At 39.5% G+C, this 60,948-nt stretch overlaps 5 protein-coding genes and 1 long non-coding RNA gene across 7 annotated transcripts; all 6 read right to left on the reverse strand.

Moving 5' to 3' along the window:
• Positions 1 to 6,623: 6,623 nt before the first annotated feature.
• LOC112557966 (salivary glue protein Sgs-3-like) lies at positions 6,624 to 8,420 on the reverse strand. Its single transcript, XM_025228140.1, has 3 exons — positions 8,396 to 8,420; positions 7,381 to 7,996; positions 6,624 to 7,209 (listed from the first exon to the last, which is right to left on the reverse strand). The coding sequence occupies exons 1-3, from the start codon at positions 8,418 to 8,420 to the stop codon at positions 6,624 to 6,626; spliced, it is 1,227 nt and encodes a 408-aa protein (XP_025083925.1).
• Positions 8,421 to 21,721: 13,301 nt separating this feature from the next.
• LOC112557971 (salivary glue protein Sgs-3-like) lies at positions 21,722 to 24,844 on the reverse strand. Its single transcript, XM_025228144.1, has 4 exons — positions 24,793 to 24,844; positions 23,274 to 24,323; positions 22,530 to 22,577; positions 21,722 to 22,099 (listed from the first exon to the last, which is right to left on the reverse strand). Exons 1-4 carry the CDS (start codon positions 24,842 to 24,844, stop codon positions 22,047 to 22,049), a joined length of 1,203 nt encoding a protein of 400 aa, XP_025083929.1. The 3' UTR covers positions 21,722 to 22,046.
• Positions 24,845 to 30,956: 6,112 nt separating this feature from the next.
• Positions 30,957 to 33,295, reverse strand: LOC112558087. Of its 2 annotated transcripts, none has more exons than XR_003098066.1 (4): positions 33,230 to 33,295; positions 31,608 to 31,683; positions 31,269 to 31,319; positions 30,957 to 31,055 (listed from the first exon to the last, which is right to left on the reverse strand). It is a non-coding gene; the product is annotated as an uncharacterized LOC112558087 (long non-coding RNA). The 2 variants fall into 2 exon arrangements; XR_003098067.1 differs by having other exon boundaries at positions 31,608 to 31,686; positions 33,230 to 33,293.
• Positions 33,296 to 36,813: 3,518 nt separating this feature from the next.
• On the reverse strand, positions 36,814 to 37,179 carry LOC112557977 (uncharacterized histidine-rich protein DDB_G0274557-like). The gene has a single exon (XM_025228151.1). The coding sequence runs from the start codon at positions 37,177 to 37,179 to the stop codon at positions 36,814 to 36,816; it is 366 nt and encodes a 121-aa protein (XP_025083936.1).
• A 42-nt stretch (positions 37,180 to 37,221) lies between these two features.
• On the reverse strand, positions 37,222 to 38,758 carry LOC112557986 (histidine-rich glycoprotein-like). Its single transcript, XM_025228163.1, has 3 exons — positions 38,699 to 38,758; positions 37,919 to 37,997; positions 37,222 to 37,451 (listed from the first exon to the last, which is right to left on the reverse strand). The coding sequence occupies exons 2-3, from the start codon at positions 37,992 to 37,994 to the stop codon at positions 37,222 to 37,224; spliced, it is 306 nt and encodes a 101-aa protein (XP_025083948.1). The 5' UTR covers positions 37,995 to 37,997; positions 38,699 to 38,758.
• An 8,512-nt stretch (positions 38,759 to 47,270) lies between these two features.
• Positions 47,271 to 53,750, reverse strand: LOC112554847 (wnt inhibitory factor 1-like). The gene is made up of 14 exons (XM_025222904.1): positions 53,569 to 53,750; positions 52,993 to 53,268; positions 52,743 to 52,820; positions 52,143 to 52,248; positions 51,698 to 51,793; positions 50,337 to 50,432; positions 50,033 to 50,125; positions 49,786 to 49,880; positions 49,220 to 49,315; positions 48,963 to 49,059; positions 48,698 to 48,794; positions 48,333 to 48,450; positions 47,948 to 48,064; positions 47,271 to 47,602 (listed from the first exon to the last, which is right to left on the reverse strand). Exons 2-12 carry the CDS (start codon positions 53,074 to 53,076, stop codon positions 48,402 to 48,404), a joined length of 987 nt encoding a protein of 328 aa, XP_025078689.1. The 5' UTR covers positions 53,077 to 53,268; positions 53,569 to 53,750; the 3' UTR covers positions 47,271 to 47,602; positions 47,948 to 48,064; positions 48,333 to 48,401.
• Positions 53,751 to 60,948: the final 7,198 nt, after the last annotated feature.

A 60,948-nucleotide genomic window follows, 5' to 3' on the forward strand; every position in this document is an offset into this window, starting at 1 on the left:
TGGGATGAGTGCCGTAGTTATGATATTGTTGGGGTTTTTTTTATGTGAGAAACTGTGACGAACGAGGCGGGAGCAGGATGGGCCTAACTCGCCCGAGGGGAAAGGGGTTACTTCAGCTGGCTCGCTCCACCCGACTGTCGCCCTCACACCCAGTCACCCGCCTGTTCACACGTCCGCACGCGTACCGACTAACAATCACACTCACCTGCGTGTGCAAACACAACCGACAAGACAGTTGTACAACAAACAAATTATAATTACAAGAAAGATTAAGGCTGAATCATACGAGACGCAGTAAACCCGTTGAAGCTGTTAACTCTTTCGGGTACCTGGGAACTATTTTGATTGCCAGATCAAATGGAATTTAAATATCCAACACACTGTTAAACGTGGCCAACAAACAATGTACCTTCTGCGTAAGCTCAATAGTTTTTTAGTTAGGGCAAGGCTTCTCATGCCGGGTGTCTCTCTCTTGCTGGGTGACTCAGCTGGTTCACCCCTTTTTCTTGTACTTTTGTCTTTTCTTCCTTACCTGGCCCTCTCATCTACATTCTTTTTCTAATCAAACAACTCCCTGTCATACTACAGTTTTATACTTACTATCTTCTGTCTACACTGGTCTTTCTCCTGTCTTCTTGTTTCCCATCATACCTGTATTTTGAGTTCATTTTTTTTTCTATGTCCTCCTTTATGCCCCCTGCGTTTGCCGTGCAGGGCGACCCATGTCGGGGGAGGATGGGATCCTGGAGGTTGAGGTTCCTGATGGGTTGCGGCTCATCATACAATCACATCTCTTTGGCCCGGGCTTCTTATGGACGGGAGGTTGGAGTGGCCCACACCAGTTAAGTTTCTATATTTTGTCTGGTCAAAACCATGCAGCTAATAAAACTGCGAAACCAACCTCAGCAAACCGCTTAAAGGAAGTATGATAATGGGGGTTTCGTTGAACTCCATGTGAACTTGCTGTTCCAATTCCTCAAAAGAAATCTTCTCCCATTCATGACTAATACACCGCTTGACAAGCTGTCTTTCTAAATCAGGGTGATAAAAGCTGTTTTCGGTCAAGTATAATAAAGAGCTCCTATGGCGAGCAGAGGTTTTACAAACATCCCGGGGGTTATTGTAACACTTGAAAAGACAGGATTCTAAACTCATGTAAATGTAGATCACTTTAATCCCGTTTTTCTTTGTGTTTTGTGGGCATGTCGCTGCTCGACACAGATCATTACACACAGGCTTCTGACTCGTGAGATTCACAGATAAGAAGTCAAACCTCCCGACAGACAACTTCCATTTTATTATGTCACAACAAGAATTTAGCAATAGAATGGTTTGATAAAGAATGTAAGAGCAAGTGTGCTAGAGTAAGGCACTAAGATTCTTTAAGAAATCGAGGTGAACTGAAGACCATGTAGCCTATTGGGATAGAAAGAGGTCCTGTAAGACCCTGCCTAAGACTAAGGACTACAAAGCTAAAATCTGAGAAAAAGATTGATAAAAGCCAGAGAGAAGCACAAATAGTTTGCAAATATTTTGCAAAATGATTTTGCAAAAATTAAGAAAGTGACAAAGAAAAGAGCAAACATACAGATTTCCAATGTGTAGGATTCAACCTTTTCGCACAGTATTCCAGTTAATTTTACAGGATGCTGATTGGGAATTAAAAGATTAAGTATCAGTAGCATAATGTTCACAGTATTGCATGAAAGCTTTCCATTGCTTGTACGATGATGTACGATTTCTTAGTGTCGAGAGTCCACACCCAACTCGTAGTGAATGGAGGAAACGAAAGCGGCCCAGGTCAGACTTTAAAGCTGACCCCTTGGGTAGATGGCACCACATATACCTGCCACATCTCTCACACCTTTCTCGAAGCCAGTAGAAACTATACACGCCTTAGACAGTGCAAACACGCCGTCAGTTGTTTGAAATCATATAAAAAAAATAGTTCCGTATTGTAATGAAAACACTGATCATTATGGTATTGTAGTACGATATAAATAACCAATAATAATTTTAATCTAAGAATAGGGATCGAGACACTTGTACAAAACTCATTAGATTGATTAGAGGTATTATTTTGTTTGGGAGCGGGTAGCGCGAGGAGTAGCACTGGGCGAGAGGCGCTGTACGCAGCACGTGGGCTGACGAGCAACTGTACTGAGCCAATCGGGGGCTGGGATACAACGTAGCTCTCTGATTGGTCGCTTTTTTAGCAACCAGCCAATCGTGTGTTGTTTACAATTGTGAGTAGGCATGTAACGTCTCCAGCAAGAGACGATGGTTGTCATTTCAGAGTAAGTACATGCACTGTTTACTGTACTTCATCAGCTCTGACGTCGATGTGGTGTTGTTAGCGGTGGTTGCCTGCGTCATCGATGTGAATGAATTGCTAGCAGTGTTGATAATATTGTAAACAAAGCTCAATATTATTTATAAAATTCTCAGAAACGTATCTCAGGTATCGTCGATTACTAGTCATCAGAAGAACATAATTCGTCAAACATAAAATATTTAGAGAACTTGAGAGATTTGTTTATGATGGAAGAATTTTCATCTAATAAATATCTTTATTACTATTTTACTAGTATCACACAGAGAGTGTCAGTTTTTTATGGACACCACGCCAACAATGGTACCAGAGATAGAAAGGTGGTAGCATTTATGAAAAGAAACAAGCAGGGGAAGATTGGAAGAAATAAAAAGAAGATAAAAAAAGCACAAAAAAAAGAGGACAAGTGAGGACATAGTTTCACCTGAATCAGCTTCCTGCAGCACCAGTGTAAAAGAGGCTGATGCTGCTAATGAGGATGAAGATGACGGTAAACCTGACAAGGACAATGATAATGATGATTACGACGATGACGGTGGCTGGACTGATGTTTTCCAACAACAGGACAGGAATATTACCAATACCAACCATTGTTTTGGAAAGACCAATATGGAGTGTCAAGTAGGGTGTGAAGTTTCCTTGATATAGTTCCCTGATAAATACTTGGAATGTACTGAAAGCACTATGCAATATCAGTAATTTGAAAGTATGCACCATGAGTATGTTGTCTGTTTTACCTACCAACATTAAAGAATTTTTGTTGTGTTTGTGTTGTTTAGCGGTTGTGCACGATTGTGTTAAGCGAAGAAATCCGAGGTCAAAGGGCAGTGTCAACGTCCGTCACACGTAGGATCACGTCTTGAGGTCACGTTCACTGATGCTGGCTACTTCCAGCCTCGATTTTGATTTTGCAAACAATACACTCACACCAATGATCATACAATGATTTAAAAAAAATAAAACAAAGGCAAGTACGTGTCTGCAATTTATTTTAATACGACCAACGTGTATTTCGTGGTTGAGAACAAGAAAACACAATTTTCAAGAAAAATGTTCAGTTGCTGACCCTGTGAGAATTTCCATCTTTTGAGAATGTAGACAGCTGGATGCTGGAGCTGTGTCCAGAACATGTACAAGACTCAAATAGATTTCCTTTGATGTCAGCTTCTTCTTCTCAGCCTCCTTTTCTTGTGAGCTTACGTTGGTGTATGATATAAGTAGTTGTTACAGTAGTAGACTTTAAAAGTCCGTTGTTATTTTAAAAGTGATAAAGAAGAAAGGGTCCGAAGTCCGGTGAGTTCCACAATATGGTGGTCACTTTGATTAGTGATAGTAGTCATCGCGGTCGTAGTGGTATCTCGGCATTCTGCATGTTCCTGAAAAAATAGTTGACTAACATGTACATGCAATACTATAAAACATTTACAGGCTTATTCAGTCACGGGGCACACTTCTCACTAGAAAAAAGTAATAGAAATGAGTTATGGAAAAGGGAATGGGGCTTAAAGTGAATTTTTGGCATGAAGTGTTTACGAATTTCTATATATTTAGAGCATACAAGGAGAAAATGCTCAGTTTCAGCTGTATCAGCACCAATGGGGGAGCTCAAACATCCTGGGTGAGTAAAGCACTCGCTGATGACAATTAAGTAGTTAAACCCATTCTAAATTTTATGAATCTCTCATGTCTTTGTGTTTGACCTACAAGATAGATGCTTAAAATAATGTGAATTTTGAATGTATTATATGGGACATGAGTGAACTATTTTTAATGGCATCATGCTGGTGGTGACAGTCTACCAGTCTCTGTTTCGCCATTTGTATAAAAAGTTTCTGGTCTACAGTACCTTGACATTACTCACCATGTAAACCATATTTATAAGAAAAAATATGATAATAAAGTGTAGCCATGTTTCTTGTATTGTTCATGTTGTAATGATAAAATTAATTAGGCTATTTTCTGGAGTCTGGTTTGTGACATTCTTAGCTGATGGAGCTGACATCCTACACACCGCACTGATACCTTAACAGACAAAGGGAATCTACCACATTCCCCATGTCACCAAGTAAAGTGTTCTTGTTACTCCACAGAATATTTTTTACCGCAAAAGTGTGAACTTTCTCAAAGGTATCATTACTAGTACAAAGAGCCGTATAAAAGTATTCAATGAATCTGGGCATCAAAATGTTTTAAAACAACACTCTGGGTGAACTATCACCATGGTAACATAACCTTTGAAGAAAACGTATAGCTCCTCTCTTTGCCTTTTCATCTATTCTTCTAATGCTTGTGTAAAAAAAAGTACCTTGTGGAGAAAACCACAAATATGTAAAGACAAATATGTTTAGCTGAGGATGTTTGCCTTTGTATCAGATAGAGATGTATAAGTGTGTGTGTGTGAGAGAGAGAGAGAAACAGACGTATGCCTTTGTAGCTTGGGAAGGAGTAGATGAACACACTTATGAGGAGATTATACACCTCACACAGTGTTTCATACATGTTGGTAGTGTGTTTACCGCCATACTAGGGTATTAGTGTGATGAAGGTTTCATTGCCATCAGGTATGTGACACTACCTGTACAGTCATGTCATCAGGCTACCTTACAGATGTGAGCTTCACATGTAAAGACAGAGCGACAGCGACAACAACTCGTACCTCTGAAGCAAAATCCGTAGCGACAAGGACACGTATTCCTCCCACAAGCTGCAATAGAGATACATCATCATCATCAATCATCATCATCAATCAATCAATCAATCCATCATCAATCAATCAATCATCTATCATCTATCATCTATCATCATCATCATCATCATCAATCTTCTTCTTCTTCTTCTTCTTCTTCTTCATCATTTGTGCACAGAATATTGTTTGTAAGAGGTATGATTTATTCATATATTATGTTCCCAGTTGTCTATTGACTGTACCGTTGACAACGTTAAGGTATGAGTGAACATCGCTGTCGTTCTTCTGTCCATGATGATGTCTGTGGACATGTCTCGTGTCAAGGGAAAGAGTACATTTACCGAAAATTGTTGGAAATGGCATTTTCTCGAAGCTTTACAAAAGTTAAGAAAACCAACTTTTGTAGCCAAAGCGTCCTTCATCTTGGTATCTAATCAAATTAAGCTTAAAGCTAGCGCTGTCATTAGTCTGTAGCAAATAAATAAGTGTGGCGAAAATATTTACTTGTTTAATTTTTAGTAAAGGTTTCGTATATTACCTAATATCAAACTACGAATGTCTCTAGACGTTACAGCCGATGTAAGAGCTTCGGGCCCTTGGTCACAGGATATAGACGAGTGTGCGAGCAGGATATGGTGATGGTGGGGTGGGACAGTGATATCGAAGGAAAGACAGAAGAAAGATAAGAACTACCGCCATGCACTGTGCCAGACAGTCACTTACGTTCTCCCAGTGATGGACGCCGAGAGCACCTGCCGTGTAGACAGCACTGACGCCTCCAGTCCCTACAGCGGCAGTAGTAGCGCTCGGTAGTGGTTACAGTGGTAGTCGTTGTGGTTGTAGGTGTTGTAGTAGTTGATGGTGTGGTTGAAGGTGTTGTAGTTGTTGATGTTGTGGTTGTATTTGGCGTAGTTGTTGATGGGGTGGTTGTAGGTGGCGTCGTTGTTGATGGTGTGGTTGTAGGTGCCGTAGTTGAAGGTGGCGTGGTTGTTGATGTTGTGGTTGTATTTGGCGTAGTTCCTGGTGGTGTGGTTGTAGGTGGCGTAGTTGATGGCGGTGTAGTTATTGGTGGAGTTGTTGTAGTGTACTCGTCTCTTATTTCAGCTACTGTACTTGTAGGTGGCGTAGTTGTTGGTGGTGTGGTTGTTGGTGGAGTTGTTGTAGTGTACTCTTCTATTATTTCAGTTGTTGCACTTGTAGGTGGCGTAGTTGTTGGTGGTGTGGTCGTTGGTGGAGTTGTTGTAGTGTACTCTTCTATTATTTCAGTTGTTGCACTTGTAGGTGGCGTAGTTGTTGGTGGTGTGGTCGTTGGTGGTGTGGTTGTTGGTGGAGTTGTTGTAGTGTACTCTTCTATTATATCAGTTGTTACACTTGTAGGTGGCGTAGTTGTTGGTGGTGTGGTTGTTGGTGGAGTTGTTGAAGTGTACTCTTCTATTATATCAGTTGTTACACTTGTAGGTGGCGTAGTTGTTGGTGGTGTGGTTGTTGGTGGTGTTGTAGTGTACTCTTCTATTATATCAGTTGTTACACTTGTAGGTGGCGTAGTTGGTGGTGTGGTTGTTGGTGGTGTGGTTGTTGGTGGAGTTGTTGTAGTGTACTCTTCTATTATTTCAGTTGTGCACTTGTAGGTGGCGTAGTTTTGGTGGTGTGGTTGTTTGGTGGAGTTGTTGTAGTGTACTCTTCTATTATATCAGTTGTTACACTTGTAGGTGGCGTAGTTGTTGGTGGTGTGGTTGTTGGTGGAGTTGTTGAAGTGTACTCTTCTATTATATCAGTTGTTACACTTGTAGGTGGCGTAGTTGTTGGTGGTGTGGTTGTTGGTGGTGTTGTAGTGTACTCTTCTATTATATCAGTTGTTACACTTGTAGGTGGCGTAGTTGGTGGTGTGGTTGTTGGTGGTGTGGTTGTTGGTGGAGTTGTTGTAGTGTACTCTTCTATTATTTCAGTTGTTGCACTTGTAGGTGGCGTAGTTGTTGGTGGTGTGGTTGTTGGTGGAGTTGTTGTAGTGTACTCTTCTATTATATCAGTTGTTACACTTGTAGGTGGCGTAGTTGTTGGTGGTGTGGTTGTTGGTGGAGTTGTTGTAGTGTACTCTTCTATTATATCAGTTGTTACACTTGTAGGTGGCGTAGTTGTTGGTGGTGTGGTCGTTGGTGGTGTGGTTGTTGGTGAGTTGTTGAAGTGTACTCTTCTATTATATCATTGTTACACTTGTAGGTGGCGTAGTTGTTGGTGGTGTGGTCGTTGGTGGTGTGGTTGTTGGTGGAGTTGTTGTAGTGTACTCTTCTATTATATCAGTTGTTACACTTGTAGGTGGCGTAGTTGTTGGTGGTGTGTTTGTTGTGGAGTTGTTGAAGTGTACTCTTCTATTATATCAGTTGTTACACTTGTAGGTGGCGTAGTTGTTGGTGGTGTGGTCGTTGGTGGTGTGGTTGTTGGTGGAGTTGTTGTAGTGTATTCTTCTATTATATCAGTTGTTACACTTGTAGGTGGCGTAGTTGTTGGTGGTGTGGTCGTTGGTGGTGTGGTTGTTGGTGGAGTTGTTGAAGTGTACTCTTCTATTATATCAGTTGTTACACTTGTAGGTGGCGTAGTTGTTGGTGGTGTGGTTGTTGGTGGTGTTGAAGTGTACTCTTCTATTATATCAGTTGTTACACTTGTAGGTGGCGTAGTTGTTGGTGGTGTGGTTGTTGGTGGAGTTGTTGTAGTGTACTCTTCTATTATTTCAGTTGTTGTAGTTGTAGGTGCCGTAGATGGTGGTTCTGTAGTTGTAGGTGGCGTAGTTAGTGGTGTGGTTGTAGGTGATGTATATGTTTGCGTTGTACATACTAGTGGTGTGGTTGTCTGTTGTGTTGTTGTTTCTGACCAACATACATATTGTGTGGTTGGTGGTGGTGTGATTGTTTGGTATGTGCATGTTAGTGATGTGGTTGTTGGTGGTGTGGTTGTTGAGTCAACAGAAGCACTTGTGGTTTCCGCTGCACAGTTCAAATCATCGTTTAACTATAAAATTCTACAAGCATACTATCATCGCAATAAATAACATTTATCCTACCACATTGTATCAGCTTGTATTGTCTTTTGCAGACCAAAAGCAAACCATGTTAACCCCTTCACTGCGAGCTTTTCTGGCTGCCAGTCCCAACTCACAGTGAGTACAAACTCGCCTCACTGTGCTACCGTTATACTCACGGTCCTGCCTGAGCACAACTCACCTACTGACGCACTACCTGACGGGAGAAAAAGTACAAACGCTCTTTTTTCTTCACCTCCTCTGTTTGGGGTCTCTGCCCACTCCAGTGTCTATTTTCAATTCCAGACTAAAACTCACATCTCAGTAAAAGTGCTTTTGCAACAAATCGTATTAATCCACTCACTCCTCACTTCTTCATCTTCCTCCATATGTAATGTTCATGGCTGTACTGTGTTTACTGATGTTTATTTCCTGTGTTGACTGTCGGTTAGTTTACAGTTTTACAACGATTATGCTCGCATCTATGTGTGGAAGTGCGCTTTAGAAATTCTATTATTAGTAGTAGTATTTTCGAAATTGTATTTACTAACCCTTTGTATGAAAAATAAAATATTTTTACTGCAATCTTAAATAAATTGTAAATATAAAAACGGGAAAAAACTATAAAAAAAAACAAAACATAAAAATATATACCTTCGGCAGAGTTCGGCATACAGACTGCTGTTATCAACAGAAGTACTGCGACCCTGGAATTCATGATCTTCAGCATTTTCTGAAAAAGATTATTTCAAGAGTAATCCATCTATAATACTAAAATATTATGTAATATCAACCGGCATTACATACTACTGAATAAGGAATGTTTCTTTGTGGTGATTTGAAATGAAAATCTGAGATACTCTGATGTTTAGATTTAGCAAAAATTGAGCATTTGTACTAATTTATTGCTTCTATTACTATCCTCCATAAAGGACTAGTACAGTTATATTGATAGACAATAATAATTAACCATTACTAATAAAACACACCCATCAGAACCTGTGTTCCTAACACAGAGAGAAGCGGTCCGGTGGCGCAACGGTTAGCGCTGTTAGCGCCTGTCACCAATACAGTGAAGGTCGGCTGCCCTGAGTTCATTTCTCGTCTCGGGCACGCTGTTCTTTCTCTGCACGTGGCATCTGTTTACAGGGCTGGCTGCCTGCCGTAATATAGCCTTAGTTGCTGACACGGCGTAAAACACCAAATCCTCCCCCCCTCCTAACACAGAGCTACATAACATGCGGTCGTTGTTTTTCTTCCAGAGGCTACAACCTTCATTTACATATCACGTGATACACAGGATGGAGCAGCTCAACAAATATAAGTCTGATATCACAGATATAAGGTTGAAAGAGCGGTACGCAGACTGAAGGAAGATAAGTCACATGACAGGATGGGGAAGGAACAACATATTCTCTCATTGTTCATTGACAATCGACACAGTAAACAGTAAACAGTACCAAAACTACAGAAACAAAAGCTTTATCAGCTATCCATCCAAAGTGATGTTGAAAGTAATACAGAACAACATCAGCACCACTGCTGAGAAACTGTTAGCTACAAAAATAGTCTGGTTTCATAATAACTAGGAGAACAGTTGAGCAGATCTTTAGCTGTTGCATCCTGATAGACACATCTTTCACATCAGCGCAACTACGACTACAACTTCATAAACTTCAAAAAGTCTGTCACAAGCAGATATGGAATTCAACATTGAAGTAAGTCTCGTCCAAGTCATCGAAGCGCTGTATAATATCTCAACGAGCACAATTCCTATGGATAACTAAACAGGAGTCTGAACAGATCAAGGTTGCACTCTGTCACCTGTACTATTCAATATTTTCTTGGAAAACTGCGTGAGACCCCGTGAGACTATCACACCTCAATTTATAGAATCGAAAGGCCTATTGAAAGACTACTTATATGGAGGAGAGACCAACTCCGATATTTGCAAAGCAGATGAAACACAAACGGACCACGACTCGAAGAGGTCAACTGAAGACACTTGATATTACAAAGAATTTTCATAAACAGCTTTAGGTACTTGAGAACCAACCTAACCAATGATGGCAGATACCCATATCAGGATCGTATAAGCAGCAGCCACTAATGCAAGACTTGAGAAAATAATATCAAGTTTACATCAAAGCACACTCTGTACAAGTCACGTGTAGTACCGATGTTGTATTACAGATGTGAAACATGGACTCTGAGGGGCGATAGGGAGAGGAGAACCTAGGCATTCAAGACTAATCGCATGAGGAGGCTGCTAGGGATCTCGAACACAGAACAAGAAAACTAAAGAGTTTGTACGAGTCCCACTGTCCGTGTCTATCCATGTGCTCCCCCCAACGACCGGTACCCGTCACACGACTGAAACGACAGTCTGCTGTGACAATGCCATTACTAAATTTTCCAAGCAGAAACTACAGAACTGAATTATAAAGAAGTTTAAGATCATCACGAAGGTTTTCATACCTTGACAATGTCGTGGAGGCTGAGGAGACCTGACTGACTACACTGCAGAGTCTGTTTCCTGCAAGACTCCGTAAAGACAGTCGATGTAACAGGTGTGAGACACTAGGTCTTATATACAGGTGGTCCACGTGCAAAAATAACGGATCAACTGTTAGGCAAAAAAAAAAAAAAACTGCAGCAAAAATAATGACTAATACCCTGAAGGATTTTTGTCATCCTATGATCAAGAGAGGGTGTCGTAATTCCCTTCCGGCCCCCAATTGTTTTTATCTTTGATCTTCTTCATCTTCTTGACTTCATCTGTCAACTAGATTACCTTTGTGATGACGCCAGGTAAAAGAAAGTGTTACATTTGACCGTTATTCTAGAACTAAAAATAAGACAAAAGTACAGAATGATTTGTTTTAAATCATGACTTCATGGTTCACTGAATCTATGCTGTGCACAGGTGAAGTATACATACCGACTGAAAGAACAACTATTTTAAATGGTGGAATATTTATTTTTCATTTAAAAACCAGGAAAAGAGATTTTTAGCTAGTTACTATCCCTTCCTCAGTGTAGGATCAATACGTTTTTCGTAATTTTAACAGCTAATTTAGTGTCGTACGTGTGGTCTGCCACAAAAACCATTAATCAAAAAATTCTTTCTCTTGAGGGCGATCTTTTAAATGTGATTGCCTCAAGTCAATCTAAATTCGTCTCTCATCATTTTGCAGCCCAGTCACTAGCCCCATCTCTAGCCTAAGAAACTCGAAAAGATGAAAGAAAGACAATAGCAATGAAGAAAGTCAGAAAAAGAGTTCAGATTACTGAAGAGAGAGATTTTTCATCTTACAAACCACCCACTATCGTACCCCAGCTACATCAAAGAAAAAAAAAGTCAAAGATTACAGTAATTTCTAAAAGCTAACAAGTTATTTGTATGCTATTGTATACTTAAAATTGAATAGTCTGCTTAAAATACTAATAAAAAATATGACAGAATAATGTCTTAAATGACTGTATGTTTCATAACAAACCACTACTACAGGGGACTGTACAGTTCATGAAAAAAGCGTTACACATGGCTGTGTATAGTTCATAAAAAAAAACTATTGTTTGACGACGACGACGACGACTACGATAATGATGATATAGAATTTTTAAAAAAGAGTATAAAGTTTGGTTGTTGTTTTTTTTTTTTTTTTTTGGAACTGGGGCCTGTTGCTATAAAGTTAACAGAGAGTAAATGTGACAAAATAAAGTCTTATCAGCAGTTCACCAGCCCAAGGTGAAGTTGAAAATAGAATTTCAGAACTACTCCGCCTACAGCAAGTGACTTTATCCATTTCAAGTCTGCTTTTGGGCCCGTGGATCAAAAGAAATAAAAACTTTGTTATTTAAAATACTTGTTTATGAGGGTTTCTTAGTGTCCTGCCGATCTCATTGTCTTTTTTTTTGCGAAAAGAAGTCTGTATCCAGTAGAGGAAAATGTTTACAAGTTAACATCATCAAATGACATCTTTTAATTAACTCTCCGCAATCATTTCAAATTGTATGTTGTAATAAACTCCACACAAACATAAAATATCATAATGTGTTCTATTATAGAAGTCTTTGGAAATGAGATTTGGTAATAAATTGTACACCATCATTTGCATTAGTCTATTGCAGGGATGCCAACCTACGGCCCGCGGGCCATATCCGGCCTGCGACACGGTGCCGTCCGGCCCGCGAAGCTTCTGCCCACAGTACAGGAAATCGGCATGTTAGTAATAAAGAAAACCTAAGAAAAAAAAAAACGAAAAAAAAGGGAAGAAGAAGTATTTATTCCTATGTAGGGGCGTCTCTCAATCTTTCTATGGATTTCATTCTTGATTTTCGTCTTGGGAGGAAACCGGTGTTTGAGAACGAGGGACGCCGCATTCTACAGGGGATTAGTGATCTTTTGATTGATTAATATTTGAATCAGTCGTTAAAGAGATTGAAAATACAGACTCCGGGCTTTCTAGCATGGTATAAAACAATGGTGTTCTGACAAGGAAACAATACCGAAACAGCGTTTGAATTTCGTCATTTTCCTGTGGAAATCAGGACGGATCGCCTTGGGGTACCTCGATTAAAATGTATTTTAAGACAATTTCTAACTTGTATTTTAACACGACAACTTCAAATATCTCACTAATTACTACATAATTAATGGTAAGTACAACTTGCTTCTAATAAAAATGGTATCTGTTCTATGTTTTTTTTCTTTTTTGTATGTTTGCGGTGAAGTGGCCCGCGACACGGCTGTCCGAAATGGATACGGCCCGCAGGCCGAAAAAGGTTGGGCATCACTGGTCTATTGTAATTATCTTGTCTCGGCCATTGATATTAGTCTCTTTTGATTAACTATGCACAGCCATGTGTAAACGCCTTTTTCATGAACTGTACAGTCACCTGTAGTAGTGTTTTGTTATGAAACATACAGTTATTTAAGACAGTAATGGGTGGTTTTCACGTGACGTCATCAGTTTTTGCGAGCTGCTTCAGCGGCCATTTTTCCTCCCTTCTTAAAGCAGTGGTTACTGAAGCTTGCTGGCAACTGATCGGTTATCATGGTCGTCTGCGGTATAAAAGGATGCGGAAACAAGCCCTGCAGTAAACGAAATGTTCCTCTAGATGTATCTTTTCATAAGATACCCAAAATTATTTTGAACCAAGGCGACGAAACAAGAAAACTTACAGAAGAACGACGTCGTCTGTGGAAGGCAGCCGTTTACCGAAAGGATATTACAACAGAAGAGAAGTGGAACAAAATACTTATCTGTTCGAAACACTTTGTTGGCGGTAAGAAACCAGACGCTTTCCAAATTGCTAAAGTATTTAACGTTGTTCTGCATGTTGTACACATTGTGATAAATATTTTCTTCATTGTAGGTTGGTGACAGTTCACGTGATTTGAGTGAACATCAAAACAAGACTCATTATGCATGACCACGACTAATAAACTATAGCTATAGAGAGAGAGAGGATAAAAAATGTTATTTCTACTCCATTATTTTTCTTTTTAGACGTGTATTTGGTTTATTTTGTTTCAGTGCTGATTATTATTATTTTTTGGTAGTTAATATCACAAAGATGTAATTCATGGGTTTTATTCTTGTGTCTAGGAAAGCCAGCATATGTGAATTTCCGGAACAGCCCTTCCTGGCTTCCCACTCTACACTTGGGACATGAGCGATCAAGTACTTGCTCAGAAGCTGAGACTTCAAAAAACAGGTATTTGAGGCTTGTGTCTCGCAAAAGAAGTAATGCATCTGTCTCTACTCTACATACTGCAAGCAAGAAGCGAAAATCAATCAGCAGTGAGACAAGCCAGGAAGAAAATTATGTGAAAGTGATTTTGGTTGCTCAAGTGCTTGCGAAGAAAGTTTACATGGTGACATAGAAGATTCCTGTTCAAATGATAAGAACACTCAAACAGATTTTGGTTGCTCAAGTGCTTGCAAAGAAAGTTTACATGGTGGCATAGAAGATTCATGTTCAAATGATCAGAACACTCAAACAGATTTGACTGGACTAAATATAGATGCTATCATGCAGGACTCTGAGACCAGACTTCTTGATTCAGTTAAAAACAGACAACATTGTTCTATTTATGAAAGACAGGTGTATGTTGAAGATGAAGCTAAAGTTCCATTCTACACAGGACTTCCTTCATTGGCAGTAATGGACCTTATTTTCAGAACGGTAGAGCCATACATGTCTAATCAAACACAGTCACTGTCCAAAGAGCAAGAGTTTTTGCTGTGTTTAATTAAGATCAGACTGAACTACCAATTCCAGGATATAGGGTATCAGCTGAAAGTATCCGTGTCAACTGTGCAAAGGAGTTTCATAGAACTCTTGATGTACTTGTAGCACGGTTGTCTTTTGTTGCACTGGCCTTCAAGAGAAGCTCTGAAACTGTCTATGCCTATGTGCTTTAGAGAAAACTTTAAAGATAAAGTTGCTGTTATTGTTGACTGTTTTGAACTTGAAGCACAGAAACCTCGAGCCAAACCAATCAGATCCAAGTTTATTCCAACTATAAAAATATATCATTCTGCCAAATATCTGATTGGGATCACGCCACAAGGTTCAATCAGCTACATTTTCAGATGCATTTGGTGGCAGGGCTTCAGACAAACACATCATTGAAAATACTTCTTTGTTGTCCAACTTGTTACCAGGAGATGTATTATGGCCGACAGAGGTTTCAACATTGAAGATGAAGTTCTTTTTTATCAAGCTAAATTAATAATTCCAGATTTTACCCATGGGAAAAAGCAACTTCACCCACTACAAGTTGAAAATTCGAGAAAATAGCCTCTGTACGAATTCATGTTGAGAGAGTTATAGGCTTTGTTCGCAGAAGTTTGGAATTTTGCAGTCTAAAGTGCCTATTGACCTGATGGCAACAAAGCCTGGTGATGATAATCCAGTCATAGACAAATAGTTCGGCTTTGTTGCTGCATTGTAAATTTACATAAATCCATAGTGCCTATCGAGTAGCTATAGTGCAATTTTTTAGTTTGAAATCAGCATTTATTTTCAGAATGCATGCTTGCAATCTGTATATGTTTACATTACCAGAGAAGTTATTCTCAGATATAAAATGCACAATTACCTTACTGTACTTCTTGTTCTTTCGCACTTTATTTATAATAGCATGATGATATCTAACTGATCAGATAAGTTACTTGGTAAGTTGATGTGAAACAGTGTGAAGAATATAGAATTTGTTCCTTGCCGGAGATGTCATGCTTTGTATGTTGTTGATCAAAATATTTGCTGTTGACAGAATATTGTTAATATGTTTTGCTTATTAGCAGGATACTCAAACATGTATAATTGAATCAAATGTTATTGTCATTTGATTGCAAATGCCATTTGTTTGCTCAGAAGCTAATTCAGAGCAATATTGATGCCAGAGCTTCTTTGTGGATTTCAGATTACCTAACCAATAGTTCTTAGTAATCCATATCAGTGATGTTATTTAGATTGGGATTTTGATATGTTCCTTCTCTTAGCCTGTAATGATTTTTTATGTAAAGTTATGTTCTGTCAGCAGACACAAAAGTTTTCTGGAAAGGATTAATAAATATGTATTTGAATGTGCAAAAGTTTATAAAACAATAAAGACAATTATTTACAACACCTTGATATTGTCTCTACGTCCAACATATATAATTTTATGTGTCACTATGTACTGTTAGTATTTAATATATACATATACATTTATTGCAACATTGTCTCTTTCAATTATCATGTTGTATGAAGTCTGTAGAAATATAAACTTCATCATTTCCTGCAGTGGTGACAGAGCCATGTTTTTTTGGGTACACGCTTCAGTTAATACATTCAAGGTGAAACCACTGCTTGTATGGACAGTTTTCACTAATGCAGTGAATCATGGGTCGTCCGTCATCAGCTCCCCCACACACAGAACTTCTTTTGTGCAGATGATGTTGGCAAGTTAAATGTTGCCAAAGACTTTCTCTTAGTTGAGAAATAGTGTGCCAGGATCTCGGGCATGACACATTCCTTGTGAAACATTGCAACCTGCAGAGATTTTTCCTCCCAGAATTCCTGATCAGGAAAATTCTTATTTTGAGGAGCAGTAGGTGCGGTGACCAGACAACAAAGTCACAATAACTTTGTTTGGCGATGTGCATCTGGCACTGTACTTGGAAATAGTACGCATGTTTTCTCCTGGAGTCCTACTGGCTGCCGATCATTGTCCAGTTTCAAAAAGTCTAGGTCTTGGTGTGTAGCGTCTTTTGATTTCAGTCTGGCAGGACACTTAATTTCTACACATCCAGCACCACAGCACTCACATGATATCATGGCATCTGGTGAGGCCCCAAAAACAGGATACTCAGGGTTCATGTGGAGCCCTGACTCAATCATAATAAAAGAAACGATGTTCCCCTTTCATTTTGCTGAGGTATTCCTGCTTGGCCTTTTCTTCATGCTCAATCCCCCATTTTAGAGCCAAGACAGTGAGTTTTAATAGTGTGCAAGGAGTTCGGTGCACTTGGTAAATGTGTTTGACGAAAGGAAGAGCCATTGTTATAGTGACTGTGTTTTCATAGGGTTTTTTATTATTATTTTTTTTTTATCAATAAACATAGGCAGACTCGTATAGGCAAAATCGTTTTGTTTATTTGAGTGAAAGAGCACGCAATTGTCCGACTCCGCTGGTGTGCTCGAGAGACGCTAGCGGTGTCGTGACACAAGCCGATATAGAGCCGCTGAAGAAACGCGAAGCGTTAGGGAAGGAAGATGGCGGACAGCGCCTCGTTGCTAACGTGTGTATCACGTGAGTGAAAACGACCCATTGCATACACTTAACTCTTTTTAGTTTTTAGAAATTACTGTAAACTTTGTTTAATTTTTATTTTTGGTTTTCTTTTATGTAACCGGGCACTGTAGCGGGTGGATTGTAAGATGAAAAGAATCTCCTTTCAGTAATTTGAACGACATTCTTGTCATAACCTATACAAAATCATTTAAAATAGTATTTTAAGTAAACTATTCAAACTCATATGCATTCCATATTATTGTCTCGTACAAAATTATACTCAAACTGCATAAGATTAAGGTGCTCCAACATGTGTTTAAACTCATAACAACAGGTGTGCGACACCTTTTTTTATTTTTGTAAACTCTTTTTATGACTTTCTTAATTACTTTCGCCTTTCTTTCATCTTTTCGAGTTTCTTAGGCTAGAGATGAGGCTAGTGACTGGGTTGCAAGATGATAAGAGACCAATTCAGATTGACTTGAGGCAATCACATTTAAAAGATCTCCCTCAAGAAAAAGAATTTTTTCATTAATGATTTTTGTGGCAGACACTAAATTATTAATTAATAAAATTATTAATTGTTAAAATTAATAAAAACGTATTGATCCTGCACTGATGAAGGGATTAGTAACTAGCTAAAAATCTCTTTTCCTAGTTTGTAAATGAAAAAATAAATATTCCAGCATTTAAAATAGCTGTTCTTGCAGTCGGTATGTATACTTCACCTGTGCACAGCATGGATGCAGTGAACCATGAAGTCATGATTTAAAACAAATCATTCTGTACTTTTGTATTATTTTTAGTTCTAGAACAACGGTCAAATGTGACACTTTCTTTTACCTGGCGTCATCACAAAGGTAATCTAGTTGACAGATGGAGTCAGAAAGATCAGGAAGATCAAAGCTAAAAAAATTGGGGGCCAGGGAGTAACGACACCCTCACTTGATCATAGGATGACAAAAAGCCTTCAGGGTATTAGTCATTATTTTTGTTGCAGTTTTTTTTTTTTTTGGTCTAATATTTGATCCGTTTTTTTGCTCGTGGACCACCTGTATAAAAGACCCAGTGTCTCACACCTGTTACATCGACTGTCTTTACGGAGTCTTGCAGGAAACAGACTCTGCAGTGTAGTCAGTCAGGTCTCCTCAGCCTCCACGACATTGTCAAGGTATGAAAACCTTCGTGATCATCTTAAACTTCTTTAGAATTCAGTTCTGTAGTTTCTGCTATAAAAACTCAGTAATGGCATTGTCACGGCAGACTGGTGACACGGTTTTGATTTTTTATTTACTAGTAAAAGATTAAAAAACAAAATCGTTGAATTCAAAATCTCAAAATATTTTCTAAACATTTTCCATTTTGTTGAAAACTGTTTGCTCTCTAAGAAAGAGATGGAAAAAGAAACAAACACTTGTAACTTCTAGTTTTCAGCTGAGTATGAGATTGTAATTCTTTTGGAAAATTATTATTGCATTCAGACGAAAATATATTTGCAAATGTCAATTTTATATTATTTAATAACATAATTTTCGTTACTGCATATCGAGACAGATATATTTTTTACATGACATGATTAAATTCTTCTTTAAATTATATTTTAGTCATAAATTTACTTTATTTATTTCCGAAATAATGAAAGACTGTCAGGGTTTAGTCCAATGTCTGTGTCTACGGAAGTTCAACCTTTCTCCTGCAACCGTTCGTTCAATCATTCAGTCGTGTGACGGGTACCGGTCTTTGGGCTGAGGACATGGATAGACACGGACAGTGGGACTCGGACAAACTCTTTAGTTTTCATGTTGTGTGTTCGAGATCCGTAGCAGCCTGCTTATGCGCTTGGTCTTGTACATGAAGGTTGTATCCTCTCTGGAAGAAAAACAGCGACCATGTGTTATGTAGCTCTGGGTTAGGAACACAGGTTGTAATGGGTATGTTTTATAAGAAATGGTTAATTATTATTGTCTGTCAATAAAACTGAACTAGTTCTTTATTGAGGATAGTCATAGAAGTAACAAATTAGTACAAATACTCTAAAGCTAAGCATCAGAGTATCTCACACCTTCATTTCAAATCACCACAAAGAAACATTCCTTATTTTGTAGTATTTAGTGCTGGTTGATATTATATAATATTCTAGTATTATAGCTGGATTAATATCAATGGCCTAAAAAAGTTAATTACAATAGACTAATCCAAATTCTGGTGTATAATTTATTACCAAATCTCATTTCAAAAGACTTTTAGAATTGAATACAATATGATATTTTATGTGTTTGTGTGGAGTGTATTACAACATAGTATTTAAAAGTATTGCGGAGAGTTTATTAAAATATACCATTTGTGTAATTGTATAGAGATCATTACTAGGTACTAACTTCCTCTATTTAAGTAAATATCCAACTGTCCAGATTTGTCCGTTGGTAGGATTCAAGTCTACAAATAGATGTATCCTCACCTGGTCACAGAAAGATGTCAAGTCTTTAATGCTTGCGCTTATTTATTTGATGCTTAGTATGAACTATTATCACCTGACGTTGTTAACATGTAAACATTTTCCTCTATTGGATAGAAACTTCTTCTCGCAATAAAAGCTCTTCAAAGATGACAGGTTCCAAAAACTTTCTGCAAGGTGACTCGAAACAAGGACGTTTCTACAAACTTTCTTGTGAATGTTAAGCAGAAGACCACAAGAAACTATTAAAACACACAATAAGTGGGAATCTTTTAAGCGCAGTATTTCAGCCAAAGGCGGACACATTGCGCAGAATAATGTCATAAAATCATAAGAAAGATATAGAAGGAAGAACAACTCGAGGACTCGCTCCGTTCCTACAGTAAAGGGCGATAACTGTAGATGTAACGGTAACGACTCCAGAGAATAATGTTAGTGACATCAGGAGATTACTGGGACGATATTCAGAAATCTTGAGAATATGAAGAAGTGTTATCTTATGAAACTGAAAAAGGTGATCATCACTTCAGTTTACTCACTGTAGCTCAAGTTCGCTGTCGAAGCGAGTGAAGTGAGTGGAATGGACTCCAGCGAACAGATCTAAACAGTTCGCACTTCAAAATAAAGTTATATACGTTATTTACATTATATATACCGTCCTGTTGATATCAAGAGATGAAGAAAATGCTGCAGAAGCATATGTAAACATTAAGGTTCCAACACTTTTATCCAAATCGAAGCACGACAGCAAAACAAACAAAATCAAGGAGAGTCGATCCCTCAACCTGTTAGGCCAAGGGACAGAACTCTCAGCCTCCAAAAGTATCGAAAACTTGGCTACAATATGTCTCTAAGGACCCACTTCATTTCCAACTGGATTTTTTTCCTGACAACTGTGGTATGTTTAGTGATAAACACGGCGAACGTTTTCATCAAGATACTGCACCAATAGAAAAAGATACCAGGGGAACTGTCTACTACCATGTTGGCTGACTACTGCTGGACATTCCCCAGACAGCTGTACAACAAAGATAACAAAGACATAGTCTATGATTTGTTTTTTAACAGGTATTAACCACAGTCAATTACTATTAGCAAGCATTTCGTGATGTACACAGTAATTATTACAGATTACAAAAACTAGAACCAATCTTGCATCTTCAGGAAACGCGAAGAGATACCAAAGAATAGACACAGTCTCTAGTATGACTTTCAAACAAGGAAAGAGAAAACAGTCAAAACTACAGAATCATAAGTGGTTTATGACAAAGAAATGCTGGAAGTAATACAGAACACATTAACACCACCGCTGACGAACTGCTAACAGAGGAACACGTTGGCTTCAGACCAGGTAGGATCACAGTTGAGTGAATCTGTCCCTGCCGCAACCTGATAGAGAAACATCTTTATCATCAGAGCAACCCCTACTACAACTTCATAAAAAAGGGATTTTGACAGAGTCTGTCACAGGAGCTATGGAATGTTATTAAAATTCAAAATCGAAGTAGGCCTAGTCCAAGTCATTGAAGCGTTGTATGATACCTCAGCGAGCGCACTACTTCTGGATAACCAAAGAGGAGCTGACTTTCACACTACAGTATGAGTATGTCCACCCGCTCCACGAAAGCGATGCCGTGGTAAATGTGAGTGGCGAACAGTCTTGACTATCCATGTAGTCATATACTCAAGGTCGCAAGAGAGAAGCTACATTTTACACACAGATTGTTTTTCCTCACTTAGAAAAAAATCTTCAAAGATATTTTTCATTATTTCTTCTTAATTATACCCACTGCTATAAAGAATCATTGCACAGTCAGGAGAGAAAAAGGTTTTAACATGATCTTGTAGGAATTAGTGTAAGTAAGCATATTGTCAGGTACACAATATGTATAAGTTGTGTGTAAAAAAATGATTTAATAACATATAAACATGACATTAGCAAATGTTTGCATGTAAATACACTAATGACATTAAGACTATAAGTTGAAAGTGTTTCTAACTTTAATCGTTTAACTTTTTATTCGAAAGGAAATAGATTTCAACGAAATATATTCATTCCTTGCTTCCTTCGTGTGCAGGTGTGAAGTTTCCTTGATATAGTTCCCTGATAAATACTTGGAATGTACTGTAAGCAATATGCAATATCAGTAATTTAAAAGTATTTCCTGTCATAGTCTTTATATGCATCACGAATCTGTTGTCTGCATTACTTACTAACACTTTAGACTTGTTTCTTATGTTTGTGTTGTTTTGCTGTAGTGCACGATTATGTGTCGTGAAGAAATCCTAGGTCAAAGGGCAGTGTCAACGTCCGTCACACGTAGGATCCCGTCTTGAGGTCACGTTCACTGATGCTGGCTACTTCCAGCCTCGATTTAGTTTTTGCGAAACAACACACTTACACCAATGATCATGCAATGATTAAAAAATAAAACAAAGGCAAGTACGTGTCTGCAATTTATTTTAATACGACCAACGTGTATTTCGTGCTTGACAACAAGAAAAGCTTTCATTTGCTGACCCGATGAGAATTTCCATCTTTTGAGAATGTCGAAAGCTGGAGCTGTGTCCAGAACATGTGAAAGACTCAAAAAGATTCAATTTGATGTCAGCTTCTTCTTCTCAGCCTCCTTTTCTTGTGAGCTTACGTTGGTGTAGGATATAAGTAGTTGTTACAGTAGTAGACTTTAAAAGTCCGTTGTTATTTTAAAAGTGATAAATAAGAAAGGGTTCGAAGTCCGGTGTTACACAATATGGTGGTCACTACGATTAGTGATAGTAGTCATCGCGGTCGTAGCGGTATCTTGGCATTTTGCATGTTCCTGAAAAAGTAGTTGAATAACATGTACATGCAATACTATAAAACATTTTCAGGCTTATTCAGTCACGGGGCACACCTTTTCACCAGAAAAAGGTAACAGAAAGGAGTTATGAAAAAAGGGAATGGATAAATGTGTGTGTTTGTGAGAGAGAGAGAGAGAGAGAGAGAGAGAGAGAAACAGACAGATAGACAAATGCCTGTGGGTGTAGGGTGGGAAGGAGTAGATAAACACACTTATGTGGGAATCATGCACCTCACCCAGTGTTTCATACATGTTGGTGAGTGTGTTTACCGCCGTACTAGGGTATTAGTGTGATGAAGGCTTCATTGCCATCAGGTCTATGACACTACCTGTACACTCATGTCATCAGGCTACCTTACAGATGTGAGCTTCAGTGTAAAGACAGAGCGACAGCGACAACAACTCGTACCTCTGTAGCAAACTCCGTAGCGACAAGGACACGTATTCCTCCCACAGGCTGCAATAGAGATACATCATAATCGTCATCATCATCATCATCATCATCAATCATCGTCATCATCATTTGTGCACAGAATGATGTTTGTGAACAGTGGTGTGGTTGTAGGTGGAGTTGTGGTATATCCAGGGGGTGTGGTTATAGGTGGCGTAGTTGTTGATGGTGTGGTTGTTGGTGTTGTAGTAGTCTGTTGTGTTGTTGTTAATTAATATATTATGTTCCCTGTTGTCTAATGGCTGTACCGTTGACAACATTAACGTTTGAGTGAACAACGCTGTCGTCCTTCTGTCCATGATGATGTCTGTGGACGTGTCTCGTGTCAAGGGAAGGAATACATTTACCGAAATTTAGGGAAATGGCATTTTCTCGAAGCTTTACTAAAATTAAGAAAACCAACTTTTGAAGCTAACTAGTCCTTCATCTTGGTATCAAATCAAATTAAGCTTAAAGCCAGCACTGTCATTAGTCTGTAGCAAATAAATCAGTGTGGTGAAAATATTTACTTCTTTAAATTTTAGTAAAGGTTTCGTATATTGCCTAATATCAAACTACTAATGTCTGTAGACGTTACAGCCGAGTCACAGAATATAGACGAGTGTGGATATGGTGATGGTAGGGTGGGACAGTGATATCGAAGGAAAGACAGAAGAAAGATAAGAACTACCGCCATGCACTGTGCCAGACAGTCTCACTTACGTTCTCCCAGTGATGGACGCCGAGAGCACCAGCCGTGTAGACAGCACTGACGTCTCCAGTCCCTACAGCGGCAGTAGTAGCGCTCGGTAGTGGTTACAGTCGTTGTGGTTGTCGGTGGCGTAGTTGTTGATGGGGTGGTTGTAGGTGTTGTAGTTGATGGCGTGGTTGTAGGTGGCGTAGTTGTTGATGGGGTAGTTGTTGGTGTTGTTGTTTCCGTTGGTGTGGTTGTTGGTGTTGTGGTAGTTGGTGTTGTGCCTTCCGTTGATGTGCTTGTTGGTGGTGTGGTTGTTGGTGTTGTGGTTTCCGTTGATGTGCTTGTTGTGGTTTGTTGGTGTTGTGGTTTCGTTTGAGTAGTTGTTCGGTGTTGTTGTGTGTTGTTGTGTTGTTCTGGTTCCGTTTGTAGTTGTTGGTGGTGTTGTTGGTGGTTGTCCGTTTGAGTAGTTGTCTCTGGTGTGGTTGTTGGTGTTGTGGTTTCCGTTGTAGTAGTTGTCTCTGGTGTGGTTGTTGGTGTTGTGGTTTCCGTTGTAGTAGTTGTCTCTGGTGTGGTTGTTGGTGTTGTGGTTTCCGTTGTAGTAGTTGTCGTTGATGTGCTTGTTGGTGGTGTGGTGGTTTCCGTTGTAGTAGTTGTTGGTGGTGTGGTTGTTGGTGTTGTGGTTTCCGTTGATGTGCTTGTTGGTGGTGTGGTGGTTTCCGTTTGAGTAGTTGTTGGTGTTGTGGTTTCCGTTGATGTGCTTGTTGGTGGTGTGGTGGTTTCCGTTTGAGTAGTTGTTGGTGGTGTGGTTGTTGGTGTTGTGGCTTCGGTTGGTGTGGTTGTAGGTGGTGTAGTTGTTGGCGGCGTGGTTGTCAGTGTTGTAGTTTCTTGTGATGTGCATATTAGTGGTGTGGTTGTTGGTGGTGTGGTTGTCTGTTGTGTTGTTGTTTCGTACGTACATACATATTGTGTGATTGGTGGTGGTGTGATTGTTTGGTATGTGCATCTTAGTGATGTGGTTGTTGGTGTTGTGGTTGTTGAGTCAACAGAAGCACTTGTTTCGCGTTCCGCTGCACGTGCTGAGCATCAAATAATCGTTTAAATATCAAATTCTACAAGCATACTGTCATGGCAATAAATATCGTTTATCCGACCTACAACATTGTATCTTTAATTTTGTAACTACATTTGTATTTTTGTATTCAGTCAAAACACCATCAAACTGATGTTATCAGTCCTGTTACACTGTACCGTTATCATCAAACTTAACCCAGAAATCATTAGGCGATCGAGTATAAGTTTAATACACTTTTTTTACAAACAGTGTTATGTCTTTTTGCTTGTTTGTTTCTACTACGATTGAGCTCGCATCTTTGTGGGGAAGTGCGCTTTAGAAATGCTATTATTAGTAGTAGTATTTTCATAATCGCATTTACTATTCATTTGTATGAAAAATAGAATATTTTACTGCAATATTAAATAAATTGTAAAAATAAAAAAAAAAACTAAATATATATATATACCTTGTGCAGAGTTTGGCATACAGACTGCTGTTATCAACAGAAGTACTGCGAGCCTGGGAATTCATGATCTTCAGCATTTTCTAAAAAAGATTATTTCAAGAGTAATCCATCTATAATACTAGAATATTATATAATATCAACCAGCATTATATACTACACAATAAGGAATGTTTCGTTGTGGTGATTTGAAATGAAGATCATAATACTCTGATGTTTAGCTTTAGCAGAAATGGAGTTTTGTACTAATTTATTACTTCTATTTCTAGAAGAAAGAACAGTTGAGCAGATCTTTAACTGTTGCATCCTGATAGACACATCTTTAACATCAGCGCAACCACGACAACAACTTCATAAACTTTAAAAAACTTTTTACAGTGTCTGGCTCCAACTAAGGAATTCAACATCGAAGTAGGACTCGTCCAAGTCATCGAAGCGCTGTATAATACCTCAACGAGCACAATCCTTCTGTATAACCAAACATTAGTGTGAGTAGGTCAAGGGTGCACTCTATCACCTGTACTATTCAATTTTTTCTTGGAAAATCGGTATTCGTTCGAGACTATCTCGAACACCTCCGTTTCCAATGCGTTCAAGCGCGCCTCGAAAGGCAGAGGAGAAAAAAACTATTGGAAGACAAGCAACTTTCTGATTCTCATACAGAGATGAAACAACGAAGAGAGAGACCCCCTTCAGCTCCGACATTTGCATAAGCAGACAGTGAAAATCCACTGTACAATTTTATTTTTGTTACGACTAAAATATAATCTACAAAAGTAATTTAATCACAAAAGGGTTTTCCTATTTTTGTTAACTATTTTTTTCTCTTCCAACTGCTTTATAAATCATCGCACAATTTTTTTAACGTTTATGAGTCATTCTAAGTAAACGCAATGTCATGTACTATCTCGATATGTAATAAAGAAAATTATGTTATTACATCATATAAACATGACATCTGCAAATATTTTCGTCTGAATGCAATAATAAGTTTGCAAAAGTATTCAAATCTCATCTCGGCTGAAAAACTAGAAGCTTAAAAGTGTTTGCTTCTTTTTTTTCCATTTTTTTCTTTGAGCATTTCAACAAAATGGAAAATTTTTAGAAAATATTTTCAGATTTTGCAAATTGAACGATTTTGTGATATATCAATGCCAATTGAAAAATCATTGATGCCAATGACAATGCCATTACTGAGTTTTCCAAGCAGAAACTACAGAATTGACTTATAAAGAAGTTTAAGATCATCACGAAGGTTTTCATACCTTGACAATGTCGTGGAGGCTGAGGAGACCTGACTGACTACACTGCAGAGTCTGTTTCCTGCAAGACTCCGTAAAGACAGTCGATGTAACAGGTGTGAGACACTAGGTCTTATATACAGGTTGTCCACGAGCACAAATAACAGATCAACTATTAGGTGGGAAAAAAGTAGAACAAAAAAAAAATGACTAAAAATACCCTGAAGGATGTTTGTCATCCTATGATCAAGAGAGGGTGTCGTAACTCCCTGCCGGCCCCCAATTGTTTTTATCTTTTATCTTACCGATCTTCTGACTACATCTGTCAACTAGATTACCTTTATGATGACGCTAGATAAAAGAAAGTGTTACATATGACCGTTTGTTCTAGAACTAAAAAAAAAAATAACACAAAAGTCCAGAATTATTTGTTTTGAATCATGACTTTATGGTCCACTGCATCCATGCACAGGTGAAGTATACATACCGACTGCAAGAACAGCTATTTTAAATGGGAGAATATTTCTTTTTCCTTTACAAACCAACAAAAGAGATTTTTAGCTAGTTACTATCCTTTCATCAGTACAGTATCAATACTTTTTTTATTTTAACAATTAGTGCACCATTTATTGTCGGAGGTGTGGTTTGCCACAAAAATCATTAATAAAATTTTTTCCCTAGGGGAGATCTTTTAAATGTGATTGCCTCAAGTCAATATGAATTCGTCTCTTTTCATCTTGCAACCCAGTCACTAGCCCATGTCTAGCCTAAGAAACTCGAAAAGATGAAAGAAAGACGAAAGTAATTAAGAAAGCCATAAAAGAGTTTACAAAAATAAAATAGGTGTCGCACACCTGATGTTATGAGTTTAAAGACCTGTTGGAGCACCTATCTTAGTCTTATACAGTCTGTGTCTGGTTTTGTACAAGACAATAATATGGAATACATATGAGTTTGAATAGTTTACTTAAAATACTATTTTAAAATGATTTTGTATAGGTTGTGACAAGAATGTCGTTCAAAATTACCGAAAGAAGAGTCTTTTCATTTTACAAACTACCCACTACAGTGCCTGGCTACATTAAAGAAAACCCAAATATTTAAACAAAAATGACAGTAATTTCTAAAAACTAAAAAGAGTAAATTGTATACATAATATTGAATAGTTTGCTTCACGTACTAATTAAAATATTACAGGATACTGCCCTAAAGGTCTGTATATTTAATAACAAACCACTACTACAGGTGACTGTAAAGTTCATGAAAAAGGCGTTTACACATGGCTGTGTATAGTTAATCAAAAGAGACTAATATCAATGGCCGAGTAAAGTTAATTGCAATAGACTAATCCAAATAATGCTGCCTAATTTATTACCAAATTTCATTTCCAAACACTTTCTAGAATTGAATGCAATATGATATTTTATATGTTTGTGTGGGGTGTATTACAACATATTACTTCCAATGATAGGTGAGAGTTTATTAAAATATACCATTTGACTATTTGTATATTGTATATTATATATGTTCATTACAAGATTTATTACAAGGTTCATCGCAACCTCCTCTATTTAAGTAAATAACCAAGTCTTTCATGCTGTGCTTATTTATTTGATGATTAGTAGGAACTATTATCACCTGACTTTGTTAACATGTAAACATTTTCCTATATTCGATACTAACTTCTTCTCACAATGAAAAGACAATAAAATCGGTAGACAGACTTGAAATGGATAAAGTCACTTGCTGCAGGCGGAATAGTTCTGAAATTCTATTTTCAACTTCACCTTGGGCTGATGAACTGCAGATAAGACTTTATTTTGTCACATTTACTCTCTATTAACTTAATAGCAACACGCCCTAGTGCAAAAATGAAAAAGAAAACTCATACTCGGTGAGGATGAAATCTTACAAATCGTTAGAACATTATGATCACTAAAAACAGACATCAATTGTCCTAATCAATGTAGAACATCAGTTAACTAAGAAAACGACCGCAAACATCAGCAAGACATCTAGAAGGTCCTCAAACGACTTTCAGATGACGATCGGCAAATAAACAATAAACATCATCGCCAGCCTGATCATAGCTGAAAAAAAAAATTCTGCTTCCTCCACCCATTCACATTGTTATGTTGAACATGGTATCGTCTGTTGACACTTGTGTTTCTTGTGTGATTGACCATCGGCATTTACACTAAACCACGAACGTTGCACAGAAGACGAGGGAGGTATGAAAAGAGAAAGTCACTAGCAACTTTAAAGTATTCCCGAGAAAGTTGGATGTTAAGGCTAGACCTAGAGGCATCAAAGGTAGTACATGTGCAAGGAATCCGGACATTGGAGCCAAAGAAAGAAAAAGAGCAGAAGAAGAACTTGTCCAGTTTGACATGTGATTTGTGCAGGAAAAAATCAGACTAAACACTAAACTTAAAAAGTTTAAATGATTCTTAGATATTCTTCTAGTGACTTATGGTATAGTAGGTGGTGGATGATGTAGCTGGCAAAGTGCAGCTTTCTTTAATGTATTGGATAGGAAATGGAGATTTTGAGAGCGTGTAGTATGAGGTTTTATAATTAAACGCCTTATTTAAAATAGTTAAAATAATCACAAAAACTTAAAACGACAACTATCTTGACAAATAAATATTTTTAAAAAAGTTGTTAATTTTCGATCTTCCGGTCTCGAAATGGACGACATTGTGGACGACCTCGCACGATCCAAGTGAAGACGTCTGAGTTTGTGTTGCCATAACAACTTCACAGGTCAGATCGCTCGGTCACTCCGGTTTTCTCTGTATTCCCCGGATCAGACTGGAGACACCTGGCCATCGCTCTGTTTCCTTCTCCTACCCCAGTATTTAATCTACATACGTCCGTGGTCAAGCACTGAACAAATCACTGGAAAAGCGCTAAAAACATTTTAATTATTATTGTTGTTTTTGGTGATGATCATTAGTCGAAGGCTCTCTGTGGAGGTGCGATTGCTGAATTTTATATTTGTGACGAGACAACAAGATAGATAAATACTGAGTCCAAGAATTTTAATCGACGATTATTTTCAGGAGTGTCCTCGGCCTTTCTCGGGATCTGTTGGTAACATAATTTTTTTATTATTTTAACTATTAATTTGTTTGTTGTCATAATAATAGCTTTAAGAAAACAGTAATGGATAGTTTATTGTGCGTTGAAAGAAAGAACACGTAGTTGTTCTGATCCTGGAACTGCATGCTGCCATGATAATTTAAATGTGTATGTGTGTGTGACAGAGAGAGAGGAAGGAATAAGGAGTTAATCTGTTGGTGGGAAAGGGAGGTGATCGTAATAGTAACCATTGTCTAACTTACATGTACATATATACACGTGTACAAATGTTCAACATGTCAACATGTACATGTCCATCCATTTTCAGCAGCACAACATACGAGAATTACTTTTTTCTTTCGCTCAACAAAAGATATTCACTCTCAAATCTTTGAAATCCTTCCTATAAATGCGCTTCATATGTCGGTAGTTTCACTAACTCTTACCTGTCATTATCTCCCTTACTATGCGTCTGTTTTTAATGTGAGTTGCTATGTGTCGTCTCTATTTCCATTCCTGATAAATACTTGGAACATAATGTAGGCGTCCAGTTGCAGGTAAAATTATCTTTGTGATCAGCTTTCTGTGCATCCAGACTTTGTATTGTGATTCGCAAACACTTTCTCCTCACAACTCTTTAGACTGTTTTGTTATGTTCGTAATGTTTTGTTTCTGTGCGATGATTGTGTGTCATGAAGCAAATCATGTCTCCTGGAGAGATCCACTTTCACACATGGCGGCTTCATCAAGCGAGAATACTATCATCACTGTTTTATCAAACAACACCTTTACACAAATATTCATGGAATGAATTTGGACAAAGGCAGTTCATGCTTTAGAATTTATTGTCGCTATGACCAACATATGTACTAGGTACCAGGTCATGTTGGTATTAACTACTAGCAGCTGTTACATTGTTAAACTTTGAAACAGCCTGTAAGAAATCAAAGGGATTCGTAAGGTTCCGAAGCGCTCAGTAGAAATCAGTTCTTGTACTAGTATTTTGGCTTTTGGCATATTCCTGAAAAAGTACATCATATCAAAATGTACACGCAAGACAATAGCACTTACAGAACTTTTAAACTTTTACCACATGGTTTGGGGAAGTGTGTGTGTGCGCGCGTGTGAATAACTCCTTATGGTAGGAAGGAACAGATGAATGAACGCAGAAACCACATAGTGAATGAGTAAAGTACATTAGTAAAACCATGTCACCACGCTACCTTACAGCAAAGATATCAGCAACATTTTAAAGACAGAGAAAGCAGAAAAGTAAGCTCTTACCGTCCACGCAAACACCGTAGAGACAACGACAAAATGGCAAGCTACAATCTGCGATAGAGATTTATCATCATCATCAATAATCCTCATCATCAATCATCATCCTCATCGATTTTTTGTTACTCAGTCCTTAAAAAACTTGCTACCCACTAACATTTTAAATGCTAATATTTGCGAAAGAATAAAATACTCTTCAAATAATCACTAGGTTCAGGCCACAAAAAAAACTGTAAAGCGAATTTTCAAATATATTTTTGAACACCTCGAAGATTATCATAACTCAAGGCACTGATGTCGCTTCAGGTCACAGACAACCAGAGAGCTTTAAATATTTGATAATAAGATTTTGTCCAGCGCGCAAGTGTTACCAAGTTGGGGAGGGGAAGGGAGGTCAACATCGAAAGGAAGGAAGGAGAGTTTCAAACGACACAAGCTGACGTCACATGTGCGACAATATCGCTTACGTTCGCCCACTCGTGGAGGCCGGTAGCACTTTGTGGGGGAGTTGTTGTAGTTGGTGTAGTTGTAGTTGGTGTAGTTGTAGTTGGTGTAGTTGTAGTTGGTGTAGTTGTAGTTGGTGTAGTTGTAGTTGGTGTAGTTGTTGTAGTTGTTGTATGATTGGTTGTCGGAGTTGGGGTGGTGACCGTAGTAGTCGTAACTTCTTTGGTCATCCCGTAGAGGTCCTCTGCACAACACAAATAATCCAGTTGAGGCATTCACAAAAACGTTATTGACACAATAAACAGCGACTGAGCGCGATGGAAATGTAAATCATTTAAACAGAGTTGGAAAGAGCATCTTGCAATAAGGTTTGTATATTTGTGATTGTAACCCGGAATTTGCATTCGTCTTCTAGGAGCAGCAGTCGGAGTAGGGAAAGAGGTTGAAGTAGTCATACCTTGAGGGTCCATCCCTTCATCGTCGTCGTCGTCGTACCTTACGTAGGCCGCTGCACAACGCAAGTGATAAAGTTAAAACTTTCATAAAAATATCTTGACACAATAAACAGCATTGTCACTCTTTCCATTTTTATATTCAAAAGAAATCCTTCTGTTCTGCATTCATTTCATGCGTCAAAGAAATAAATGTCTGGATTGTCGTGTTACAAGTCGTTTCAGGGAGGCTACTTTGTTGATGTACTTTATCACCGATTATCATCCAGAAAATATGAGGCGACCGTAAATTTGTTCCAGACATTCTTCTTTAATATAAAAGATTTTATATAATTTATACATACCCTTTGCACATTCTCGCGCACACAGCGCTGCTACCAGTACAAGGACTGCAATCCGGGAAATTGTACCCTTCGCCATCTTCTGAAAAAAAACTTTTTTTAAGTCCTATTACTATTACTTAATGTACACTTAAAATTGTGCCTTTGTGCTAACCTAAAATAATGGTTGCAAAAAGATGGATGATCTGCAATGTGGATTAGTAAATAATATTAAGTTTGACGAGACTTTTTTTTCCATCTGCACTCTATTTTCTTTTAAAAAAAAATAACTATACTTGTAAATAGTAGAAAGTTGTAAAGATTTGTAATAAATGATTGGACTAAACATTTTAAAACGTTTCAATATTTTAATCAATGACACCATGTTAAAAATCTGTCAGTTGATTGTCTGTGAACGATTTACATTCAATGCATGTGTGGGGGAAGATGTGGGGAGGGATGGATGTGTCCGCGCTCGTGTATAGGAATACTAACAACAAAAGTTGTGTAGGGCATTGCCTGCCTGCAGCAATTTCGCTTCGCTATGACATAAAAATTGGCTTAACAACATCTCTGAATATCACACACACACACACACACACAGGCAGAAAGGGAGAGGTGCACAACGAATACACCTACACAAAACTACACACTTCCACACACAAAGATTGAGGTAGGATGATCGAAAAGAGAAAGCACTAGCTACTTCAGAGTATTCCCTTGTAAGTTGGATGCTAAGGATAGACCTTCAGGCATCAAAGGTGGTACCCGTACAAGAGACTGCAGCCAGGGAAAGAAAAAGAGTGGAAGACAAGATTGTATCGTCCGACACGTGACATGCTAGTGACTATTGTATAGGACGTGGAGGTTTAGAGAGAGGGAGAAAATGAAAGAAAGAAGAGAGTACTGTGCCCAGCTGACAGCGAATAGTAGATGATGGATGTGATGACTGAAATCAGCAGATATACACTCTCATGTAAGAGGTAGGTGGGAACCGATTCAAGCGAGAAATAGTGATTTGACGGCGGCACAATGATGTCTCTGATCTCACACTGGAAGGATCGAAGGATGTGTCAGACAAGAAGACACATTTGACTGAGGAATAAAGTGCCTTTATGCGTGTGTGTGTGTGTGTGTGTTTTCATTTCTGTAATCGTAGACGAGAAACTATACAAAGATTACTTATATTTTGTTACTTGAAAAAAGTATTTTTTTCCAAAATTCACTTAAAAAAATTAAGCACAAAGACGTTGTACATAAAAAACATTATATCTCAGCACATCGTCATGTCATACATATCGATATGCGATAAAAATAATTTAAAAAAAGAATTACGATATAACATCATAATAATAACATTAGCAATCAGTTTTTATAATAATAAGCAATAATAAGATTACAGAGGTATCGAAATCTCCTGTCAATTTTGTTTCTTTGGCGTGAAATATATTTCAACTATTTACGAAATATAATCAGACTTAAAACTCATTTTCCTTAATGTGTATTATATCGTTTTCAGTATCAATTGAAAAAAATAATATGGTCACCGGTATACTAACAGTTAAGTCCAATATTGTATCTTCAAAGAAGAAACTACAGAACTGATGAAGTATGAGGTGTAAAGGTTAGAGCAACAGTTTTCATACCTTGACAGTGTTGTCGAGACTGTGAAGACCTGACTGACCACACTAGAAATGTTTCTAGCAAAGCTGAACAATTAACTCAGTGTCAGACCCTCGGTGTTATATATAGTGAGCTCACACCATAAATTTTTTTACAAATTTATCAGCTTTTGGAGAAAAAACTACAATAAAAATCAGATTTAAATAAATTAACATTAAAATATTTACCCTACGGGAATCAAAGTTTAGCAAAGAATAAAAAGAGATTTGACAACTGCCTGCTAGCCCAAAGATTATTCAAAAGTTTTATTTTTGTTTGTTTTTGCTCTTTATTGGTCTTTCAAGGCACATTGTCATTACACTGTTTAACTAGTGTAGCTTTTCTTTTTAAAAGAGTTTAAAAGGAATGTAAGAGAATGTGAATAAAAGCTAGAAGCGGACAAAAACCAGACTGTTTTAGCTTTGCACGGATCAAGCAGACATCAATCACTCATGCTAACCAAAAATTATATGATCAGATATCAACTGGGTGCATTATATAGTAGGCTATTTATAATAGCAGCCCATTCAAACAGACATTTTAATGTTGTCACGATCATGCTACAAATTTTAAAGCACTTATAAGCAGGATGTACGTGTAAATAATGGGATCATAGACTTACTTAAACTACTTATTTAAAATATGTTGTGATGCCTTCAAATGACTGTATATTTAAATACAAAAGACCTCTGCTACATGTAACTGTACACTACTGTGCGTCTGTCATAGAAAGACACTAATACTGTCGTGTATCGCCCCTAGTGTCGCCGCATGCACGCTCGCAAACGCTCACACACCCGGCACGAACCACGGACGTGTCTAGGTGGACTGCTGTCTGTCTGCCGAGACCAACGCTTATTTCTTGCGTTCTCCGCTGTTAGTCTCAGGCGAGCCTAAACAAAGAATGTGACTAAACCGGAAGCTTTGTAGTCTCATGCAGCGTTTTAGCAGTTAACTGGAAAAAATCGTCTGCCAGCAGTCCAGTAATACAAGTTTGTGCACGAACACACACACCACTCAGCCAGAGGCGGGACACGACGTACCTAGCGAACCTTTGATGAACGTAGACCTCAACAAAGACGAAATGAACGGTACAAATAATAAGTTTAATCACATGTAGATCATGTTTTGAAACGGAATAATGCACATAGATATACACAAGAAAACAGAGGACTACCCATGTAACCATTCCATACACCTTCGTCGCCAAGACTGTTGTAAAAATACTTCTACTTTCTCCTTCAACCATTAAAAAAGGTGCGAGCGATGGCATCATTAAATCAACAAACATGATATACTCTAATACAGTTCCACTCTGAGACTAGCAGATAAAGTTTGAACTCTAGACAGAGCAAACAAAGACTCCCACACACGCAGCCTCTCCCTCGCTAATCAAGGACTCCCTGGATAAAAATAGCCTGGAAGATGACGTCAGATGTCGTCTGCAGTTTTGCTGTTTTCTAATGTTTTTGTTTTCTGTTTTTGTTTTCTGTTTGATTTCTGAACTGTTTTTTTCTGTTTTTGTTTGTTACAAGTGATAATTTATCTCGATAGTACTTAAATACTTGTGTGTGTGTTTGTGAGACAAACAACGCCTCTACACAAATATTCATGCCATGAATTTTACCAATACAGATGCATGCTTTAGAATGTATTGTAACTATGACCAATGTATGTATTTAGTCCGATCTCTACCCTTTGTTCTATCCGACATGGGTGAGCCTGTCAGGAGCTGGTGCTCGCGTTGGTATATTCTAAGGGTCATCGAGACACGCAAGCCTCCTTACCACTGCAAGATGGTGGTCCGACAGTGATAAGTAGAGAAAATAGTGTTCAGCATGGCCTGAAACGATTATTATGTAGTGAAAATTAAAATAGTTATGCAGTTTTTAAATATTTAATGTTGTTTAAAAAACAAGCATTAACTAGCCCCTGGCTAGAGAGTGTTAACATGCGTGTGTGTGCGTGCGCTCGCAGCTACTTTATAAGACTCGGGTGTCTCAACCCCCAAGCGAGACAATCAACCCCTTTAGTGCGCATGCGCCGTCGGAAAGAGTCTATATGTATATAAATTTGAACAGTAAATCTTTTGAATTTAATGATGTGATCCACTGACTGAGGAGATTTAGGAGATAAACACGAGCTCTTTCAGTGGGCTCGTTAATTATCTTTCATTCTGCAACAGATATTCGCCATCAAAGCTTTGAAATCCTTCCTCAAAATGAGTTTCCTATGTCGGTAGTTTCACTAATTATCTGCAATCATTTGCTGACACAGGCAGGTTCATGCTTAACAGTTTATTACAATAATGACCAACATGTGTACTTTGTACCCGAGAACAAGACCAACGATATTGTCAGGAGAACCTGTTGTTCGCTGACCCTTTGATACATTCCATGTTCTGAAAAGACTGGAAAGCTGGTCGTTGAAGCTGTGTTCAGAACAGTATGTCATTCATTAAACTCGAAATTATTATCATAACATTCATTTCTAGGCGGTCTTCTCGTCTCAGTTCATGTTGGTCAAGAAGCTGTTACAGCTAAGTAATAAAAGGATTCACAGGGTTCCGAAGTCCGGTGTAGTCCAATCCATGGCGCTCGGTCTAGTAATACCTATACCTGTATGCTGGCATTTGGCATACTCCTGAAACAAATTAGTTGATAGCATGTACATATAATACAATAGCACGTTTAATGATAATACACACGAGGAAATGGAATTTTCACACAAGAGATGATAGACTGCCTTTTGATGTGTGTGTGGAAAGCACGCTCTCACCCGATGACCCGGGAGGAAGGAGGAGATGAAGAAGTATGAACCACACAGCTTACACAGCTTTTAGACATACATGTGCCTGTTACATCTTGTTTATAGTCTGGTGTGTGCATGTGAAAAGGAAAGGTTTCATCCTCCTGAAATCTGTTATTATACAAGTAAATTTATATCAGTACAGCGAAGATTTCAGTCAGGCTCACTATACAGACAGCGAGTCAACTCTTACCTCGCACACAATCACCGTAGAGACAAGGACAATGCAGCTTACAACCTGCAAAAGAAAAATCATCATCATCATCATCATCATCAACAACAACATCAACATCATCATCGTCGTCGTCGTCGTCGTCGTCGTCGTCGTCGTTGAATTTGACTTTATCTCATTTTTGTAATTGTCTTTTCTCATCCTACCCCTTTCATCCTTTTTGTCAAACTTTCCTTCTACTCGTTGTCATCAGCAGCAGCATTAGTAGCAGCAGAAGCAGCAATATCGAAAACAACATCATCACCTTCTTTAACTGCGGCTAGAAGGATGTCTAAATCGTGATGTTGTTAAAAAAAAGTTGTAAAACGAAATATTACACTCCACTAGCTCTTTAAAGGTTAAACTTAGTAAAAGATCAAATTCAGCCTTAAATAGCATCCTCATTTAACTGTAACGAAGAATGTGTAGCCTTACAGTACACAAGCGTCATGATGTGGCGGAGGATGGGGTGAGGGTGGAAGGACAGAGAGAAGAAATTAAAAGACACAAGATGACATCAGTCTGTGCGACAGTTTCACTTACGCTCTCCTATCTTAGGAAGCCGGCGACACTTTGTATTGTTTGGTCGTTGTACTTGGTGTCGTTGTAGAAGGGGTGGTGGCTGAAGTAGAAGTGGTTGTTGGAGTAGGAGTAGTTGTCGTAGAGGTGGTTGTTGGAGTAGGGGTAGTTGTCGTAGTGATGGTTGTTGGAGTAGGAGTAGTTGTCGTAGTGGTGGTTGTTGGAGTAGGGGTGGTTGTCGTAGTGGTGGTTGTTGGAGTAGGAGTAGTTCTCGTAGTGGTGGTTGTTGGAGTAGGAGTAGTTGTCGTAGTGCTGGTTGTTGGAGTAGGGGTGGTTGTCGGAGTAGGGGTGGTTGTGAGAGATGGGGTAGTGGTTGAAGTAGGAATGGTCAGACATGTGGTAGTGGTCGGAGTAGGGGTTGTTGGCACAATAGTGGAGTTAGTAGGAGTAGTGGTAGCTGTCACAGTAGTGGAGGTGGTCGGAGTAGTGGTAGTTGGCACAGTAGTGGTAGTGGTCGGAGTAGGGGTTGTTGTCACAGTAGTGGTGGTGGTCGGAGTAGTGGTTGTTGTCACAGTAGTGGTGGTGGTCGGAGTAGTGATAGTTGGCACAGTAGTCGTTTTTCATAGACGTCTTCACTTGGTAATAGCGATTGTATCTTATGGCTGACGCTGCACAAACCCAAATCATCAAGTTACAGCATCACAAACACGTATTGTCACAATAAACACTATTGTCATATAACGTTTTTCACTTTTTTTAAAGAAATCCTTGGGTTTTGCAAATCATTACATGCAACAAAGATATAAATGTCATTATTATCATGTTATGAGTCCTTTCAGCTAGGCTACTTTGTTGTTGTATCTCTATCACTAAATTTCATGCAGAAAATGTGAGACGATTGTCTATTTATCCTGTCAAGAAGGCTGTTTGCTTTTTGTTTTGTTTTGTTTTTTTGTTTTTTTTTTTTTTTTTTTTTGTTCTCTTCTGTCACCAATTTTCACCCAGAAAATATGACAATGATGTCTTTATTCCCAAACAATTTTAGATTGTAACTACTATTTGAAATTGGAAGCTGAAGAGATTTAGAAATGTGAACATGCAACTGACGAAAAGTAAACAAGAAAACACTACATACCCTCTGCAGACTCAAGCGCACAAAGCGCTATTACCAGCAGAACTGCTGCCAACCCGGAATTTGTAAACTTCAGCATCCTCTGAAAATTAAATTTTCAAGTAATATTTTCGTAATAACAATGTAATAGTATGATAGCATCTACCATTGCATAGTGGGAACTTCTTGACTTTGTGATAACTAAACTAAAAATCGGAAAATGATCCAATGGTTATCTTACTTTGCAATGTGGTCTAATTATTAATGCTAATTTTTACAAGACCTTTTTTTCATCTCCACTGTATTTGTTTTAATTTCACTATCCTCGTAAAGTGTAGACAGTTGAAAGACACGAGAATCTGAATCTTAGTGATGCGTCACCTTTGACCTTTATCTCAATGACTGTGCCATCGGGTATGAAGGTTCAGCAAGAATGTAGATCGCGTAAATGCTTATGACGTTCATCCTATTTTCCACACGAGTAGCTACACTAACAGGGCTTGCAAGATTACAGCATTATTTAAATTTTACATTCGCTGAGAACTAGAAGTGTTTGTCTTCTTTCGTTCCACTTGCTTTTTTTTATTTTATGGAAAATACATTTCAACGAAAAAAAAAATCCAAACTAAGTGGACTTGAAAATCATCGATTCCTTCCTTTATGTTAGGTATCGTTTAGTGGACAAGCTTTAAAAAATGTCACCAATAAAGTACATCAGTTAATTCCAAGTTTGAGTCGTCAAAGCAGAAAACTACAGACCTCAGTAAGGATGAGGTCTAAGGTCATCACGAAAAGTTGTCGTACCTTGACAATGTTGTCGAGACTGAAGAGTATGTTTCCAGGAAGATACTTCACAAAGCTGGTGGAGGTACACAACTGTGAGACTCCAACTATTATATAGCAAGCACACACCATAAAAAATCTGTTTAGATATTTGTCAACTTTTCTTGAAAGAACGACTACAAAAGCTAAATTGAAATAAATTAAATATTTTAAAAAATCGCCCTACGGGAATCATAATTTGCAAAAAGATGATAACAAGACTGATAAAACTCCATGCTATCCTGACCTTAGTTATTAATTTATTTTTTGCTCATCGCTGTTAACTGATCTTGTAAGAGATAAAACACACATCCCAGCATCCACCTTAGTTTAACGACAGCAGTGTGTGTGCTAACTGCACAATCAGATTTTTGTAGTTTGGTATTTAGCATTCAGTGCACGCAGAAAGACAATCTACTAACGATCATGTCACAATAACGATATTATCTTTCTCTAATGTTACCAGTTACAACATTTTATAACTGAGCAGACATAGTTACAAAAGACTTCACGTATTTAGTTCCTAAGAGAAACACATTTTGGTGAGTAGTTTATTGAAAGGGACTGACCAGAGCCAAGTAATTATTCTAATTAGATGATTGTGTTTAAATTATTACAAGACCCCATAGACTTTCAATAATTGAATACAAGATGATTGTGTGGAGTGTATTACAAAATTCTGTTTTGAATGGTTGTGTAGAGTTTATTACAAGACACTAAATTGTTAAACAGTTCAGAGAAAGGTTTTTAACAACAGGTGAAAAATAGATGTACAAAAGTTTAACAAATAAGCTTCACTAAAGACCTTATACTCTTTGGATTTTGGATGTTCTAATAATTTATTACTAATGCAGTCTTCGACTTGATATTACTGCTTGCTAAACAACATATTTATATATTCAAAAGGAAATAACTATCCGTCCATTTATTCATAAAAATCTTGAAAAACAGTTAACAAATTGAAAAATTTCAAGTTAAATCAATGCAATGTGAAACATTTGAGGACCAATTGTCTCCCTGTCAACATCTGGTAAACTGAAACTTTCGGGTCTTTTGTTTATATGCATGTTCTATTTAATTTGAAGTAAATATTAAACCTTTATCCGACTTACTACTAAAAATTAGCATTACATTTTTTTAATTCATGGTATGGGCAGACATCTTACAGAAGCAGCTTTTTAAATATGAACTGACAGTTTTGGTGTGCAGGAATTGTTTGCGCAATTCTTTGTATATCCTGTTACTAAGGTACTAGGTCACTTATAAAAATGTTTGTTACATTTTGCTTTACACAGTACATATGCAGCGTGCTCAGTGAATGTTTTCAGATGTAGACATGTGTGTGTGTGTCAAAATGTATTTACTGGTAGATATCGCAGTACATTGTATACATTCTTGCGTTAAAAAAAATTGTTTGGCTCGGAGTTTGCGGTATCGAGAATTGGGAGAAGTATTTGAAGAGTTTTTCTCCACAATATTGTGTAAAAAATAGACATATACCATATGCGACATATTAGTCGAAACAGTCCCCCTCAAATAAGACAGCAACTCCTATCTTTGTACATGTAATATAATTTAATTTACTCTCTTGTTTATTGCAGTGTCTGTTTTTTTATCTAGTAATCTTATGTTGTCTTTTGTTTTCCCTCTTGGATCAAAGGATACATATAAAAGGGCAAAACTTCTGTGTGTTTTTTTAACCCTCGTCAACAGAGTTGTCATGTAAAAAATATTGCTAAAAATAATTTCACAAAAAAGGGTAAAGGCAAATTTTTGTGAAAGATCTATTAAAGCACAAGTTCTTTTATCTACCGACCTAAAAAAAGATGATGGCAGATTGTGCAAGACATTTACAACTGCACGATTTCACACGATCTGTTTGAAGACATCGGTTAAATACCATTTAATATGACGATAATGATAACGACCCTTGCTGCCGCCAGGGTATATTTAAATCAGGGGTGGGCAATTAATTTTCCCAAGGGGCCGCATGAGAAACTGGGATGTTTTAGAGGGCCGGACTAAAATAGTTAACTCAGTTTTACCCAATACTGTATATATACTGGCGGGCCGGCCAGCGGGCGGGCCGGTCAGAGACAGGAGGCGGGCCGGATCCGGCCCGCGGGCCGGCGTTTGCCCAGGTCTGATTTAAATCAACGATTCAACGATGCCCTGGGCTGTGCAGATGGGTCCTCGTCTTTCGTCACAAATATGCTCCATTAATTTTACAGTAACCTACCAATGTGTCAAACTGACACTTTCACACTCTTTGATCAGCTTCCGACAAGTAATATCAAATGAGATGATTATTTAACAGGGTTAATCATTTCAAACAGAAAGCTTACATCCTTGTGATGTGCTCTCTTTCTTTGTCTGGTCAGACACTTTTTCATTTCTTTTTGTCCACTCCCCTTAAGGATTCAGATACGTGGCAAAAAACGGTTTGGCAAACCTATTTTTGAAAACAACAAGTCCGCTTTACAACTGTTTCCCAAACCAGTTTTAGGGACTGTTAGACAGGTAAATAAATCCGTGATTTCGATTGCACGAACTATTTTATTGCAAATCTACTCGCGAATCATGGTAAAGAAAGTATTATTGCTTAAGTTACAACTGTTTAAACACACACACACACTCCGAGAATCGAAACCACCTTCTTAAGAATTCTAGCCAACGCACTTATCTCCTTCCTCACTTTGACTTCAGCCGTCGATGTGTCCAGCACTTACTACTTAGCTTTAACGAAATACTGAGTAATGTGGGAAAACAGACGAAAACTTTTTAAATTGGTCCTAAAACGGCAAACAAGAGACACACAGGTCCTCCTAGTCATTATCTAGTCATTACCTATAAGCATATGCTCCAAGCTCTCCTAGAGCTTCTGAGGCGTACTTATCAACATATCCTGTGCATGGAGAGAGATGTGTAGCCATGTGTCTCCAAGATGGATTTGTTATATTCACTAGATTTGAGGAAATAGCATCTTGAGTTGATCTTTGATTGGTCGTCAGAGAAAAAAATGTTTACTCAACGCTTTCAAGGATAATCTTAGTAAAAGATGAAATCAAGCCTCAAATTGGCACTCTCATTCGTCTGTACTAAAAAAATGTGTGGCTTACCCACCACACAAACGGGAAGGGGAAGGGGGTTGATGGTTGGGGGTTGGAAGATGACATCAAAAGGAAGGAAACTACAAAGGCACAAAATAATGTCCTTCTGTGCGACAGCTGCACCTGCGGTCTCCCAATGTAGAACGCCAGTAACCTTTGACGGTTTGGTTTTTTTTTTGGGTAGTTGTAGTTAGTGTGGATGTAGAAGGCGTGGAGGTCTGCATAGGAGTGGTTATTGGAGTATGGGTGGCTGTCAAAATAGGGGTGGTGGTCTGAATAGGGGTGGTTATCGGAGTAGGAGTTCTTCCTGGTGTAGGGATGGTTGTCGGAGTATGGATGGTGGTAGGAGTAGAGGTAGTTGTCGGGGTAGAAGTGGTGGTTGTGGGAGTAGTTGTCTTCCTAGTCGTCTTCCCTTCGTAATATTCTCTGTTTCTTACAAACGATGATGAACAACCCAAGTCATCAAGCTCAAGCTTCACAAACACGTATTGTCACAATAAGCAATGTTTTCATATCACGTTTTGCACTTTTATTTTCAAAAAGAAATTATTGTTTTTTGCAATCTTTACATGCATCAAAGATAGTATGGAAACTAGGCTGCACCTGACAGGGTGAGTTGCTTTGTTCTTCAGTGATTTTTCTACATTTTTGTGCAAAGTCTTTGCTCATTCGTATCCTAATTTGTTGTCTGTTTATTGCTCTTAACTGATCTTTTAAGGGATGAAGCTGACATCACAGCATCCAACTGTAAGATTGACTGTTTGTCTGTTGCTATTTAGCAACCATTGCACGCAGACAGACAGTTCATCTACTCACGCTCGTGCAATAGCGATATTTATTTTTTATTTTTCCACTTACAGCATTTTGTAAATGACAAAGTATAGTTACAGAGGAATCCTACACGTGTCTCTGTATAGTTCATAAAAGAAGCGCTGTCACGTGATGGTCTATTAAAATGGAGCCTAGAGGTAGGTAAACTTTTCTAATCCAGGTGATTGTGTTTAGTTTATTACCAGACCCCATACTTTGAAGAGTGGAATACAAGATACTAAACCAAATGCTTGTGTGGAGTGTATTACAAAATGGCTGTAGAGTTTATTGAAAGGTACTTTCTACATCTACAAGAGAAAAATCTTGACCTGTTTACAGCTCAATGAAAAAAACAAATCTCCTCTTAATGGATGTTCATGCTGTTGATATATTTCTTGTATGTTGGCGATACTTTATCGTGATTATATTTATAGAATATACATATGTATCACAAATAAATAAGTCCCTCTGTTAGTGGGAAAGAGATGTGATTATAGCAACCACTAACCACTGATATCTTTACATGTATACGAGTGCACATTTTAAACAAGTACATTTCTACAATTTCTCAAGCAGCAGAGCTTTGGTAAATGCCCAAAATAATCACAAAAAAACTAAAAACTAAATACTAGAAATATTCACACACAAAAGCAGAAAACGCGAGCTGTTCTGACAAATATATTAAAACAAAAAGTTGTCGATTGTTGATCTACCAGCCTCGAAAGATGATGACAGATAGTGCCAAACATTTACAACACCATGGTCTATTTGAAGATGTTTGTTAATACCATTTAATACCACCTGATCATGATAAAGCCTCTTGCTGCCGCTAGGGGCGATTTCAATCTGTGTTTCAACTATACCCTGGGCTGTGGGTCACAAATATTGTCCGTTGATTTTACATCACGATCTCTTACTATCTCGTTTCCAATGTTTGTTAATAACATTTAAATATGAGATGATATTGATAAAGTCCGTTACACATGCAAAGGTATATGGAAACTTTATTTTCAGCTATACCCTGGACTGTATTGATGGATCCTCGTGTTTCTTCAGTCATCCTCCAGTAATTTTGCAGTAATTTGCTAAATTATAAAAAGGACACTTTCAATCTCAGCTTTCTACAAAAGTATCAAACATTATTATAATTACACAGGGACCATAAATCCTATTAATTAATAAAGAATATAAATTTATAAAACTACCACAAATGTCTTCAAGATCTCAACGATGGCTTCAAAGAGTTCAAGATGGCGATTGACAAAGGATGTGACCATACGAACACACATCAGCGCCAGCTTGACCAGAGAAATAAGCATCTGTACTGTTCTTCTACCTTCATAGTTCTTTATTTTCATCTGGGCACTTAGCTGATGTTTGCCATTGTTTAATCTGTTTGATAATCTATTTTCATTCGGAAACAAACTGATCAACGAAAACTAAGGTACGCCATGTTGACTGCGATATTTAGTTTCGTTGCTATGGCGTTTCCTACTCTCGGATTCTGAATTCAAATGATGTGTATCAAACGCTTCTGCAGCAGTATATTTCCAGTGTTTTTTTATGTGGGCGTACACATATTTCGTAGCAGCCCGGTGGCGCAACGGTTAGCGCTGTTAGCGCTGTTAGCGCTGTTAGCGCCTGTCACCAATACAGTGAAGGTTGGCTGCCCTGAGTTCATTTCTCGTCTCGGGCATGCTGTTCTTTCTCTGCACGTGGCATCTGTTTACAGGGCTGGCCGCCCTCCGCCAAGGACGGTCCCAAGCCCGGCTGAAAAAAAAAAGGAGGAGGGTTGGGCGTGGGGCCAGCACCCCCACCCCGTAAAAACAAATCTTTGCTACCAAAACATCGACAACAGTTAAGACTAGTCGATGGCCTATGCCCCAGGAGGAGCGAAGGGCCTAAAAAAAAACCCCACATATTTCGTGATTGTATTTATGTTTTCATCATGAGCTACGCCTTGTTTATATTTAGCAGCTTTGTTTAGCCGCAGGGTTGTGACCGAGCGCCGATGAAGGAGCACGAGGCTGGCCCATGGAGGTGTGAGTTGGAGTCTAATATATTCTATGGATGCCTGCGGTCAATGCTAAAAACGAGAGAAACAACTTATATTGTGGATTCACCCAGACATGTGTCAGTGGGGTTCCAATATTTTTATATATATATACATGTCTGAATAGAGATGATCAACACAGCTAGTTGCACAAGTGTAGCTCTGTGGGCGCAGACAACATGAGCCTAAAGGCAACTTGGTTTCCCGCTGTTGTCGTCTGCATTTTATTTTATGTTGTTACTCAAGTTGTGTATGCTGTTGGCCAGTTCATTCTTTTTTGTTATCCAGCCTATTGTTCTCTTTCCTTCAGCCTCGACCACTGTCCAAAGTACTTTGAAAAGCGTTCTTACACAAAGTGTCGTGCAACTTCACGTGCAGAGGCAGCCGTCTGTCCTCCTGATATATCCTCCGATATGAGTAAAATAATTTATGAAGACAACGGTGTACAGTCGAAAGAAAGTAGAAGTAGCACAAGTAGTATATAGCATATTTCTACACTGTAGAACAGACTCAATGCGCTTTACACAAATGAAAACAAATGACAATGTAATACAGAGTCTAAGTACATGCAGATCGTATGTGCGCCACTCGCAATTATAATAATAATCATAATAATAATCACAGAATTATACAAACACATACACGGACGCACACTAAATAACATGTAAACGTTTTGTCTATAGAAACATGTACAGTACATTCTTAGCCCCCGCGGGGCCCGAGGCATAGGGTTTCATTTGGAGCCAAGTTACCACATTAATCACAAGCGTGGGGCTGCTGACGACTATCAGAAGCTTGGGGCCCTCGGCAAATGCCTCGTCTGCGTGACCCTGTGTAGAATGACAAATTGGATGATGAAACATGAATCGAGTAGTTGCTCCCAGATTGCTCAATCCAGTTGGAAACTACAAGCGAGGCCGCAAATCCTCCTATTGACACCGCAGTTCCGGTCGTAGGAGGGAACAAACACACACGAGTCGTGTTTGCTTTTCTTGTCTTTACACCCCAATAGGTGTACCCGCCGGTATAAGAAGGAACAGCCTCTCCACAATTGTAACCACTAAAGTGTAATAGTGTGTAAGAATGGTGTGAGAGGGTGTCTGTAGGTGTGTGTGCCTGTGTGTGTGTGTGTGATAACTACGATAAGGGTCGAGCGTGGTCCAGGTGGCAGGTTGTCAGTCCTCAATGCACTCGCGGAATAAATTAAAAGAAGTCGGCGCAGTCACTCCGGCTGTTTTGAGTGAAATGGAGAGAAATGGGGTCGCAAGTAGCACAGTCTATAACGAATACAATAAAGATGCTCCCACATAAAACTACAAGAATTAAACCTCATCCAGACATTTCTCGTAGACAAAAAGAGTTCTGCTGCACAATCTGTCACGGATCTTGTAGATTGGTCAAGTAAGGTCTTTAAACACTTCACTGTGTGCTGTAATCGAAACTCTTTTAATAAATTTATTTTAGACACCTTTTCCATAACTCATCCGTAACTAATTTTCTCAACCGCTTAAAGCTTCCCCACATCCAACAGTTTTTTGAGATTTTTATTTTTGTTTGTTTGTTTGTTTGTTTGCTTTGTTCTTTAGGATTTTTTTTTTATCCCTGCTGCATCTGTAACCTTTTCGGAAGCTCAAGATTCGTAGGTTGATTTGTCTTTCAGGTAAACATAGGACCAAAGTCAAAACCATGTAGTCAAAAAACTTTCTTTATGAATCACAAAGAATACCTCATTGGAATAGCAAAACAAAAATCAGCAAATATAAACACAAATGTTTTTATTGTTAAATAAAGCGTGAAAATGTGGTTGTCGTTGAACTCTATGTAAACGTATTGTTCAGGTTCTTCCAAATAAATCTCCATCCTGTTGGCACACCTTTGGGCAAGGTGTCTTCTTAATGGCAGGGCAGCTGAAGATGGTCTCGATCAAGTACAATAAAGAGCGCCTGCGGAGGAGAATGGACGAGCAGAGGTTTCTGTACACGCCCGGTGTTATTGTTATACTTGAGTAGACATGATTTATGTCCTGTACTCCTACAACTGTAGGCTATTTTACTTCTGTTGACACGGCTCATTACACACAAGCAAACATAGCTGCTGGCTCGTGAGATTCACAGATTGTGAGTCAAACCTCCCGACAGACAACTCCCTAGTTCCTATGTCGCAGCAATAAATGCAGCTTACTTCTCGCAATTTGCTCACAAGAAGTTAGATTTTATCACCTTTCGGGTTCTTTTTATTTTATATATATAGCCCAAACTTAGCCAGCCTATGCAGTTCTCTCCCTTCCACGTAATGCCCCGAAGAAAGTAAAGTATTAACAACTCGCTAACGACCTCAAAAAGGTCAAAGGACGACCCTTACCTATACTGTTCCATGTATCTGAAACTGCTTTATTCAGAAGAGGAATAAATTATTGACAGAGTTAAATAACTTATTTATTTGTTACATGAAGTCCCAGTGAGTGAAATTGCTGCATTTAAAGGTAACGTACAAATACTTTCAACTTCATGCTGATTACGAAAAAATTCGAGGAAATTTAAACTTGAAAGATGGATGACACAATCAATGAAGAGCAAGGTTTTCGTGACATTCATTTATTTTCTTGCTCACATCGCATTCCTTCAAGAAGATAACAAATCAACAATAACAATAAATACTGCACTACAACAACGTGCACTCGAAATAAATTAGCAAAAATTATGAACAGGTTAGTTGTTCACAGAACAACGATCACGTGCGAGGGACGTAGAACGCCGTAGTCTGGCGTCGTCACCGAGGAAAGACTGGCAGTTTGGAAGTTAGTGACAAGGACGGAGTCACGACAAGGGGCTGGCGGTGTCTATCGGCCCCGGATGCTAGACACAGCGGTAGACAGTCCTAACAGCATCCGTGGTGATGGTGATGTACTTTAACCTGCCGTGTGAAGACATAAACAACATTAGCTGGACACATTACTTGCACACAACACGCGGGAAAGCATCTGGTCCAAAGAACAGCCATTGTCGGTCAAGAATCATCGATATGTTGGTTCTTTGGTATGTGTTCATGTCTGAGTCCTGTCTTGACTGTCAGTCAGTGTATTTGTACGGCTGTGTTCCCGTCTGACTAACGGCAGCGCGCATGTGTGTGTGTGAGAGAGAGAGAGAAAGCACATATTTGTCAACATGTCTACCAAATGTCACTGCCAGGGAGAGTCGAGTTAATGGAGGGTTGTTCCAGACAGTAAAAGAAAAGAATGTGGCAGTCATCCATACACACCTGGTTCGTACACAAGTCCTCCAGTTCCACGGCCCGCAACGGGTCATGACCTCCTCTTTCACTATTCGTTTGTATGTCTTCTTGTACGGGACATTATGTGGCTCGTACTTGCAGGACCTGTACACAGAGTTAAACTGATCTCAGCTCACAAACTTACACACACTTGTGCATGAAATACAGGATTTAAACTCACTTCTACTTAATTTTAGCATTGACAGCAACTGCGCGTAAAAGTCTACTTACCTAAGTATGCATTATTCCTGAAATAGTATTTATTGAGATTTTGATATGACTCTATGAGAAGATTTCAAATGTATATCTTGATGCCACTTATCTGCTGTTCAACGGTCATTGCGATGCTAGTGTACATGTAATGTGTTCATACCTGCGCTCACATCGGCGCCCGAAAACGTGTTTGGGACACCGACAGGTGTCCTTGCGACATCGCCCTCCATTAAGACAGGTTATATTGCAGGTGTCTGGTGATGTCATCGCAGGTGTATCTGTATTCAAATGTTGAGAAAAGGTTATTGCAAATAGCGCGCGCGCGCGCACACACACACATATTAACACCGATGTAACAACTACCGATCAAACATAGGACTGCTAAAAATAAAAAAGTAAACAGGGTAGTTGCCGAATTAAACGGACATTTCAATATCTCGCCCTTTAAATCTCCTGACATTATGTTTATCATGCTCTGCCGAGAAGCAGTGCGTGCTTTCAAATGCACCGGCCCAGACTGCTCACCTCTTTGACACCAACGACCCGAGAAGCCAGTCGGGCAGTCGCACCTGTTGGGGCCCACGCACTTTCCCCCCGTTTCGACACTTCTTGTCGCATTTATCTGGAAGGATGATCACCTCCATGTACTTTACAAAAATTAAACGTGAACAAAAAAAACTTCAGCTTCTCTCTCTCTCACACACACACAGAAGAGACCCCCACACACACACAGATGATCCCATCGCTCCCTCAATACACAGTTTGCAGTAATGCCCTTGGAGGGTCTTACATTTTTTGCAGCGGGGACCCCAGTAGCCGGCGGTACATGCGCACACGTTAGGGGCCACGCACGTGCCTCCATTCCTACAACGCGAGACGACAACGAGCTGCGGACAAAAGACAACAGTTTTTCTCCATCATCATCATCATCATCGTCGTCGTCGTTGTTTTCGTAGCAGGACATGCCTGTTACCTCGTTTAAGCTTGTCAAGCTGTAACCTTCTATATAGTGAAATCCTAACACACTAACAGACACACACGGCTTACGTTTGTTGCAGTTTTTGCCCCGGAAGTTGGCCGGGCAAGAACAGCGATTGGGCGAAACACACTTGCCTCCGTTAGCACAGCCATGACGGCAAACAGCTGTTCGACAAAAAAAAAAAAAAAACAGGCAGAAATGTTTATTACACGGTCGTGAACTAGAGGTCTGGGAAGTGTTTTACTTTATTTCTCTTGTACAGAGAGAAGCCATGCTGTGACAGTGCAGCCTAGTCAACGGAACGATAATCACACTAATGAGCCTTCCGCAGGGGGTCTATCATAGATGTGTATGGCAGATGATGGTGGAGAGATAGTTATTAACTCCGAATATTAAAATTAAAAACAAGGGGTGCAAAGACGGAAAGAATGGTGGACATAGCGTGAGGTGATAGCAATTCAGACAAAATAGCGCTCATCGAGAGAAAGAGACAGAGACACGGCAGATGGAGAGAGGGGAGAGAAAGAGACAGAGACACACTGGGAGATGGAGAGAGGGACAGCTCGCGCTCATCGAGAGAAAGAGACAGAGACACACAGGAGAGGGAGAGGGGGGACATCTCTGGTGTCCTTACCCTGCGTGCACGACTGGCCGGTGTAGCCTTTAGGACACCGACACTTGTCATAACGAACACACACCCGCCGTTGTGGCATCCTTGTCGGCAAAAAGCTGTAATCAAAGATGGTCATGTCTGTTCTGATAAAAATTTAATAACAGATAGACCCATTACTGTGAGGATAAAAGCTAATTCTAACAAGCCATAAACACGGTGATAACAAGTTCACCTAAGATTTGACCAACTGTTGGTATACCACACTTACGCTGGCAGTCTTGACCAACTGACCCATACGGGCATGCGCACTGGTTGTTTCCAATGCACTGACCACTGTTTACACAAGGCGGGCTGCAGACAGCTGCACACAAACAAAAGTTAAATAATAGGTAACAACGGTGGCTGTAAACACAAAAGATGGGTTTAATAACATATTTGTGTATAGTCTAATCACTTCGGGAACAAAACATTTGCAGTAATAATGAGACTTTTAATGATAGTAAAAATGTCTTGTATTCCTGATTCCTGAATCTGTATTTGATAAATCAGAAGTACGTTGCAGTGACACTTACGAGTTTCACAAAAATTTCCGGTGAAATTTCCAAAACACTTGCAGTGTCCAGGATGAGAACAAATTCCCCCATTTTGACATCCAGTACTGCACAGTGCTGTAAAATACAGACAGTAATAAAATATAAAAAAAAAATAAATGCCTTTGAAAATTTAGTGCAATAGAAACTGTCCGCAGGGTATTTGTGGGAGGTCTGTCTGTAAAAGCCTTTGTAACCAGCGTTTTAACTCCATTCTATACCAGCCCGCTGTGTAACTTCGACAACTTTCTTTCACTACAAGGGTTCATTTAAAGGACAGGTTAAACTGTCAACATTTTACAGTCTAATGTGTTCACTAAGCATGTCAAGCAAACTGTTGAAAAGGGCACGCATTCAGAAACGTCCATCATTCACACCTTTCATTCGCACGTGCTCACTGCTCATCCTTCCCTGACAGAAGGCGATGACAGACAAGGAAAGACACCACCATATACAAACAACTGACAAGATGAATGCTTTCGTCCGAAACATTTCGTTGTGACGCAAAAGATACGCCAAGAAAATATTAAGTGCAAGGCTGACAACTTGATCACCCATCTAAACGGACTGCAAGAAAGGTTCAGCATTACTTCGCTGAAATTGATGTGACTAAATACGATTGTATTCGTAATCCATTTCTGGCTGATCCTAGCACAAGCGGGTTGTCCACGGAAGAAGAAGAGCAGCTCATCGACCTTTCGAGTGACCAATCCCTGAAAATGGTTTCCAAATAACACCAGTGCCAACATTCTGGAGGTGCTTTCTGAGAAAGCAATGAAAGTTCTTCTAACATTTTCAACTTCATATATGTGTGAGCAAGGATTTTCAGCATTGGCAGCACTGAAGTCGAAATACAGAAATCACGCAGAGGCTGAGTTGCGAATAGCAGTGGGTACGAACATCGCACACAGGTTCGCTTCTCTATCAACCTTCTCATTAATCAAAGAGTGTCCAATAAAATAATATTTATTACCGCCACAGAATTTGCTTTAGTAACATTTCATTAACAGTTATACTTCTTGCAGATACCAACTTTGTTCTTCCGTTGTTGATTTCCTCGACGCGGCGTTCGACGTTAGCTAGGGCTCCCTCCCCCCCCCCACCGCTCTTCCACCGTCCTCGCTGGCTAAGGGGGGTCGCGGACGTACCGGTGTTCGTCAGGGGGGTCGTCACATGTAAAAGGTTGAGAACCGCTGCTGTAGTGGTTAAAAAAGCAAGTCGTTAAAGTGCAGTGTCACGGGTGTCCTGTTGCGGTGCTTTCTGTTGAATCAACAGCCATGCAGACAGGCTCAGACTACCGTTAAAAAAAACCCTCGCTTTTACCTGCTGTAGCAACAACATACCTGACTGACAGGAATCTCCTGTGTAGCCGAGCGGACAAGCGCACATCCCGCTCTCATTGCACGTGCCGCCGTTCTGACATGGCACGCGGCAAGTCACTGTCAAGTGCAAAGTGCGAGGAGCGTGAATTCACTCAAGCGTCAAAAGCATCGATCGACTACATTGACTAGATTAAAGATACACCAGTTTCGATGTTATTTCCTACATTACTATGTCATTTCTTCATAAATGGCCGTTCACTGAAAGCTACAACTCCAGTAGTACTTTCAATATTTGAAGAAAAGTGCCGTCCAGCAAAAAGGAAAAAAATGTCAATTATATATATATTTAGTCAAACTTCAGTTAACATAAATGTTTAACATAACTTTTACTCGTTAATTATCCGCCTGGAAGCGTTAAAAACAGTGAGTATTCAGAACAAAAGAAAAAAAAAACTCAAAAGCGTACCAGCGACAGGTCGAGCAGTTTTTGTGTCTTTCTGGGGGTTGACTGTAGTCGTCGTGATGACACCACCACCATTGTTGTTACCGTTGTCATCTTTGATGAGTTCAAACTAAAGAAACATACTCTTTATATGACAACAATTCCATTCTTAGGAGTTCTAAGTTATTCTCTCTTTCTCTCCTCACTCTTAATTTCTCTCTCTCTCTTTCTATCTCTCTTCCTCTCTTCGGTTAGATATTGTGTGTTCGTATTTCAAGATCTTGTTTGTCATTTGTTTTCCAATTATTAAAGATTTAGAGCAGAGAGTTCTCGTTTTCTGTCTCCCAACTCTGTCTTTCTCCTTCTCTTTCTCTCTTTCTCTCTCTCTCTGGCTGAATATTACCCGTATTTAAAGATCTTTTGTGCTAACATCAATGTTAAAGGTTTTGCGCTGGTCTCTCTCTCTCTCGTTGCCTTGGTGACGGGTGGTCATAAGCTTTTATGTGAATATTACGTTCTGATTTTGTATTTATGAAAGTGTATCAAATTTAGATACAAGTGAATGTGGTATTTATTGAATACATAATAAGACATTTTTAGCTGAATCAGCTGCTGTCAACTCACGTGGTCGCCAGTCTGAAAGTGGCACTGGCGCTCTGCCTGCTGGGGATCTTCACTGATAGACAGCTGCTCAATGTCTCCCTGAATGTAAAAACCAGACATGCAGTTTTGAAAACGAAGACGAACTTTACCCGACAGTACTTCGATAAACTCATTAATAATCAGTGCAATCATTAATTTATACAAATTCACACAGATTGTGATATTTAGTTTGAAACAAAAACAAAACCACAAATATAAACACCAACGGTACCTCGAAGGCAGAACCATAATTTGCGAAGTACGGTCCAACTGACAGCATGAGGTTGGTTCCCAGGGAGTTGCTTCCCCTTTTCATCTTCTTCTCTATGACGAATGTTGCAGTCGAAGTAGAGCACAGCTTGTCTCCCTTGGACCTTGATGGCGACGTGATACCACGTCTCGGGCTCCACCGTCACGTCGAAAGTAAGGGAGGCTACAGGCTTCGACGGTACGTCTAAGTACTCCAGGCGGAGTTGTCTCCCGATGTAAACAGCTATTCTTTGCCGCCCTGTCCAACATTTCAAAGCAAGTGGATTAAGCGAATGCATTGTAGTGATGATAGGCAACACTTTATCGTCAGAAAATGAAGATGAATAAAAAGACAATATCAGCTGTCATAATGATGATTATATTATTTTGATGATGATAATGACAAATTATTTTTATTGTATCTTTCAGAACAAAATTATCCTAACCCATCAAGTTCTCATAATCCGGCAATTTTTCTTCAGTCACATTTGGTTTGATTTAAATATAACTTGACATCCCCTGGAGGTGTTTCTCTTTTAGAACCTGTTGTAATGCTAACCTGAAATATCGTTGATGACCAGTGAATATCCTTCTTGCTCCGCTCTCCGCCGTAAGGTCATGATGATCGAAAAATCTCGAGGAAAGGTGACTTCAAAGAGAGAGGTTACCGGGAGAAAAAGTTTGGCAGAACGAGTGATGGTGAAGGCAGTGTTGCGGTCAGTGGTCTTCGTCACACCCAGCGGCAGTTTAGGGAAGACCAAGCAAGGGTACAAGGTCGATGACATCTGCCAGCAGAAAAATGTGATTAAAGCAAAGTATATGAAGGGGCTGTCGATAGACTGATAAACTCTGGAGTACATAAAACAATTAGCACTTTAGAGAGAAAACGCGTGTCAAAGACCTTCTATTTCCACAAATAAGCTTTCTAAGAATTAATCGTCGTCGTCATCATTGTTAACATCATCGTTGGTGTAATCATTATCATATTACCTTTGAGAAATACGGGGGGAGGGAAGGGGAATCAAGTACAGAGTAATGATGACATGAAAGGTGCTGTTACCGAGCAAGCAGCATGCAGCTAGTACCTGTGCAGGAAAAGGTGTTGCAGTAGCGAGTGTCGAACTCGCTTCCCTCACACTGAGTCACGTTCTCTCGAGAACACAAACGTCGTCGAGTCTGGTGGCCGTTACCACAACTTTCACTGCAGGAGCTCCAGCTTGACCAGGAGTGCCAGCCTGTCAAACATATAGAAACAAGCAAAAACAGTCAATACATTTCGTAGACACTTCAATCCCCTAAATATATTCTTAATTGATCTTTTTGTGTCTGTTTTGTGTTGTTTTACATGAACAGCAGACAGCATTGACGGTACCTAACAAGCTCCTGATCTCAAAACAACCAATCAACGCGGGTTAATTTTTTTTTCCTTCTTAACGAGTGGTCATTTATCAACGAAGCGTGACAATAGCTTAGTCAATACAGAAAAGTGCGTTTAGTAAGAAGTTTGAGCCCAGTCAGTATATAGTTGTCGTGTTTTAGTTGGGGTTACATTATGTCCTTTTTTTAAAGTAATCAGATAAAATACTATTGACCTCCACACCCTCTTCGTCTCTCTCTCTCTGTAAGCGCGGAGCACTTAGGACTTTGCTGAGTTTAATCACCTGTACAAAAGACTATAATTATAATATAGGGTATTTGCTTGTCCTTGCTTGACAAGTATTCCATGTTTATCTCTCTATCTCTGCTATCGAAAGCTGTGCCATTGCGTGACGACGCGGTCGATCAAGCGGGTAACTGCCTATGAAAGGCCGTGGCCATCCGTAATGACAGTGAAGATCTTTTCCAAACCTCGCGTGGCCCGCGAGACACGCTGGGCGTGCACAGCAAGGGGCGGCAAGCGAAGAAATTAGTGGAAAGCGACAGAAGGGCCACTCAGGTTACCGGCCCTTTGCGCTCAAACAAAGGCGATGGAAGTGCCGGTCGGGCAGTCTGTTGATGGCGGAGTGTCATCAGACACGATTGTCTGCGGCAGGGTGCGTGCTGTACCTAGGGTCTGCACGATTGCCCTTTTCACAGGTTCAGATCTTGTTTCCCTCAATTTGTCCCAGCGGAAGGGAGGTGATAATGCCATGGCATGTTGACTTGCGGATTACGTCCCTTTTGCACTTACACACCCTCCTCCACCAGAAGGTGCCAGGCAGCACAAACGCAAAACTTGTCGCACTGACTAAAGGAAAACCTAACGGGTCTTTGCCTTTCTTCTTTCTTTCCCTTCTTCTCTGATTGCTTTATGCTTGCTTTCTCAAAATCAATGTGTGTAACGAGTAAATCACAAATTAATTAAGAAATAAATGAGAGAGATCGTTTGCGTTCGTATTGTGTCTCGTTTTATGCTCACTGGCCTTCTCGTATGAATGAATCAACATTATTTCAACAACTCTGGGATAGGCCGCAAGGAAACAAGCCCGTCTAAGTTGTGTCTTTTCAATATGTACATGAAACAAATATACATAAAGATATCAAAAATAAACTTCAGGATGAAATTTCATCTCGACATTCTTCCCATGCTTCTTCTAAAGTTCATCTCCCCCTGTTCCTTCTCTCCTGTCCCAACCATCCTTAACCCTTAGACATGGGGTGGTGTGCATGAGTGAACCTTATGACCGTATGCCCGGCATAGCTTTGCTTATTGAGAATATTGTCGCCGGAGAGCATGAGCGAACTTCACTGGTTACTGTGTTTACTCAATATGTCAAGGCAGACACATGTCATATATTTCTGGAATGGACGGGAATTTCTTCACACGATTGGCTGGTCAAAGGCGGCAGTTAAGAATCTCTATGTTCGTAAGAGTGCGATGTTTGTTTTTATTGACTTCCTCCCTCAACGACCAGAAGATTTCAGTAACTGGAGGAACACGCTGGACTATGTGAAAAGAAGGAAGTGCTTTTCTGTAAATCTGTTAGTGAAAGGATGATATCAAGTTAATAAACTTCGAAAATGTCACGGGTGACAGTTGAAGGAGCCTACGACATTAGACCTCAATGCCACTATCAACTGCATGCTAGGCGGCAAACGGTCCTTTCGTGGTAGTGAATGGTTAATGGCACATTGGATCAAGCCAAATAGATACATGGTGTCATTTCACAGGAATCGAAACCTACATTCTACAAGTTGAATGGATTCTGCCTGTTTCGAAATATACACTCTCTACTAAAACATCTAAGTGTCAGCCTTAATCATGGCCGTGTTGCCCCCATCTTCTTCCACTCTTCAGGCGAAAAAAATCTGAAATTTGCTCAGTTGTCCAACTCTGTCTTCACGTGAAGCAAGAAATTGTGTGTTCGGTGGGTATCAGTTCCTTTATGCTCATCAAATTTGTGCTTAGAGTTAAGTTAGTAGCTTAGCCTTAAGTTCATATTTAAGTTAGCTTTTGCACACTACCTCCAGCTTCCTTCTTTCACATGGAATTCTCCATCATTTCAGCCACCCGGGGTGCACTGCCACTTGTCCAAGAGTCACGGGTGACAACCGCACGTCACGGAGTCAGCGAACCGTGCTTTGTGTCCATAGCTCAGCCAGCAGGGCCCCCGACTGAATGGCCACAAGAGAAAGGCGAGATGGTAACGATCGTGGAAGCGCAGTAATTGACAGTGATAGACTAAGAGATTGCGGCCGGCCTCGTGAGAAACGGGACAGCTGTCCTCGTGCACTGGGCTTCTGCTTCTCATGTGAAGCCTACACTTGCTTCTGTCCCCTTCTTTCGACTTTTCCGACTCGTGCTTATCTTTTCTCTTCTTTCGCCTCCGCTTCTCCTTTTTCTTTCTATTTCTCCTATTTCTTTCTTTGTATGTTACTCCTGTATTTCTTTTACACAAAACACGCAAAAATCTAATAATATTCAGGCAAAAGTTAATGTCTGTCCTGTTTCTTTACTCTCTAATGAAGCTACACAACTTTATGCAATAGCAGTAAACCATTGTAAGGTATCAACCCTATTTCTCAACCCTCCTCTCGCTCAATCACCTACTGTCACGAGCGCACGCACGCGCAAACACACCCGACCTTGCTGTTGTCAGTGCATGCCCATAGCAAACACAAAAAACCTTTAGCAACACACTGGTGGAAATTCTACTCTGTATTTTATTTTCGCCTCTCCCGCCCGTTTCGGCAAGTGTTGAGTGATAGAAAATTGTTTTACCACAGAGAGGAGACATAAACATGAAAAACAATACCTCCATCTGCTTCGTAATGTTGGCTAAATGCACCATCGCACATGGCTTTCTCTCTAACAGGAAGTTGTTAACTGACAAATTTTGGAAGAAGAGGCCGAGATGCTGGCGGGGGGGAAAAAAAAACAAATTCTGAATTCTGTATTTTAACATTTGATGAGCATTCGGTAATATGGCTTTAGTTATAAACTATTTATTTATTATGAATGCATTCTAACAGGGAGTTACATAACTGTGAGATGCTGTATGAAAGTTGGTAACATAAAATGATGTTTTAAAGAAATAGGAGCAACATTTATTTCTGACGATGTTGTCTGACCAGTACATCTAATTCTAGATGTTAATTCGACTGTATGCGTTGAAAGAAATGAGTCAAGAGATACATTAAAAAAGAAAAAAAAAAAGATACCGTGAAGAAAATCGAGAAAGTCTTCGTGAGGGTAGAGAGAGTACAAGACACAGACAGGCATGAAGACTTACAGAGACAGAGACACAGAGGAACAAAAAAGATGGAATATGAAAATGTCATCAAAACCCACACCTGGTCAAAAAGGTTCACTACACTCTACTAAGCTAGAAACCAACGGAAAGAAAGGCCGGCGACTGTCGCAACAATGAAACGACAGTGACATCCCTTACGATGAACTGTCGGTTGTATTCAGATCTTTGATATGAACTAGATGCTAAGTTTCGAAAGAATATTACAAAAATACACAAAAAATAGTAAGTGTGGTTCCATGAGTAACTGGAAAAAAAATCTTCTAATTTTTAGCATGAACAGTTTTCTTGGTTTGTCTGAAATTCGTGTTTGGAGAGTTGACGCCCATGAACAATCATGGCTGACTAAAAACATGTTTATTATCCCACGTGAATGTTGTGAGCAGCCAAGCCACACTTCGGGACATAGCTTGATACGATCTTCCAAACTTTTGTCCAGCTTTTTAAAGTTTGCTTTTGGTGTACAGTATAGGATGATGTTCACCCCGGGCACAAAACTGTTTCACAGCTTTTGATAAAAATGCACTGCTTGAGTGTAACTTCAGGCAGCCAGTGCTTTGTTTACATCCTTTTCATCTATCATCCGTAGCAGAAAGTTCATTAGGTAGGGTTGTGTATTTCAGCAAAGGGTAGAAGCTTTTTGAACAGGTGCGGAAGTTTGCATTCAATTAGCGCAGACAAAAAAAAAAAAAAACACGCAACCGGGAAATTTCTGTTTCATTATTGATGGCTGCATGCGCGAGGTTTGTAGAATAGTGCTTCTCAGTTTTACTCGCGATTCACTGACTCGAGACAGTCTCCAGTATTCTTACACTGCGAAAATGTTCGCTTTCCATTTCTTACATAAAGGCTCCTTGCGGGTCTTTTGGTGTCTGGCTTTATTTTTAGAACCCCGCTCTCGTGTGTTCTCGTGTTTCTCGTTGTCCCTTTTGTTGTTTTCTTGAGATTCCTGCACTCTACCATCCTACTTTTTTGGCTTTCCTTCCCTGCTTTTTTCTCTCAAGATGTCTCTATCATTGCAGAATCCGAAATCTTTAGGTTTCGAAGATGTGACAAACGGAATAGTTTACACACACACAGAAACGAATCAGTGGCACAGTTTTTCTTTACTGTGAAACTCGACAAATAACATTTGGTGATAATATGTCTGTTCCTTAATTATATTAATATTTTGTTTGTTTGTTGATGTTTATGTTTTGCTTTTCTTGGGGTTTTGTTTTGTTTTTGGAGAGGAGAGAGCTATAGGCAGGAAGACAGGCAGCGGGAGATAAGCCCAGTGGAATGTCTACATCTCTCCCTCCCTCTCTCCACCCACTTCCACCTCTCCACCCTCGCCGTCCTACACTCCCTTATCCCCCTCCCCCTCCCCCCCCCCAACCGCACCCTCTCAGCCCTTCATTATGCGCGCGTGTGGGTTTGTAAGTAAACGAACATCATTCAGCAGAACGGAAACAAAACACTGACAACCAAAGAAGCAACTGCACCCTGGTTGCCTCTTTATGTTGCCTGCCATGCAAAACAAACGGGAGCCGAGGCAACACGGCTGAACGCCGCTAATATCCATTTCATAGGAACACAAGGCAAAGACTAGTCTTTTCTGAGTGGGCCGCAGACAAAACAGCGGATGTAACGAGCGTGTAATTGCCCTCGCTAACAGAGGAGCCACCAGACTGAGCACAGAACTGGTTCCACGAGGAGCCTGTGGACGCCGCATTAAAAACGCACAGTTACAGAAATCAGCGACAGCAAACGGTCTCGAGGTATAGTTTTGGAACTCGGAGAATTTTCGAGATTAACATTGAATCCGCGCAGAAAACAAAGGAATGCTTACGAGGAAAGCAAACAGATGGATGTCCGCAAACACTCGCTGTTTATTATTTGCAGGGCGTCTATGGAATCTCTCAGCGCAATTCTTTTTGTTCTAATTATCTAAGAAAAAATTACTTAACAGTTTTTCTTCAATTCTATAGATTCAGTAGAAACTTTAAATTACACTTGCTGTAAAATAAACCTGTTTTTGTTTTTGCGACAATGAATTTTTATTGTAAACCGACATTTTTTTCATCAAATCTGAATGCAAAATTTCCTGAAAGGAGCCTAGGGAAATATCCACACGTGTTTAATCTGTCCACGTAGGTGAAAACTGTTTATGAAAGCCCCAAAATGCACAAACTTGTTGCATGATCTTTGTTATTTGAGGACATTAGTAATCAGGACTCAAGTGTAAAAAAAAAAAGACAAAGATGGGGTAAAACCCAGCCATTTAAAAATGATAACTCTAAGGCAGGGGTGGGCAATTAATTTTCCCAAGGGGCCGGATGAGAAACTGGACTGGTTCTAGAGGGCCGGATGAGAAACTGGGATGGTTCTAGAGGGCCGGACTAATATAGTTAACTCAGTTTTACCCAATACTGTATACATAGTATATTTACTGGTGGGCGGCCAGCAGGCGGGCCGGTCAGAGACAGGAGGCGGGCCGGATCCGGCCCGCGGGCCGGCGTTTGCCCAGGTCTGCTCTAAGGGCTGTGGTCTTACCTATTAGCAAAAATAGGTAGTTCAATCAGCTATAAACTTTTTCTCCTCCAAACTTGAAAACTAAAATCAGTCTCAAGTCGAGGCTTTTGCGAGGAACACAGCCTGAAGTAGATGCAACAATCCACAGGATCTCTTCCGTCGGAAGCAGGGGCTACCTTGCTCTCTCTCTCTCTTCTGCTGTAAGGTCTGCGTTTTCGATTTTCTTTCAAGTTTATCAACAGCTCGTTTTTCGCTACATATCATCTACCGCTTTTCCTGCCTCTTTAGTTCCCTTTCTGTAGGCCGGCTGTGCCTGTGGCGCGTTTTCATTACGGAATTCAGTCAAGCAGACGAAATGCGCTAAGCCTGCCGCACCATTGGCGCCACCAAATCACAGACCACACAAGACCACAGCCTCGAAATCAGCGGATTGTCTTCCATGTACCAGCAGGAATAAGTGACATATGGGTGGCTGGTGGGACGCACAACACCGAGGTGGAAGGGTAGTTCGCATTATGCCCAGGCCCACACAAGGACCTAAGTTTATGGTAGTTCGCATTATGCTCAGGGCCCCACAGCGACCTGCGATAGATCGTATTTCGCATTATGTCCAACATCTCTAACTGGTTACAGAAAATACCCAAAATACGAAAATAAAAGTGAGGCACCGACTCCTCTTGAAAATTATTTTTCAC

This window comes from Pomacea canaliculata, linkage group LG2 (assembly GCF_003073045.1).
Source record: "Pomacea canaliculata isolate SZHN2017 linkage group LG2, ASM307304v1, whole genome shotgun sequence".
NCBI classification, from domain to species: domain Eukaryota; kingdom Metazoa; phylum Mollusca; class Gastropoda; order Architaenioglossa; family Ampullariidae; genus Pomacea; species Pomacea canaliculata.

What these genes read in the sequence shown, in the direction of transcription:
- LOC112557966 (XM_025228140.1), bottom strand. Translation starts at nt 8,420, where the DNA reads ATGGAGGAAGATGAAGAAGTGAGGA. An exon ending in GGAAGATGAAGAAGTGAGGA is followed by an intron (nt 7,997 to 8,395) that starts GTGAGTGGATTA and finishes TGAACTGTGCAG; the next exon opens with CGGAAACCACAAGTGCTTCT. An exon ending in ACAACTGATATAATAGAAGA is followed by an intron (nt 7,210 to 7,380) that starts GTACACTTCAAC and finishes ATGATATAATAG; the next exon opens with AAGAGTACACTTCAACAACT.
- LOC112557971 (XM_025228144.1), bottom strand. Translation starts at nt 24,844, where the DNA reads ATGCTGAAGATCATGAATTCCCAGGCTCGCAGTACTTCTGTTGATAAC. An exon ending in TACTTCTGTTGATAACAGCA is followed by an intron (nt 24,324 to 24,792) that starts GTCTGTATGCCA and finishes TTTGATGCTCAG; the next exon opens with CACGTGCAGCGGAACGCGAA. An exon ending in CTACGGAGTTTGCTACAGAG is followed by an intron (nt 22,100 to 22,529) that starts GTACGAGTTGTT and finishes CTACTTTTTCAG; the next exon opens with GAACATGCAAAATGCCAAGA.
- LOC112557977 (XM_025228151.1), bottom strand. Translation starts at nt 37,179, where the DNA reads ATGTCTGACCATTCCTACTTCAACCACTACCCCATCTCTCACAACCAC.
- LOC112557986 (XM_025228163.1), bottom strand. Translation starts at nt 37,994, where the DNA reads ATGCTGAAGTTTACAAATTCCGGGTTGGCAGCAGTTCTGCTGGTAATA. An exon ending in TGCGCTTGAGTCTGCAGAGG is followed by an intron (nt 37,452 to 37,918) that starts GTATGTAGTGTT and finishes GGGTTTGTGCAG; the next exon opens with CGTCAGCCATAAGATACAAT.
- LOC112554847 (XM_025222904.1), bottom strand. Translation starts at nt 53,076, where the DNA reads ATGAAAAGGGGAAGCAACTCCCTGGGAACCAACCTCATGCTGTCAGTT. An exon ending in ACTTTCAGACTGGCGACCAC is followed by an intron (nt 52,249 to 52,742) that starts GTGAGTTGACAG and finishes ATGTTTCTTTAG; the next exon opens with TTTGAACTCATCAAAGATGA. An exon ending in CGGCCAGTCGTGCACGCAGG is followed by an intron (nt 49,316 to 49,785) that starts GTAAGGACACCA and finishes TTTGTCGAACAG; the next exon opens with CTGTTTGCCGTCATGGCTGT.